The following is a 69307-nucleotide window of genomic DNA, read 5'->3' on the forward strand; positions in this document are numbered from 1 at the left end:
TGGAGACGCAGGAAGACCCTGACTATAGCTGAGATCCTAGCATTGTTGGAAAGGAGGGGATTCAGTTCCAAACCTGGAGGAACACCCAACCCAGTTCTGGAATTCCGGACCAGCGAATGGGGGTCTCTGAAAACCCAGAGGCTTAGCAGGGAGAAGGGAAGGAGGAACAGAGTTCTAGTTAGGACAAGAAGCCACAAAGAGGGGACAGAACCCCTGGAGGCAGAGCACAGTAAAAAGAAGGAAGAGGTGAACCAGATGGCTGTAGAACAAAGCCCAGAGCTGTCTGTTACTCAGAACCTACAATGGAGACGTGGGCAGAGACGCCTTAGATCGGCGTGATCTGAACCGCTCTGAGGATAGACAGAAGGTAAATAGAAGAGTTAACGCTGGAGGAGCGAGCACACAAATCTGGAGTTTTAAGTACAGCAGGATTAAAGAAATATAAAAATGAGCCCCAACTGGCAGTGCACACGTCTGTGAGCTCCAGGCCAGCTCTACATAGCGAGTTCCAGGCCGGTGAGACCCTCTCTCTCTCTCTCTCTCTCTCTCTCTCTCTCTCTCTCTCTCTCTCTCTCTCTCTCTCACCCACACACACACACACACACACACACACACACACACACAAAGGAAATATAAAAGTACAAGTTTTCCTTTTAGGCCGAATGGGGTCTTCTTTTCAATAGTGAGATCACCTGATTGTCTTTACTCTTTTGAAGCTTACAGAGTGACAGATGTTTTGATCTGAAGGACTAGAGACCACAAACATGATAAAATTTTGTACAATGGGCAAATTTTAAGTAGATTTAACTTTTTGTCCAGTAAAATAAACTCCATAATTACTATGTAATCTTGCAGAAATGTTCCAACCATAAATAATTATTTGAAACAAGGTTTTTCATTTTTACTATTAAGACAGTATCTATCTAGCCAGGCAATGGAGGTGTACACTTTTAATCCCAGTGCTTAGGAGGCAGAGGCAAGCAGATCTTTCTGAGTTTGAGGCCAGCCTGGTCTACAGAGTGAGTGTCAGGACAGGCTCCAAAGATACAGAGAAACCCTGTCTTGAAAAAAGAAAGAAAGAAAGAAAGAAAGAAAGAAAGAAAGAAAGAAAGAAAGAAAGAAAGAAAGAGAAAAAAGACAGTATATCTATCAAGCGAAGGCTTCACCTATTAGGAAATTTAATAATAGGCTTGAAATGTCTTATTTAGTAAAAAGAAATAACAAAATCTTTGTCTTTATAAACTAAGGGGCTACTAAGGGGCTGGAGAGATGACTCAGAGGGTAAGAGCACTGGCTGCTTCTTCCAGAGGGCCTGAATTCAATTCCCAGCACCCACATGGTGGCTCACAACCATCTGTAATGAGATACAGTGCCCTCTTTTGGCCTGCAGGCAGAACACTGTATATATAATAAATAAATAAACCTTAAAAAAATAAACAAGACTAAAAACAAATCAATACTTAAGATAACCTTATTGCTGAACATTAAAAAATCAGGCATCTGTTTTATCTAGTTGTAACACAATGTTGACTTTGGGAATTACAATTAAGTGAGTTCCAAAAAGGGAAAGAAAGCAGAAAAGGAAAGAAAAAGGAAAAATTTGAAAGACATGCAGTATGGGGTGAGGCGCAGTAATAGCAGCATGGCACAGCATTTGTCTAGCCTGTATGAGACCTTGCATTCAGTTCCTGGCAACACACGCACGCGTGCGCACACACACACACACACACACACACACACACACGTTTGCCTGCTGATACAGAGAGAACCCCCACCCCAGTTCATTGGTACAGTGGCACAGCCGTGCATAGTTCTAGTATTCATAGCTGCAAATATACCCTAACTTACATCCTATTGATAGCGATTTGGGTTTCTTCCAGGCTTTTGCAAGCATGAACAATACTGACATTAGTAACCTTGATCTTACATCATGATGCAATGCACAAACAGAAATGGGACTTCTAGGTCAAAGGCATGAGCATTTGCAATGTTAGGCATCACTAAAATGATATGCTCAGTGACCGCACACTGAAGCAAGTTAGCCAGCCTGATACACAGAATATTAATGCTTTTGAATTATGCTAACCTCACCTTTAAAAAGTTGTAAGTGAATATTACCACATATTAGTTTTCTGTGTTTCTTTTTTTAAGCTGTATTGTGTATTTTACGTATATGGGTTCATTGTATCCATATACATCTGAGTACGGGAAGAGGGCATCAGACAGTTGTGAGCTGCCACATGAGCACTGGGAACTGAACTCAGGAGCTTGGGAAGAACAGTGAGCGCTCTTAACCAGTGAGCCATCTCTCCAGCCCTTCCCTAAGTATCTTAATGCAAATGCAAGAAAATACAAATATGCTCATTTTATGACTTTTTGTTAGCAAAATGTAGTGAACAATGTACAATCTGTGTTATGCTTTTTAAAAATAGTAACTTATCTGAGAAATATTAGATACATCTGAAGGCATAGCCCCATGATAGAGCATTTGCCTGAGAATTTTGTGTTTGCTTGGTTTCTGGTTTTTTTTTTTTTTTTTTTTCAAGACAGGGTTACTCTGTAGCGTTAGAGCCAGTCCTGGAACTAGCTCTGTAGATCCACCTGCCCCGCCCTCCAAACCCCCCCCCCCAACGCTGGGATTAAAGGTGTGTGCCAACGTCGCCGGCTTATGTTTGCTTGTTTCTTGCAACAAGGTCTTGCTGTATATTCCAGGCTGGTTTAGTTAGGGTTTCTAGTGCTATGAAGAGACACCATGACCACAGCAACTCTTGTAAAGGAAAACATTCAACTGGGGTTAGCTTACAGTTCAGAGGTTAGTCCATTATCATCATGGTGGGAAACAGAGAGGCATGCAAACAAACATGGTGGGAAACAGAGAGATAGCTGACAGTTCTACATCGTCTTTTAATTTAAATTTATTTATTTATTATGTCTATACATGCCAGAAGAGGGCAACAGGTCTCAGTATAGACGGTAGTGAGCCACCATGTAGTTGCTGGGAACTGAACTCAGGACCTCTGGAAGAACAGCCCATGTTCTTAACCTCTGAGTCCTCTCTCCAGCCCGAGTTCTACATCTTGATCTGCAGGAAAAGGGAAGTGACCCACACTAGGCATAGCTTGAGCGTATATGAGACCTCAAAGCCCACCTCCACAGTGGCACACTTCCTCCAACAAGGCTATGCCTCCTAATAGTGCTACTCCCTCTGGACCAAGTGTTCAAACACGAGTCTATGGGGGCCATTCCTATTCAGACCACCACACAGGTCTTGAACTTAGGATTCTTCTGCCTTAGTTTCCCAAGGGCTTGGGATACTGGTCTATACCGCCATCAGGCCTGTCTCCTAAGCCTGTGTTAGAGGCTATTCCCCCTCCCTGGAAAGGTCCCCCTCCATCTCAACCTCACATACATTTGTTCCACCTCAGGTCCAATGTCAGCACCCAAATGAGGCCTAAACTGGCCACCTCCTCTTGGCAGCTCCCCTGTCTTTCTTTAATACGTCCTTCTATTTCTGATTCTCCCCCACGGAGCCCATGGCCACACGATGTCTTCTACTGTGATGTAGATCCTCTGTGTCTGAGTTAGTGCTTGGTACACACAAGGTATTTGTTTGTTTGGTTTTTGTCTTTTGTCTTTTGTTTTACCGTTTACCGAGCCAGTAAATGCCCAGCTTCTAGAATGAGAGAAAGGCAGCAAGCTTTCTAAAGGGAATTCTGTGATGCTGGAGTGTGAGAAAAGAATTCGACCTTGTGAGTAGCTTGAAAATGCCCGCAGATGGCCTCCAACTTTAATCCTTTATTCTCAAAGCATCTCAGTTTCATAACTTCTTAGACATGAGACCCAGCCCTGGTTAAGTTCAGGTTACGGTTGGGGCACTGAAATATTTTCTTTCATCCATAATCACTGGATCAAGGCCTATAAATCAAATAGTTAAGACACAAAACACAAACAAGGTCATAATTTGTTTCTTCCTGCTTGCTGTTTTTCTTGGCATGAAAAACTCAGCTTTTCCTGACTAGGGATGGGTGATGACATGGGGGGTGATTCATTATTAGTGGCCAAAGAAACTGGCCTTATTTCTTCTCTTTCTTCCCCCTTATTGTCCCAACTCACATTAGGAAACACATTGAATGAAGTAACTTGCCCGCTGATAAAGAACTTTCTGCTAATCTTTGTTCACTTCTAATGTTCCCATGATCGAATTATTGGAGTCAGAGGGGCCCTGGAAAGGTGCGTGGATGTGATGGGTATTTCTGATAAAGAGAGACATCCTAGACTCCTGGTTTTTATCACTTCTCTTTCTACTTTTTCTTAACAAAGCTGTCTACTAAGTTAAGAAATTGTTCCTATTCCCAGGGTCTGGCCACACGGAAGGGATCAAAAATGGTTAAGAGCAACCGCTGGGAACCTAAGTTCTTGTGTTATTATATTTGAGGAAGCTCTCCTCGCCTCCCTTTCTCTCTCTCTCTTTCTCTTCCTAGCTCTGGAGTCCTGCCTGCTATGTAGACCAGGCTGGCTCCAAGGCCTCAAGCTCACATCTGTCCCCTGGGTGCTGGAATTAAAGGCATGCACCACCACGTCCAGCAGAACCTCAGTTCTCATATCCCGTCATTGAGTCAGAAAGCTAGCACCTTCTTCTCAAATGAGTGCTAGTAATTTCAACTATCTTTAAAGCCTGAAAGAGAGAAGAAAGTTGTAAAGTAAAAATATTCTTCATATAACATATACATGATAATATTAAGAGAAATGGCAGTCTGTGGGCACACTTGTCTATAATCCTATCATCATTCAGGAGACTGAAGCAGAAGGATCACAAGATCAAGGCTAGCCTGGGCTACATAATGACATCCTGTTTTTAAAAGGAAGAGAGGCCAGAAAGTGCTGGTGCATGCCTTTAATCCCAGCACTTGGAAGACAGAGACAGGCAGATCTCCTGGTCTGCATAGCAAGTTCCAGAACAAGCTCCAAAGCTACAGAGAAACCCTGTCTTAAAACAAAACAAAAGAAAAAAGAAAAAGAAGAGAGATTACAGAATATGCCATGTTCATCTACATTATATACATTTTTCTATTATTTGAACTACTTGTCTAAATAAGGAATAATGAAAACATTGAAAATACATACAGCAAAAAAAGATAGACAGTGATCAATCAAAATGCTGACTGGCCGTGGTGCTACACACTTGTAATACACTGGGGGCAGGGGGACAGAAGGGTCAGGAGTTCACAGACACATTCTGATGCACCATGAGCTGGAGGGTTTTTTTGTTGTTGTTGTTGTTGTTTGGTGTTTTTTTTGTTTTTTGTTTTTTTTGGTTTTTCGAGACAGGGTTTCTCTGTGGCTTTGGAGCCTGTCCTGGAACTAGCTCGGTAGACCAGTCTGGTCTCAAACTCACAGAGATCCGCCTGCCTCTGCTTCCCGAGTGCTGGGATTAAAGGCGTGCGCCACCGTGCCACCGTCGCCCGGCGAGCTGGAGGTTTTATGATACGCTGTCGGAAAAGATGAGATAGGGACTGGAAAGACGGCTCCATGGTTAAAAGCATTTGCAGAATACCTGGGTTCCATTCCAAACACCCGCATTGTGACTGATCCAGCAGTCTGGAGCTCTAGTTCCAAAGAATCCTCTCCTGGCCTCCCAAGGACACCAGGCAAGTGTGTGGTGTACGAACAGGCAGACAGACAAAGCATTCCTACACATAAAATAAATACAAACCTTTTAAGAAAGAAAAAAAATAAGTTACACAGTACTATCTCAGAGCTGAGGATTTGTATTTGATTTCAACTTTCCATCTTTTTGGTTTGGTTTGGTTTTTTTTTATCTTTTATTTTTTCATTTTTGAGACAGTGTTTCTCTGTACAGCCCTGACTATCCAGGAACTCGCTTTGTAGACCATGTTATCCCCAAACTCAGAGATCAGCCTACTTCAGCCTCTCAAGTGCTGGGATCAAAGGTGTGCGCCACCGCCATCCAGTTTTAACTTTAATCTTTATACTTTTCTCTGTTTTTTGTTTCTTTGCAAACCTTTTCTATTAAATGATTTTAGGTTGTTCTCCATGTCCCAAGCACCTGCCCTTCTCCACATACGTGGAACCATTGCTATCCCAGAGGTAGATGTAAGGGCACGAGAGTGGAACAGGATAGGTGGGGGACAGCCATGACCCTGATCCAGTCTGAGCGGCACTGTGGAAAAGTACCAGGGATGCCACACCCTCCACACAGCTCTCTCCTTTGTTTTCCTGTCCCCTCCACGTGAAATACCCCAGTTCTCTCCCCTGCTGTTAGGAGTAACTGTAGCCCTCTTGCCTCCTTCAGGACTTCCCTCTGAGCCTGCAGAGTCCTCCAACTGTCTCTTTAAATCCCCAAGGCAAAATGCCTCCCACTATGCTATGCTACTAGTGCTGGGGACTTTCGAGGAGGGAAAAGTTCCAGGGTGAGCCTGTAGGTCCTTGGAGCTCTTAGATGTGCTTCTGGTTGACTTGCAGAAGGCATTTTCTGAGTAACAGGTTTCAAGGCTGGGAATGGTGACAGTCCCAGTGCTTTGAGAGCTAGAGGCAAGAGAACTGCCCAAAGTTTGGAGGCAATCTATTGTAAATAGTGAGTTCTCCACCAACCAAAGCTACATATCAAAATTCTATCTCAAAAAAGGGAGCAAGAGCCGGGTGATGGTGGCGCACGCCTTTAATCCCAGCACTTGGGAGGCAGAGGCAGGCGGATCTCTGTGAGTTCGAGACCAGCCTGGTCTACAAGAGCTAGTTCCAGGACAGGCTCCAAAACCACAGAGAAACCCTGTCTCAAAAAACCAAAAAAAAAAAAGGGGGGGGCAAGAGAAAGAATGCCTAGAGAGATGGCTCAGTTGGTAGAGGACTGGCCTTGCAAACATGTAGGATCCAGGACCTACATACAAAAGTGAGCATCATGGTGGCATTTGTAATTCTAGTGATGGGGAGGTGGATGCCGGGAGCTGACTAATTAGCCAACCTAGCCCACTTGGCAAGTTCTGGGTCAGTAAGAGACCCTGTCTCAAAACAAACAAGCAAAAAACAGGTTAGATGGTTGCCAGGAGCAGTGGCATTGCCTTTAGTCCCAGCATGCACTTAGGCGGCAGAGGCAGGTAGATCTCTGTGAGTTCAAGGCCAGTCTGGTCTAAATAGTGAGTTCCAGGACAGCCAGAACTACTTGACAAACCTTATCTCAAAACACAAACAAGCAACAAACAATGAAACAAAACAGGTGGTTGGTGCCTGAAGAACACCTGAAGATGTCCTCTGACCTGCACACACACAAGCACACACACACAAGCACACACACAAGCACACACACCTACCTTTGCACATTAATTAATAATTAATTAATTACAAATACAGCTTTGACAACATAGCAGACCCTAAGTCAGGTGAGAAAAAGCAGGAGACGCGTATCTTCTGATGCAGACTGTAGGATGGAGAATAGGGTGGCGTGTGTGGCTAAGTAGCTTCCTCGTATCCTAGTTAAACAGACTGTTTCTCCCCCAGAAGTTTGAGCAGTAACGGACCAGAGTGAAGAGAAGTTGTACCCTCCTTCGCCCTCAGCAGCCTTCTCCTCCCTGTCTTCGCACTAGGGCCTTGAACGGGATAAGCAAACCCTCGGCCGGCCACTGAGTTACCCCCCTCTACCCCTTGCTCCACCCTTTCATCCTCAGACCTCAGGAAAAGGAAGATGTTGGTCAGGCCCCAATTTCTCCCGATGCTCTCCCTTTTCTCTGTGTAGAAGTGAAGGGTGAAGAAGTGCACTGAACACTATCGGATGGGGACCCGACACGCGGTGGGACACAGGGGGAAGGTCACAGGGGGAAGGACACAGAAGGGTGGTTCCAGCAGGGCTGGGAGAGTTTTGTAAGAGGATGTCATTCCTTCCCGGCCTGTTCCCTACGACTCAGCTAACATGGAGCCTTCCTCCTGCCACAGGGCTTTGTGTCAGCGAAACCCAGTGGGCACACAGGCGAGTGGTGGGACGAGCAGGAGGCTAACGAGGCAGAAGTTGTCCTCAGGCCCTTGGGGAATGCCGACTCTCGTCCTAAGGGAAATCTGCTCCGGTGACAGACAGTACCTGCTTCGGTTTTGAGAAGCTGCCATGTGAGGTTTCTGCTCTTAGTACTAGATGCCACCCAGAGAACGTGGCCTCCGCTTCCCAGAGGCGCTCAGATTGCGAACCCCAAGCTTCCACTAGGACATTAAGGGCCCCCTTTTTAGGAGTACCCATTATGGGCTTGGAAATGGATCAAGTCTTCTAGAAGATTTGAGCAGATCTGGTTGCCAAATTGTACCAGTACCAGTACCAGCTTCTTGACTTGGGCCTTGTCTCTGCTTGTCAGCACCTTGGAAAATGCAGGCCCGAGGGTTCCTGGCTTCAGGGAAAAGCAGGCACATGGGCGTGGTAGAATGCAGGAAATGCTGTGGAAGGTGTTTGCTCTAAGAACAGAGAAGCTGTGGGAACATTCAGTAGGCCTGCTTCTTTTCTATGTAGTGGGCCAGCCATTGTTGGAGGTGGGCGGGGGAGACAGAATCCCACTCAAACTAAAAGTTTTTTGCATAAACTTTTATGCAAATTAATCTGGAAAAAAAGACTACAAATTTGATGCCAGATAGTGTGTGAGACAATTCCTACTAACCTTTTATTTATTTTTAATTACATTCGTGTGTGTATGTGTGTGTGTGTGTGTGTTCACTCCCATTTGCACCAAGGCTTACATTTGGAGGCCAAAGAACAGCTTGCCGAAGTATGTCTTCCTCTTTAGCCACATGGGTTCTAGGGATCCCACCGAGTCTTCAGACTTGGTGGCAAGTGTCTTTACTTGTTGAGCCTCCATGCCAGCCCACAATAGCCTTTAGTTAAGCATTTCTTTTAGGTTGGCTGTTATGCTGTGCACTTTATAAGCAACATAGCCATTCTAGGTGATGGGACCTATTTTGATTTGTTTGTGTGTTGTTGTACTATTTTGTTTTTTTTTTTTTTAAGATTTAATTTATTTATTATGTATAAGGTGTTCTGCCTGCGTGTATCCCTGCAGGCCAGAAGAGGGCACCAAATCTCATTACAGATGGTTGTGAGCCACCATGTGATTGCTGGGAATTGAACTCAGGACCTTTGGAAGAACAAGCAAAGCTCTTAACCACCGAATCATCTCTCTAGCCCCTATTTTGTTGTTGTTTTGAAACAAGGTCTCTTGCACCCAAGGCTGGCCTCAAACTCACTATGAGGCCAAAGATAACCTTGAACTTCTCATCCTGCTGCTGGAAGGCTCCCCCACACCAATGAAGTGCAGGGGAGGAAACAGAATTTTGCACTTGTTGGGCAAACACTCTACTATTTCAACACTTTTTAAAAATAATTTATTTTAGTCTTATTTTATATGCATTGGTGTTTTGCCTGCATGAGGGTGTTGGGTCACCTGGAACTGGAATTACAGACAGTTGTGAGCCACCACATAGGAGCTGGGAGTTGAACCCGGATCCTCTGGAAGGTCAGTCAGTGCTCTTAACGCTAAGCCATCTCTCTAGCCCCCTCAACTCTTTTTATTTAGGAGGCTGAGACAGAAGAATTCCAAGTTGGAGGCCTGGCTGGGTTAGAGTGATTTCAAGGTCAGCTGGACAATATTTGAAGACCCCGGTTCAGAATAAAAAGCGAAAAGAAAGCCGAGGCGATGGTTCAGGGGTCTCCTGTTTGCTCAGCACACACAGAAAGCCGAGGTGATGGTTCAGGGGTCTCCTGTTAGCTCAGCACACACAGAAAGCCGAGGCAATGGTTCAGGGGTCTCCTGTTTGCTCAGCACACACAGAAAGCCAAGACACAGCACACACAGGCCTTCAGTTCTGTCTCCCAGGGCCGAGAAACAAACTTAAGTCTCCAACGTCTCAAAGCATGATTCGTATTGGCTGAGCTCTTTTTCTCTCAAGACACTATAGATTGCTTTTCCCGGGAATTCAGGATCAAAGGTTTCCTTGGGGCCATGTACTCCTTTGAAATAGATTCAAAGGCAGAGAAACTGGAAGGCCTTCCTTGTTTAGTGGGCACAGGTGACCAGTTCTCACCCACTCATACTGTCTGATAAACCCGAAGGTCAACAACTCTGAACTTGAACTCACCTTCCCTTCTTCCTTGCGTGTGTGTGTGTGTGTGTGTGTGTGTGTGTGTGTGTGTGTGTGTTTTAGCTGCCCTAAGTCAGCTGGGATCGTGGATTTTTTTCTCCCTGCAAACACAAACACAGTCCCCAGGAAGTGCGCTGGGCCTGATGCAAACCACCCAGCTGCACCCAGCTCTTGCTCTGCCCACAGCCCTTTATCACTGCATTCCAACAAATCCGCCATGTGACAGAGGTTATTTTTAACTTCAATGGAGTAGCTCCCTCTCTTTTAATGTATCACGCTTGGCCCACATTCCCTCGGTGAAAAGGGCACCAGCGGCTACTTCTGAGGACTTTTAATTACTTCGATTGTTTGCAAAACTCTGTTAGAAGCTGGAAGGGAAAAACTTCATCTTTCTCCTTCATCCTCCGGTCCCTTTCTTCTCGGGTTTTATTCTTTGTTATTGGTGTGAGTGAAGGCTGGATTTGACCCGGGAATTTACCAACGACCCCTCAAAGCCCCCTGACTTTGTGGTCACCAGAAGAGTTTCGGGGTTTTGTTTGTTTGGGCTTTTTTTTTTTTTTAATTAATTTTGCTGGGCGGTGGTAGCACATGCCTCTAATCCCAGCACTCAGGAGAGAGGCAGGTGGATCTCTGAGTTCGAGGCCAGCCTAGTCTACAGAGCAAGTTCCAAGACAGCCAGGGCTACACAGAGAAACTCTTTTAGTGATATGTATTGCCACTCTGTGGGCACCTGTACTATCGTGCACAGAGGCCACAAGTCACCAAACATCCCTAGATCTGGAGTTACAGGCAGCTGTAAGCCACCTGGTGTGGGTACTGGGAACCCAATTTAGGTCCTCACTAAGAGGGACATAGTCTTTGGGGAGAGTATTGGGGGACTTTTTGGGTTTGTATGTATGTATGTTGTTGTTGTTGTTGTTGTTGTTGTTGTTGTTGTTGTTGTTAAGACAGGGCCTCATTTTGTGGCTCTGGATGGTCCAACTTGAACTCATAGAGATCCATCCACCTCTGCCTTCAAAGTACTAGAATTAAAGGTATGGGCCACAATGCCTGTTCAAGGGGCATGTTCTCTTAATGGCTGAGCCATCTCTCTAGCCCTGAGTTGTAAAATTTTTTCAAGATTTATTTTTATTTATGTATATGTGTGTATGTCTTTGTCTAAGCATGTGTGTGTGTGTGTGCGTGTGTGTGTGTATGAGCACATGTATGTTGGTACCTAAAGGGGTCAGATCCCCTGGAGCTGAAGTCATAGTAAGCTGTGTTATGTGTTTTCTCCGGTTGAACCATTCTATCCTGCAGAGAAGCCCCTTAAGCAGGACAGTAACTCAAAATAGCTTTAGGAAGTTCCTGAACCTGATCAGATTCACTAGTCCCTGCCCTCCCAGAGTAAGCAATAAAAGCTCCCAAGAGTTGCTCTCAAGGCAACCCAAGTTGCAAAGAAGACTGGGACACTAGACAAGCTGCCTAGAAAGAAGTTTAGACCAGAGTTACCTACTTGGTAGACTACACAATGTGCTTCAAGTTCCCAGTCTCTGTGAACTGTCACCCACACTGGGGTGGGTTTTGGTAATGTAACTGTCTTTGAGTTCCTTCTGCCTCTATAAGTAACTGCTCATCCATATTCCTGTGAGTAACCCCAATAAATTCAGGGTTCACCAAGTTGGACTTTGGTGGTATCCATACTTTGGCTTGCCATGCGTCCATAGAGTAGACATGTGTCTTGTGTGTCCCCAGGAAAAGTTTTGTCACACAACAGCTGTGAGCCACCCAGCTTGTGTGCTAGGAGGTGAACTCTAATCCTCTGAAAGATCAGGAAATTCTCTTGACCATAGATCCTTCTCTCCAGCCCCTAGAAAAGTGGGTCATTGTTTTAGGTGCAGATCCATCTGGGAGGGGGAAGGGAGGACACACCAATGCCAGCCCTACACAGACAGGTAGCCAGGTAGGCATCAGGAGGATGCTCCAGAAGCACTAAGCACTAAGCATTCCCTAGGTCTTAAGACAAGACCCCGAATCACTAAATAAATCCTTTTTAAAGAACTTGTTCTTCAGAAAAGTATTTTTGTATAGTGGAAGTGGGGAGAGGGACAAAAAGAAAACTATTCCCATATACTACAGTATTATTAACATAAAAGGATAACAAGAAGAAGAATAACACTGGGCATGGTGGCACACACCTTTAAATTCCAGCACTTGGGAGACAGAAGTAGGTGGATCTCTGTGAGTTCAAGGCCAACCTCAAACATAGTGAACTTAGTGAGTTCTAGGACAGTCAGTCAGGGCTGCATATTGAGACCCTGTCGAAGAAGAAGAAGAAGAAGAAGAAGAAGAAGAAGAAGAAGAAGAAGAAGAAGAAGAAGAAGAAGAAGAGAAGGAGGAGGAGGAGGAGGAGGAGGAGGAGGAGGAGGAGGAGGAGGAGGAGGAGGAGGAGGAGGAAAAGCTTGATACTTTAAACACCGGACATTTAGATCCCCTTGTTTGGCAAGGCCTTTTTGTTTGTTTGTTTTTAAACAGTGCTGATCCCATTTGCTTTTAGATGACATTAAAGGCTTCCACTGAAAACCACTAAATTTGCTATCATCAAATGGCCTCCATTCTTTGACTTTATTTGGTTTCAACCCCAACTAGTGCACTGAAATGCATTTCAAGTACTAACCACCCAGAAGGAGTGCAGACTCCACAGGCCAAGGTCCTAGTCTTCTGCCAAACTTGTCACTCAGATCCCACCTGCATTTCTAACTACAAGTCTGGGTGCTTCCGTCACTTATGACAATTCTCTAGAATAACTCATAGAACTTAGGAAAGTGCAATATTTATGATAATATGTTCTCTATAAAGGGGTGTTAGATTTTTCCTAGGATCTTATGCTTGACTTAATCATTTACCAAGGTGGGCATGCTGGGCCACACAGTTGAACTCATCTCTGGAGATTCTACAGGCCTCATGCTCCAACACTCTTATCCTGTAATGGGTCTTGTTGGGGAATGGTCCCCATTCATTATCCAGGGATCCACCAAAAATTACCTCATTAAAAGAAGCACAGGAGTTATTGCAGCACTTTGGAATCATAAACATTCCTATCACTCCCGAAATCCTAGGGGCTTTAGGAGCTCTATACTGGGACCTTGAACAAAGACTAGACTGCTTTATTACTAAGGAAATAGATAATATTCAATCAATCATTGCAAAACACCCACAAAGCAAGAGATACTTGAAAGATATGTGTTTGTTACTTATGGTACACATATGAAATATGAAATATGTACAAGATAGTTTTGATGTGGTCCACTAAGTAGTTTGTGACATAAACATATGCCTCCAAGGTAAGAAAACATTGATTCTACTCAAAAACGATTGACCACCCCTTAATGATAAAGGTACTGGAGAGACTAGGGATACAAGGGTCATACCTAAATATAATAAAAGCTATTTACAGCAAGCCGACAGCTAACATTAAATTAAACGGAGAAAAACTCAAAGCCATCTCACTAAAATCAGGAACAAGACAAGGATGTCCACTCTCTCCATACCTCTTCAATATAGTGCTTGAAGTTCTAGCAATAGCAATAAGACAACATAAGGGGATCNGGAGGAGGAGAAGAAGAAGAAGAAGAAGAAGAAGAAGAAGAAGAAGAAGAAGAAGAGGAGGAGGAGGAGGAGGAGGAGGAGGAGGAGAAGGAAGAAGAGGGGGAGGGGGGAGGAAGGGGGAGGGGAAGGAAGGAACAGAAGGAAGAAGAGAACATAAATGCTTTTTATTTTTCTGGGGTGGGGGACATGTTCCACAGTATGCATGTGGTTGGAGGACAACTTACAGGAGCCCCAGCATCAAATACATGTGATCAGGCTTGATGAACTTGTTCTTATTTATAATGTGTCATTCAGCTGTGTGTAAACTCTCAGTCTCAGAGACAAAAGCCTAGCAACTAGCAGAACTGGGAAGGAAGGGAGGTGGGAATCTGAGTTACAAGAATGGGGGAACAAATTTCCTTTTGTGCTCTACACTTTCTGAATTTTTAAATTATGTGAATGCATGTCGTAATCTGAAATTAATAGATACAATTTCTTTTTTTTTTTTTTTGAGCTGGAAAAAGCATTTGGCAATATTTCTAAGCACCTGGGACTTCAGGTTATGGGAAACACCCTGTTGTTTGTGACTCTGGGCAGGAAGACAGGGCACACTCCCAGATGCCACTGACTGCGACCGTGAACCAAAGCCACAGTACATCTAATGAGATAAAAGAGATACCAAGAGGACAGAAGGAAATCAGCTCAGTTTGGGGGTCGCGTATGTATCTTGAGTGTTTATCAAAAGGTAGGCAGCTCCTTCCTAAGTCTGAATCCGTGTCAAGAGAGAATCAGTCCAGAAAATATGAGTTCCTCTTTTCAAGCCACTTTGGACAATCTATTCTGGTGTGCAGGCAGTGGAGCCAAGTTCATTCATAGGGAACATCTGTGTGGGGAAAGAAAGGAAGACGAGGTCCAGAGTAAAGCTGAACTCGGACACCTCTGCCTTTTCCCCCAGCTTCCTTTCTGCTGCCCATTGGTTAGCTATATGGGAAGGAAGGTCTGTGGAGCCTCTGTGATTTATTATTTCAATTTATTCTTGTCAGCTCATGAAAGTGGTGCATGGTGAGGGAGGATTTTGAGTGCAATCTGCATTCTTTGTGAATGTTTGTGTTCCCGAAGGTTCCCAGAGCTGGTAGATGATAGCTCTAGGATTAATGTCTTCTTGTGGTTTCAAGTCAACTAACATGGAAAAACAAAACACAAAGTAAAATAATAAAAAAAAAACCCGCATGGCTTTATATAACAAATTTATAATCATTTTATTGTTTCATAATAAATTACCCTCCTTAAAATCCTGCCATTGTACCGGGTGGTGGTGGCACGCAACTTTAATCCTGTCGCAGAGACAGACAGATCTTTGTGAGTTCAAGGCCAGCCTGGTCTACAAAGTTAGTTCCAGGACAGCCAAAGCTACACAGAGAAAAACTGTTTCAAAAGAATAAAATAAAATAAAATAAAAATACTGCCATTATTTTTTTTATTACTAACTTTTGGTGTGATTAGTGGTTAACAAAGGACGAGACGCACCGAGATTACAGTATTGCAGACGAAGGTTGGAGTCTTTGTTTACTTCTCACAGTGCAGATTTCTTCCTCCCTTCTGAGGAGGCTGCACACAGGAAGATGGGTGCACACTGCATGCACATACTCTGCCAGCTTACATGAGACTTGAGCATCCATGAATTCTAGTGTCTTAGTGGTCCTGGAACTCATCCTGCTTGGGAATTGACAAAAGATGATTTTTCTAACGATTCATCCTACAGGTGGTATCAAATACCATATGAATTTCCCTAATCTGTTCTATTTATCATGGGGGGGGGGAGGAAAAGCGAAGAATGTCTTTTGTCAGGATTTTGTTGCAGTTACGTTTATCTGGTGTGTTAGCCCATGAAGAGCGGTAATAGCGGCTGCGGTAAACGGGACACCTGCTGTTTTAGCTACTGCGTCTGCAGCAGAATGCCTCACAAGGGCAGCTTGAGAAACAGTGGCTTCTTTTAACTCACGGTTGGAGGGGAAACAGCCAATGATTCCAAGCCAGGCATGGCAGTGAGACCGCGTTGTGGCCACAGTAAGGATAGAGTTCGGTGAACACTAGTGTTCTCTGATGCCAGCCTGCCAGCCCATCTAGTGGTGCTGCCAACAAGCAGGGGGAATGCTCCGCCTCTCTGTTAATCCCTGTGAGATACCTTCAGGGACACTCCCTCAGGAGTGTCTCTTAGGTAACTCCTAATTAAGTCAAGTTGACACTGGAGATTAACCATTATTCCTACTATGGGCTAGACATGTCCAGCTGCTCTGTAAACCCTATGTCTAAGCTGTACAGTGTCTCCTTATACAGATAAGGAACTCGAGAGGCAGAAAAGTGAAGTATTGGGATCAAGGACCCACCCGGGTCACTTGCCTGCTTTTGGGGTTTCACTGTGGAGCTCCGGCTGACCTGACACTCATTATGTAGACCAGGCTGGCCTTGAACTCACAGAGCCTGACCTCCCTCTGCTTCCGGAGTGCTTGGATTAAAGGTCTATTCCTCCACTTTCAGCTCTCTCTTGCTTTTACGTTTGGCAGGGGACGGGGAGGTGGTTGGTGTTTCAAGACAGGGTTTCTCCGATCCTGGCTGTCCTGGAACTCACTCTGTAGACCAGGCTGGCCTCAAACTCAGAGATCCACCTGCTTCTGCCTCCTGGGTGCTGGAATTAAAGAGGTGCACCACCACTGTCCAGGTTTTGGGGAGGCAGTATTAGGGGGGAGAGTTGTGTTTTTGTTTACGTTTTTGTTCTTATTGTTGTTTGAGACAGGGTCTCACTATGCATCCCTGTCTAGCTAGCTGGTTTAGAATTTGGTAGATAAATCAGGCTGGTCTTGAATTCGTAGCTCTCCTGCTACCTCTGTCTCTCCAGGCCTGCAACTGGAGATTTCGTTTTGTTTTTCTTTTGAGGCAGGGTCCCTTGTAGCCTAGGCTGGCCTCAAATTCCTTGATCTCTTGCATCCACCTTACAAGTGCTGGGATTTGGTGCATGAGCACCATGCCCTGCTAGATCTTTCAGACTCTGAACGATGCATCCCTCCTGCTCTCTTCTCTCAAATCCGCATCAATACGCGCAGCTCCACTTTTGCTCCGCTTCTGGAACGCTTAAGCTTGCACAAGAATTCCTTTTGTCTTCCAGCTGCCTGAGTCAGAAGCTATTAAGGGCAGCTCCTCTACGGCTTCTCCTCTGCTAGCCCAGCCGGGCGCCCTGGAGCACAGTGGGCCTCAGACGAGCCTGAGTGGGTCCTGGAGACTGGAAGTCAATGTGTTGTCTGTATAGAGATTTGACCAGCCTTGTCGAGCAGATAATCTTATGCCTGGAAGAGTCAATTTTGCTCATGCCTGTGCTGAACACCGTCTCTCTCTTACAAGCCTTTCATGGTGGATGTGCTTAAACCATATTGATAGGCGAATGCAGTTCTCCTCGGCGACTTCTGAGAGCTGTTTGTAGCCGGCACCCCTTTGCCCTCAGAGCTAAGAAGCGATTAATACACAACAGGCCTCATCTTTTGTTCCTCTCTCTTAGGCCTTTGTTTGTTTATTCGCTTATTTTCCAGAATCATTTTAATAGCCCTCAGAGAAGAAAGCAATTTACAAAAGTAATTTTTCTCTTTTAAGTAGACTTGTTTTATGGTTCTTGGGGTTGAACTTTGTGCTTCGCACATTGGATAGGTGCCCTGCCATAAAGCTATATCCCTAGTGCCCGCCTCCCCCATTCATTTTCCTTGTTTTTTCTTCTAAAAGGAGCAATTTTAGCTCACATAAAATTAAGCAAAAAGTATGGGCCCCTCTCCACTCAGAACCTGCCCCCCCCCCACTATCAATGCCCCACATTGGAGTAATACATCTGCTACAGCTGGTGGACCTAGATTAATAAACCATTATCACCCAAAGACCATAGTTTGTAGTAGAGTTACTTTTAGTGTTCTGCCTCCTTTTTTGTTTCTGTTTTTGCTTTTGTTTTTTCGAGATATGGATTCATGTAGCCCAGGCTAGCATAGAACTCGATATATAGTCAAGGTTTCCACCTCCCAGCACTGTGACTACAGGCATGCATTACCATGCCTGGTTTGTTGGTGCACTTTCTGTGGGTTTTGACAAATATACAATGGCATGTATCCACCCTTTTAAGAATATTATACAGAGGGCCACTATGGTCTCTGGTATCACAGCTGAGCGATTGTGGTGGAGGATCTTGGAGACGAGGTGTGGATTGGTGGAGTGACAGAAAATCCCGCGGAGCTTGTGACACTGGGTGCAGATACCATGTAACTGGACTCCTGTCACCATGGCATCCCTGGTGTGAGACTGTAATCCATTGATGCACCAGAGGCATCTCTGCAGGGTGAGGACCACCTGCTCAGAAGATGGCAGGGCCCTCCAACATCAACCACGAATCAAGAAGATGCCCTATAGACTTGCCTACAGCTCTACCATCCGGTGACTGAGAAGCCAAGTTGAACAAACAGTTGAGGAGGAAATGAGAAGGAAAGAACATTAGAGAGGCAGTTCCTCCATGGTGCCTAAAGTCCGGAGATGGGAAAGCAGCCTCTAGGCAAAGGGGCATGTTGCTGTGGAATTGAGCAGGTCTTTAGGCCACCAGGACGCTCAAGCCACCACTGGGTCATCTCACCCTGTTGACACCTGCCTGGCAGGACAATGCTGCTACTGACCGGCTGCTGCTGCTACTGCTGACTGTTGCTGCTATTATTATATTATTATATATTGTATTACCAGCCCTTGCACTGCACACAGTGCTGAGGTAGGAGAGCACCAGGCCACTCATTGTTCTCAGGCTGCGAACACAATGGTCATGCCAGGGATCCTGGCAGGGTTTCCAGCAGCAAGGAGGGCAGGATGGAGCTTGTACAGGTCCTGCCCCCAGACACTCTCCCCAACTGCACAGTCCTCCTGACTCTGAGCAACAATAAGATGTCCTGAACGAAGAATTGTAAACAAAAGTGACTGTCCTACCTGGTCCCACAGCTGTTCAATCCCAAAGAAACATACACAGGCTTATATTAATTACAAACTGTTTGGCCGATTAGCTCAGGCTTATTATTAACCAACTCTTACAACTCAAATTAAACCATAGTTCTTGTCTATGTTTAGGCATGTGGCTTGGTACCTTTTCTCAGTGAAGCACTGTCATCTTGCTTCCTCTGCATCTGGCTGGTGACTGATTCTCTGTCTCTCCTCTTCCCAGAATTCTCCTAGCCTGGCTGCCCTGCCTATACTTCCTGCCTGACTACTAGCCAATCAGCATTTTATTAAACTAGTATGAGTGACAGATATTTACAGTGTACAAGCACATTATCCCACAGCATTTCCCCTTTTTTTCTTTTCAAAATAAAAACCCTGAATCTAATCCCCTTTGTTTGGCTTTTTTCCTGACCATTATCCTTAACAACTTGTAACCAAAACTCTAAACAAAGACAAACATCCACAATCCATTTTGGGGGAATGTGGACATTAAATAAATTTTGCCTTTAGTGTTTTATCTAAGGTAACATTGCCAATGTCATCTAGATTTTCTCATAGGCTATTATTTAAGATCCTATAATTTTACATTTTACCTGCAAATCTGTGACTCATTTTGAGATAATTTTGTTTAAGCTCTGTGTGTAAATTCATTCTGTTGCACATGGATTTTGGTTGTGCTGGGTACTGTTTGTTGAAAATGCTGCCTTTCTTATGTTATATTGTCTTTATTGCTTCATCAAAGATTATTTGACTGTATTGATATGTTTCTATTTCTGGTGTCTCTATCCCATTAGTTGGCTGACTATTCTTACACTATACCTTACCACCTTGATTACTGTAACTTTATATTTTGTCTTAAAGTTGGATGATGTCAGCCTTCCAGCATGTTCTCCTCCATTAATAGTGTGTTCATTATTCTGGATCATTTGTCTTTCCTAAATCCATTTTGGAATCAAGCCAGGCATAGTGGTACACACTTGGGAGGTGGAAGCAGGAAGATCAGGAAGATCAAGGCTAGCCTTGGCTGCATAAGGCATTTAAGGACAACCTAAGCTATACAACACCCTATCTCAAAAATAAAATAAATAATAAAAAAAGAGTTAGAATCACTTTGTCAATATCATCCAAACAACTTCCGATTGGTGTTCTTTTGAACACATTGGGCAGAATCTACAATAAGTCTTTATTATTTTTTTTTCTAGGATTGAGCCCAGGGTTCTGGCATGCTGGACAGATGCTGTTCCTGAGCTGCCATTCCCAGTTTAAGTCTTCCTACCCAGGAACACAAAATCTCCCTCCTATGATCTTGCTGTAATCGCTTACTTCTTGGAGCAGATCTTTTTCAGCTCTCTCGAATGCTGCACCTAAGCAATTATGGCATCTGCCAACACAGTTCGGTTTTCTCTTCTTGATCTCAATACCTTACACTTCCTTTTACTTTTTTCTTTCATTCGCTAGGACTTACAGTATAGTGTTGAAACCCCGCCATTAAGAGGTTAGAGAGATGGCCCGGCTGCCAAGAACCCTGACTGTTCTCCCACAGGACCTAGGCTGAGCTCCCAGAGCCCACGTGGGGACTGGCCACTATCTGTAACTCCTGTTCTAGGGCATCTGACACCCCCTTCTGGCTCTGAAAGCACCATATGTACCGGGGACATAGACGAAAGAAAGAAAGAAAGAAAGAAAGAAAGAAAGAAAGAAAGAAAGAAAGAGAAAGCTTTTTTCTTCCCTGAAATATGATTATGCCCTGTATCACCAAGCCTTCAATGAAGCTTTAAAAAATAGCTATTCACTTTCTTTTTTTAAAATATTTATTTGTTTATTATGTATACAGTGCTCTGCCTCCATGTATGCCTGCAGGCCAGAAGACGGCACCAGATCTTATTACAGATGGTTGTGAGCCACCATGTGGTTGCTGGAAGTTGAACTCAGGTCCTCTGGAAGAATAGTCAAAGCTCTTAACCACTGAGCCATCTCTCCAGCCCTACTTTCTTATTTTGCATATGTATGTGGCATGGGTGTGGAGGTCAGAAGACAGCTCTCAAGAGTTGGTTCTCTCCTACTGCTCAATGGGTCTTAGGGATCAAATTCAAGTCAGGTCATCAAGCTTGGCGGCAGGTGCCTTTACCCCAGAGCCATCTCAGTTGCCCTCAGCAAAGTTTTAAAACAATGATAGATTTGGGTTTTTTTTTTTTTTCCTCAGTTACAGTTGACAGATTTTTTTTCTTGCTAATTTATTATGGAAAGTTGAAAAAACAGACTCCAGGCTAAATACCCGAGAACGACTTCCAAAACCCTGTAGAACTGGCCGACAAGCAAGTGATAGTGTTTGCCACCAACCAGGAGCTTCAGAACTGCCAAGCTTGAGCCACACAGCTCCTGATCCCAGAATACCATTGCCTCTGCCTCCCTCGGCACCAACAAAACAGGTGCTTCCCTGCCTCCTTCTCCCCCCACAAGGGGAACAGAAACACAAATAGAAGCATAGCTTCGAGAGTTCTGAGAAAGCTGGGCTCTGCAGTCCAAGGAGCCAACTACAAAGGCGTTGGGGTGGGTTTTAAACAGCCCAGTCTAAAGCAACCTACCAGGTGCCACGTCTGGAAACGTGCCCGATCTCATTTCATTCCTACAAGAATGCAAGGAGGAAAAGACTATAATTATCTCCCACTGACAGATGAGGACACAATGGGGTGATGGTTTGGGCTTTATGGTGCTTTGGGAAGGTAAAAGAAACCTGTTCTTCCACTCTTGGGGAGAAGACAGCTACCTGGAGAAGCTGAGGAGGAAAACCGGAGCCCACAAGAAGGAAAAATCATTTCCCTGGGTGACCGGGGACAACAGAACGAATTAGAGGACTCCCGGGTGTGCACTTCACAAAGATTCCGAGAGTCCCTGCTTCCTTCCTCAAGCCAGACTGCCCCAAATGGAAAGAACCACGATGAACACACACTCAACGCTGTCTGAAGGATCCTTCCTGGCTTATATCCGCCCTACCCCCTTTGTGTCCATAACACAGGACACAGAGCAACAAGTTGAAAGTTGTCAGGGAAGGCTGCTGGGGGAGGCGAGTTCGCAGCAGGTTTTAGAATGGAGACGGACTGTTGACTTGTGCATGGCTGGCAGACCGAAGAGGGTTTCAGATGAAAGAATTCACGGGCCCTCATGCCAAGACCCAACCGAAGGGTGCCCAACACTGGAGTACTTCAAAGCGGTGCCCTTGACAGAGGATAAAGGAGGCGAGTCGGTGTTTGGGAGAGAACAAACAAACTGGCAGGGGAAGGAAATGGCTGCTGAACCATCACGTGTGGCCCCTCATGCACTAAAGTTTTATGACAGCTTCAGTTCAGAGCTGAGGAGCTGGCTCAAAGGGTAAAACTGCTTGCGGGTGAACCGAGGGAAAGCAGGGTGCAGAAGTGCCCCCTTTGAAATCGCAGGACTTCCACAGCAATGTGTAGGTGAAGACAGGAGAATCCCCACCAGCTTGGACTTGAAGGCCAGCTGGTACAAAGTACAAAGACAAAACAAAACGAGATTTTGTTTCCAGTAAGGTGGAAGGTGGGGGGAGAACTGACACTCTGGCTGTTCTCCAACGCCTGTGCATAAATGCATGCGAGCTCTCAAACGGGAGCAAAAACTAGGAGAGAGAGAGAGAGAGAGAGAGAGAGAGAGAGAGAGAGAGAGAGAGAGAGAGAGAGAGAGAGAGAGAGAGAACAAAACAAGCCAGTACACTAGAGCTGGAAAGATGGTAGTTAAGAGTGTTTCCTGCTCTTGCAGAGGACCAGAGTTCTGTTCCCAGCTCCCACATCCGGCAATGCACACCACACACCACTAGTAACTCCGGACCGGACACCCTCATCTGCTCTCCTCAGGCACCTGCATGTGCACACAGTTATGCAAACATACTCATATACACATAAGTAAAAATAAATCTCCTTCTCTCTTTCTTAAAGAGTACAGCATGTAATGAAGTTCATTGCAGATCAGCATGAGAAGCTCCAAGAGCAGACCCTGGTGGTGGTAGGACAAATGTAGGTGATTCTTAGGCCTGATTTGATTATCTAACCCCGAGAACTGTTCTGGATTCTTAGATCTCCTTCCTTGAGACCTGGCCCCAGTTCCTGTCTGACCCTGGAAGTTGGGGTTCCTTTGCAGCATCACTCTTTCCTAGAGACACCCAGTAGAGTCAAATTATAATTATGGGGCTGCACGTAGTGGTTTACACCTTTAGCCCTGGTGCTCGTTAGGCTGAGGCAGGATGACCACAAGTTCAAGGCCAGCCTGGGCAACTTAGTGATGGCTCGTCTCAAAAATATAGAGAGTTCAAAAAGAACTGGGGCTGTAGCTTAGTAACAGAGCCCTTGCCTAGCATGGAATAGACCTGAGTTCTATTCCTAGTACCATCACACACACACACACACACACACACACACACACACACAGAGAGAGAGAGAGAGAGAGAGAGAGAGAGAGAGAGAGAAAATAGTTTTATGATTTTTTTTAGCAATCTGTAAAAACAGCATTGTTGTTGAAGCGTGAAAAAAAGCTGGAAGAGTTCAAACGTTGCATATATGCAAAGATGTATAACACATAGTGAAAATGCTTCTCTAGAAAGTGTCTTCTGATGTTCTGATGTCACAGCAAGCTCAGGTTCTTGCTAGAGTGACCAGAGCTCTCTCTTGCCCTTGCAGCTCCTCCCACAGGGGGCCAGAACAGCAAGGACAGATAGTTGTGGTTAAATTTTAACTTATGTTTATTTTTCTACAACTGCTTGCTGTGTAATTTGGCCAGCCCACACTCAAGATCTTTTGGGAAGCCTGTGTGTGACTTCTGAACCCGAACCTATGACCTTTGCACACACGCTAAGCATTTATAGAGTGGAAGAGAGCGCTTTTTCTCCATCAGTGTTTTGAGTAAATGCCAATCCCCCCTCATCAAAAGGAAAATGGTATTCTTTGATCCACACTCAAGATAAACTAGTAATGGTTCATCCTGATCAGCTGAGGGCTGTCAAGCAGATAATTGAATAAGCCAATTAATTTCAGAGAGGACTAGGGCTTGTTTCTTCTTAATGCTGATTTTGATTTGTAAAGTCTATGTTTTATAATTTATTTTTATTTTATGAGCATTGATGTTTTGTCTGCATGTATATCTGCATGGGGGTAACAGATCTCCTGGAACTAGAGTTACTGACAGCTATGAGCTGCCATGTGGGTGCTGGAGATTGGACGTGGGTGCTCTGGAAGAGCAGCAAGTGCTCTTAACCACTGAGCTATCTCTCCAGCCTCTGAGTTTATTGTTTCTTAAGGCAGATTATCACTACATTGCACTGGCTGGCCTGGAACTTATGGCGTAAACCAGACTGGCCTCAGACTCATAGAAAACTGCCTGCTTTTGCCTTCCGAGCGCTGGAAGGCATGTGTTACTATGCCCAGCTAGTTTTATTTATTTATTTAGGGTTTTTTGAGACATAATTTCTGTGTATCCCTGGCTGTTCTAAAACTCGTTTTGTAGACCAGGCTAGCCTCATGCTCAATCTGCCTGCCTCGGCCTCCCAAGTACTGGGATTAGAGGTGCATACCACCACAACTGCTTAAAGTTTTGTGGGCTTTTTTGGGGGGTGTGGAGGAGTTGGAGAAGTTGGGGTTTTGAGACAAGAGTGTCTCTGTCTAACAGCTCTGGCTGGCCTCGAACTCACAGAGATTCTTTGATCTCTACCTCCCAAGTGCTGGGATTAAAGGCGTGCACCACCACCACCACTGCCAGGCCTGTTGTTGGTGGTAGTGTTTTTAAACAGATGGGAAGAGAGCTTTGAAAAGTGATTTCAGCAAATCTATAGAATTTATCAAATGAGAAAAGAAATAATAAAAAGCCAGGCAGTAGTGGTGCACCCCTTTAATCCCAGCATTCGGGAGGCAGGTGCAGGCAGATCTGAGTTCAAGGTCAAGTTAGTGCCAGGACAGCTTGGTCTACAAAAAGAGTTCCAAGATAGCCAGGGATACACTGAGAAACCCTGTCTCAAGAAAACAAGAAAAAAGAGAAAACTGAGCTTCAGTTTTTATTGGAATCAATAAAAGCCATACGGAAAATGTTTTATTCAACAACTCCTAAAGTATCTAAAGATCTCTGCGGTTGTTGTCTTCTGCTTCTGCTTCCTTTGTGATCTGGTGATCCAAGGACAATCGTCGAGCCTGGAGCTGGAAACCTATGGACACTGACCCCAGTTTAGCACTTAGTCAGGGATATTTGAGAATCACTGCTGCCCCCTGCTGGACAGAAAACATTTTGCAGGATCCAGAAGCTATGGCTCTGTGTGTGTGTGTGTGTGTGTGTGTGTTGTTTTAGACAAATTCTTGTGTAGCTCTGGATGGCCTCAAACTCACTTTGCAACCAAGAAATACCTTTAACGTCTGATCCTTCTGCCCCTACCTCTAACGGGGTGGGGTCACAGGGTTTGCCACCATGCCTGGTTTGTGTGGTTCTGGTGGTGAAACCCATGTACACTAGATACACACTCTGCTGACCCAGCTACAACCTCTGCTTGTAATGTATAAAAGTAGTCATTCCTGAGGCTAAATTTTAAGCGCCGTGGAAAGACAAAAAAATACAAGCAACTCATATATATGTATATATATATTCAATTTTCCTGTGCTAAATGTCATTAATAATTTTCTTTTCTTTTTAGCCAGGCAGCTGTGGCACACACTTTTATTCCCAGCACTCAGGAGGCAGAGGCAGGCAAATCTCTGTGGGTTCAAGGCCAGCCTGGTCTACAGAGTGAGTTCTAGGACGGCCAGAATTGTTACACAGAGAAACCCTGTCTTTTCTTTCTCTCTTTTTCTGTACACGTGAATGTGAGGTACATGTGCACACATTTGCAGTGTGCCCTTCTTTTTTTTTTTTTTAAGAAAAGGTTTTTACATGTAACCCTGGATTGCCTCAAACTCTGCCATCCTCCTGCTTCATCCTCCCAAGTGCTGCCATTAAAGGCATGGGCTCCCACACCTGGCTCAATCTGATACTTCTCATGAAGAATGGGTCCAGTTGTTTAGTAATTCTGTCATTTCCAAACCCGCTGGGGTTTGAGAACAGAATGTCCCAGGGAGTTTCTATAGGTGCTCTCTGAACACCATTCTCGTCTCCCAGATGGGGAAGGGGGCAGGAATCTGAACACTGCCGAAGTGCCTCCATGATTCCGATGAACAGAGAACCTTGGCAGCAGCCTCCCGCCCTCCCCGGTCTTGCTACACAGAAGCTCCTGGATCCTGATCTGCTGTCGTTACTCACTGGTGATTCTCCAGATGCTTATCAGGCGTCTGCACGGCACAAGACCTTTGCTCCTCTTCCAGAGCAAAGATAGACCTGGGTGGTGTGGTGTGAATTTCAACATAGCCAAGGGTGGCGATGCTGGGGATGAGTTTGCTGGTGTGGGTGTTGGCAGCCAGCTGGGGCTCCGGGAGGGAGCCGTGTGTGGGTGAAACTCAGGAATCCTGTGGTACTGCAGTTACAGAAGATTTAAAGGCCCAGCCCAGGCCTTCATGAAGAACACCTGAGTCCGACAGACACCGAACCAGCACCAGCTCTAGGTCTTCTGAAGCAAGGGTTGTGGCGGGGGATGGGGCAAGGGACGGTCCCTCTGGGCCCTTCTAAATCAGATAAGACATAGTGTAGATGAAACCCGGGTGGGAAATTCGCCGTAGACAGCAGATTGCAGTCATAAAAAGAGATGACAGATTCCACCGTCACTCCTGACCCATCCAGATGTCACGTCCCCTGGGTTTTTTCCCTGGCATTTCCTGCCCTAAGTGGGTGTTGTTTCCATGTACTCCGTGGCACTTGAAATATAGCAACAAAAGGAAAAAAAAAACTATTACTACCGCGCCTGAGGCTTCTTGGGTGAGAGCGTCTGGCTGCTTTACTGTGTCTTCCCATTTGATCTCCCACCTCACGGGGCCCAGGGGAGTTAAATGACCAAAGACCCAAGAATTGTCTAGCCATGTGGTCTTCACATTTTTTTTTTGCTTGCAAACTCAATTAACTTTCAAATTTCTGAAGCCCTAGAAACAGGTCTACACACGAGGGCTCTTAATTCAGAAAAGAAGGGGGCTTTGTGTGTTTTTTAATATGTATATTGTATGTTGTGTGTGCCTACATGAGTTGATAGGGGGCTGGAGAGATGGCTCAGCAGTTAAGAGCACTGCCTGCTCTTCCAAAGGTCTTGAGTTCAATTCCCAGCAACCACATGGTGGCTCACAACCATCTGTAATGCCATCTGGTCAGTCATCCTCATCAGTTTAGACGGTGAAACCCAACATGGACAAGAACCGCCATATACAGGCTGCCCGTGCCTGCTTTAACATTGTCAGGGCATACATTTCAAGTTCATTTTCACATGAGTTGATATGTATCACATGTGTTCAGGTATCTGCAGAGACCAGAAGAGAGCAGCAGGTGGCCTGGAACCGGACCTACAGGCAGTTGGGAGGCACCATGTGGGAGCTGGGAACTGAACACAGAACAATGTGTGTGTATGGTTTTTTTTTTTCTTCTGGTTTTTCGAGACAGGGTTTCTCTGTGCAACAGCCCTCACTGTCCTGGAGCTAGCTCTTGTAGACCAGGCTGGCCCCGAACTCACAGAGATCCGCCTGCCTCTGCCTCCCGAGTGCTGGGATTAAAGGCGTGCGCCCCCACCACCCAGCAGCTCTAGTTTCTTATTGGCTAACTCTTACATCTTAATTTACCCCATCTCCATTAATCTGTGTATCGCCATGTGGCAGTGGTTTATGGGCAAAGTTTCGGCATGTCTTACTCAGGCAGCGGCTCTATGTCGTTCCTCTGACTCTGCCTTCTTCCTCCCAGCATTCAGTTCCATCTTCCCTGCTTATCTAAGTTCTGCCCTGCTATAGGTCCAGAGCAGTTTCTTTATTCATTAACTAAAAAAAGCAACACACAGACAGAAGGACCTCCCACATCAAAGAAGAGAGAATGAAAGAAAAGAAAAGCTACCTGCAGTTGATACCCTCTGACAAGAGGAAAACCAGTTTTCTCCAATGAAGTCTTCTTTGGTATATCTACTGTAACATGAATAATAAAAATTAAGAGACACATATTGGGGTTCAAGCTGAAGGTCATAAAAACCAAAGCCACCAGCCACTGGCTCTTACCTCTACCTCAGACCAAAGTGGGCAATCCTGCTTCCATGAATACTGAGAGGGAGAGTGAGAACTGTCTCCTCCTGTCTTACATTCCTCTCTAGTGCTGGGATTAAAGGTGTGCACGCCACTGCCTGGTCTGTATGGCTGGCTAATGTGGTTGCTTTGCACTCTGATCTTCAGGCAAGCTTTATTTATTAAAACACACAAATAATATACCACTATAATCTACCATAGTCCAGAGCAGGCCCCATGCCCTAGAGAAGCAAACTCAATAGTAATTTTGTGAGCTTTTTATTTAATTTTTACTTTATGTGGACTTTTTTTGTGTCTTATTGGTCTTTGGCTTGTTTATTTTGACTTTTGTTTTTTTTTTTTTTTTTGTGGGGGATTTTGTTTTTGTTTCTTGGGGTTTGTTTGTTTGTTTTTGAAATAAAAAGAGAACAAGAACATAAAGGTAAGATGGGAATGATAGGAGGAACTGAGAGAAAACATGATCAAAATATATTGTATGAAAAAATTTAATAAAAAAAACTGTAAGGGAGGCTGAAGAGATGGCTCAGAGGTTAAGAGCACTGGCTGCTCTTCTAGAGGTCCTAGGTTCAATTACCAGCACCCACACGGTGACTCACAACCATCTATAATGAGATCTAGTGCCCTCTTCTGCCATGCAGACATACATGCAGGCAGAACATTGTCTACATAATAAGTAAACCTTAAAAAAAATAAAAATGCATGTGCTACCACACCTGACCGGTATTTATTATATTCTTATAATCATTTTGTAACTTTTGTAATTTTATTTTATTTTTATGTGTATCAGTGTTTTGCCTATGTGTGTGTGTACACACACACATATGTATATATATATATATATACACAAACATATATATACACACACACATATATATACATATATAAAATGTGTTTGCCTGATACTCTTGTGGGTGAGAAGAAGGTGTTGGAGCCCCTGGAACTGAAGTTACCAATGGTCATGAGATCATGAGGTCATGAGCCACCATGTGGGTGTTCTGGGAGTCGAACTCAGGTCCTCTGAAAGAGAAATAAGTGTTTCTAGCCACTGAGCCATGTATTTTATTTATTTTGTTTTTTTGAGACAGTCTTACTACGTAGTTCAGGCTGACCTTGAACTTCTAGCATACCTCCTATCTCTATTTACTGAGCAGAACAATTACATATATATGTATATACATATATATGTATATATATACACATACCACCACATCCAACTTACAGACTTATTTTTAAAAGAATATAAAAATAACCCACAGAAGGCCTGGAGAGATGCTCAACAGTTAAAGAGCACACACTGCTCTTGCAAAGGACTCATTTGGCAGCTCACGACACCTGTAATTCCAGCTTCAGGGGAGCCCACACCCTCTGCTGTCCTCCACAGACAGCCCTACTTACATGGAAAGCACACACACATAAATATAACTTTTTAAAAATTTGTCTATTTAAAAGATAAACTACAGAGTGATTGCTAGAAGATATTTTCTTTGTTTTTTAAACCTAACTTTAAGTGATTTATTTATCTTTATTTTATGGATGGTGTTTTGCCTGCAGTGTGAGGGTGTTGGATCCGCTAGAGCTGGAGTTACACACCAACGTGAGCTGCCATGTCGGTGCAAGGAGCTGAACCTGGTTAAGAGCTCTTAGCCCTCTAGATCCAAACCGAAGATATTTTCAACACAACTGCATTCTCGCCGCACTGCCCCTAGGCTAGACTATGGAGAGAGACGCGTTGGATGGAGTAAATACTCAGGAAGTGAATTTGGCTTTGTTTTCCTTCTCCCATAATAACGAAAAGAAAGTGCTGCCTAAAATTACATCTATCTCCCCATGGGAATCTACAGTGAACATGTAAAACTTTTACTTGTGTATCTTTTTCCTTTGAGCTTGAACTAGAATCTTCATAGCAGCCTTTTTCCTAATTGTCCAAAACTGGCAACGATCCAAATGTCTATCAGCAGAAGAATGGATGGGTAGATTGTGGACTTTCAAACAACTAAACACGATACTCAGCTATAAAAGGAACAGCGCGGATAGATCTCAGAGACAATAAGCAAAAGAAGCCGGACAGAAGACTGCTCAGTATGAGATTCTGTTTACATGAACTCCAAGAACATAGGAAACTAATCAAATCCCTTGGCATTTTGTCTTCAAACAGGTTTAAATTTAAAATCAGACTTAGGGAGGGGAATGTGACTCGCTGATAGAGATTATGCTTAGCATGTTCGAGGTCCAGGGTTCTAATCCCAGGAACTAAAAATAAAGGCTACGTAATGAGATTTTCTTCTCAAGATAATTAAATTAAATTTGAATTTAAAAATAGACCAAAGGTTTAAACCAAGTCATACCAAGTCAAGTCTTCTGAAGTCCTGGGAATCATACATGCTGTGCAAGCCCTCGATTAACTGAGCTACAACCCAGACTTATTTGTTTGTTTGCTTGCTTGCTTATTTAGTGTGTGTGTGTGTGTGTGCATGTTGCCTGCTAATATGAATAATAAATATTCAAAAGCATTCTATTTTATTACTTCATTTTCACAGTCCTAGGGATTAGACCTACAGCCTCCACCATCCTCTGCCCGGGACAGAGCTAGTTAAAGTGGTACCAGTGAGCTACGACCTCAGCCCTTTGTTGGTTTTATAGTTTTCATTCATTTACTTATTTGACTTTTTAAAGAAGATTTATTTATTTATTTTTATGGATGGAGAGACACCCGTGGGTGCTGGGAACTGAACTCTTAATATTTTTGTGTAATATTAATATTAATAGGTGAGCCTAGCCTTTAATGGCTGAGTCATTTCTACCATTCTTATTTATTAATTTTATGTGTATGTGTGGATATCTGAATGTATCTTATGTGTACCGTGTGCACAAAGTCAGAAGAGGCCAGAAGAAACGCCTGGCTGCCCTGGCGGTGGAGTGATAGGCATTTGTACAGATGGGGTGATGGAAAATGAGCCTGCCCCTCTGGAACAGCATCATCTGCTCTAACTGCAGGGCCATCTCTCCAGCCTCGCCTTTTCTTTCATCTTCTCTCTTCCCAGGCTTGAGTTGAACCCTCTCTATAGCCAGACAAGCCTGAACTTCAGATCCTTCTGCCTCAGCCTCAGCTGGGATAACCAGCATGAACCAATAGCCCATGATCCAGAAATATTCTATATAGTAAATATTTCTATTGTTCTATTCCTTTTCCTTTCTTTATATCTTGAGCATGAAATAATGGTTGGACACTTTATTCAGCTTGTTATTTTAACAGGGATGCCTTTAAAAAAAAACACAGAATAAGATTCCTAAGTATGATACACGCCGTGATTTATTTAAAAATTCTATTATCGAATCTTTTCGGTTGTGTTTTTTTTCTACATTATTAGTAATCACTAATGAAAAATCTTTAAGTTGTGGTGCTCACTTACGACTCTTCCTCCAGGAATTATTTCTGAAGATGGAATATGTATAGTTTCATGGCAGCTTGTTCTTTTTCTGAATTCCTCTCTGGAAAGGTTGTATTAATCGACATTCCCACCATCAGTGGCTGAAAGTACCTATAGTACAGCGCCTTCCTTGACAATGGATATTATTAACTTTTAAAACCTTGCTGGGGCTTGGTTACTGTGTCTCGAACCCAAGCACTTGAGAGGCAGAGGCAGGCAGATCTCTGTGAGTTCAAATACAGCCCGCTCAGAGAGAGTATCAAGCCTGCCACGACCACATAGTAAGACACTTCTACAAAACAAAACAACATAAAGTAAAAGATATCTATATCAACTTCAGGCTTACACATACACTGTGCACACATGTGCACATGCACTTCCACACATATAGAAACATATACCCGCAAGTACCTACACCACATATACATACACAGGCAAAACCAAAAAATAAATAAATAAATAAATAAATAAAGCAATTTTGTTAATTGTACTGGGATTGGGCAGTATCAGCAGGTATTAACTTATTTCTTGTTCACATCTTAATTACAGCTCTATAAAGTGTTCGTTTGGTAGTTGGCCTCTCACTCAAAGCTTAAAATCTTACCCAAATCGGTAAAACAGAGAGATCCAGGACCAGCCAGTGCTTAGCCCAGAGATGAGATAATGGTCTTCTCCCTGCACCATTCTGCCCCCTGCTGGAAAAGACTGGAGCTCCTGAAACTCCTGAGTCCACAAAGGGGTTCCCTCTGACTGTGTACTTGTGGTAGATAGACTGGTCCAACCATGTAAAACTGGGGCTTTCAAAAAATTAGAACAGCACCAGGTGTCTTGGGAGATGGAGGCACGGGAGTGGGAGGTTGGCATGGGCTGCGTTCGGCCATAACGCATAACCATAAAGCAATAAACGAAAAACGAGAATCCTCAAGAAAGTGCACATTTCAGATTTAGTTGAGTGAGATGCTTCTTTCTTTCTTTCTTCCTTCCTTCCTTCCTTCCTTCCTTCCTTCCTTCCTTCCTTCCTTCCTTCCTTCCTTCCTTCCCTCCTTTCTTTCAGACGGTGTCTCACGTAGTCCTTGCTGGCCTTGAACTCCAAGCCCTCCTGCCTCCATCTCCCAAGTGCTGGAATTACAGGGGGCTTTTTTTGTTTTCACCTGTTTCTGAGACAGGCTCTGACTAGGGAGACCTCAACCTTCTAAATCCTACTACCCCAAAAGGTGGGTTACAGGCCTGTACCGTCTAATCTGGCTGAGACTCGTGCGCTTTAAATAAGTTGTATGGAGAAAGGGGAAAGGAAGGAAGGGAAGTTCTGTTTTTACAGTGCTAGAGATAGAATTAACTTCTAAAAGGTATCCTTGGATCTCTGAGTACACACACATACACACACACACACAATATTTGTTGAACCCTTACAAGCTAAGCCCTGAGCTACAGGCACCAGAAATAGTAACTCAACTCATTTTAATATAATCCCCATGAGGTACCTACATTATATATGCTTGACGAAGGGGGAACAGACGCTCAAAAGGGAAAGTAACTTGCTCAAGGTTTATACAGTAAGAAGCAAAACTGTCGGGATGTGAAGCTTGATAATCTGCTCCTTTTAAGTAAGCAAGCAGGCTGGACTCACCAAACAGCTTGGATTGCCACAACTAGGACTGCTTCAGAGAGCGGCTCTGAAGTGGGTTCAAAGCTAGCCCGGCAACTTTGCAGGACCTGTCTTAGAATAGCTTTTTACTGGGGCCAGGGAGAACGCATGGTTGATAAAGTGCTTGCTCTGCAATCACGAGGACCTCAGTTTATTCCGAGAACAAACCTAAGTTAAAAAAAAATTTTTTTTAATTAAAAAAAAAAAAAGCACCAGCCTTTAATCAGCCTTTAATCTCAGCACTAAGAGGCAAAGGCAGAGTTCCAGGCCCATCTGGTCCATATCATGAGTTCCAGGCCAAACAGGGATACATAGTGAGTTTGTCTCAAACAAAGAAACCTTTTCTCTATTACACGGTTTTTCACAATTTGCAATTATGAAATTGTCTAATAATATGCATGCACTTAATTTTCATAGTCTTCACGGTGTCCCGCGTACAACGCGCTTGGCGGGGCTACGTGGACTTCAATCCCCAGCAGGCATTGCGCCAAACACAACCGGAACTACGGAGGCCGAAGAGGAGGGGGTACACTTTCCTCGGTCCTTTCCCTCCCAGAAGCCCGCGGGCGGCTTGGAACCCCCGTCGGTATCATGGCCGCGGGAGCCGGTACAGCGGGCTCTGCTTCCGGCCCGGGCGTTGTGCGTGACCCGATGGCGTCACAGCCAAGGAAACGGCCCAGTCTGGAGGGCGGGGAGGGCGCACGGCGATCAGGCACGATGGCGGGAGGAGGCGGGAGCAGCGACAGCGGCGGGCGGGCAGCGGGCCGGCGGGCATCGCGCAGTGGCGGGCGGGCTCGACGGGGGCGGCACGAGCCGGGGCTGGGAGGCGCGACGGAGCGGGGCGCGGGGGAAACGCGGCTGGAGGAGGCGGTTAACCGCTGGGTGCTCAAGTTCTACTTCCACGAGGCGCTGCGGGCCTTTCGGAGTAGCCGGTACGGGGACTTCAGGCAGATCCGGGACATCATGCAGGGTGAGGGCCTGCCCGGGGCCGCGCGGGGAGGAGGAGGGTCTGTGGGGCACGCTTTGGGGTCCGGGGCTCGCGGAGCCAACCATGTCTTCTTTCCCAGCGTTGCTTGTCAGGCCCTTGGGGAAGGAGCATACGGTGTCCCGGTTGCTGCGAGTTATGCAGTGCCTGTCGCGCATTGAAGAAGGGGAAAATTTAGGTATGGCTATTTTTTTGTGTTCTTTTCTGGGCTCACTTACGTAGGGTTTTGTTATTTTCAAACTTAACATCCGGGACTGAAAGATTCCGGGTTAAAGTGCACTAGTGTTTCCACCGCAGAGGTCTTTTTCATTCAACGGTGGTTGAATTGTCTAGTTCTAGTTTCTCCAGTTAAGGTTCCTTGGCTGATTTTTATGTTTTTTGTTTTCTCCCACCTGTTAATTGCACACCCATTTTTGTTGCTAAAAGTAAGTTACATCCTTAAGGACACATCCTTACCATAGTAGAGCGTGAACACCCCCTCCTCCCAACACACACACACACCAGTTGAACTTGGCAGCTGCTTAACAAACTGTCTTCAGTGTTGGTCACTTGTATCTGAGAAATGTGTTATTCTGGATTTTAGAGGTAAATGTTTATGTTATAATTGAGCTGTGTTGAAAAGTATTGAGATATGTTGGTTTGAAGCTGGGTGTGGTAGCAGATCTCCGAGTTCAGGAGTTCCAGGACAACCAAGGCTACACAGAAAAACCCTGTCTCGAAAAACAAACAAGAATAGAATAGGTTGATTTGAATTTGGACCATATCACAAGCACATAAGCAAAATAAATGCAAATCTTACTTATTTTTCTCAAAATGGGGTTTTCTGTGTTGCCCTGGGCTGTCCTGGAACTTCCTCTGTAGACCAGGCTGGCCTCAAATCCACAGAGATCCACCTGCTTCTGCCTCCTGAGCGCTGGGGTTAAAGGCATGCACCACCACTACCACCTGGTATAATTGCAAGTCTTCCTGGGTTTGCACGGTCCTTTTATATTATTATTATTATTTAATATTTAAAACAGGCTCTCCACATAGCCCTGTCAATTGCACGGTATATACCAGATTGGCCTCTGCCTCCTGAATACTAGAATTAAATGTCTGGTTTGCATGATCTTTTATATAAACAAGGGTCTTGCATGTCTTCATGCTTCCATAGATAACTGTATATACTTTTTGGACGTGTTTGCTGCTCCTTAGGGAGGCATTTAAAGTGAAAACTATTGTTTTGTCCTAGACTGCTCCTTTGATATGGAGGCTGAGCTCACACCCCTGGAATCAGCTATCAATGTCCTGGAGATGATTAAAACAGAATTTACACTGACAGAAGCAGTGGTCGAATCCAGTAGAAAACTGGTCAAAAAGGCTGTAAGACACTGTTTTTAATATTTTTTTTTTCATCTAACAAAAATTGGGGGGTTTTGAGGCTGCATTCTAGCAACTTTTCTGTGTTGGTAGAGGAAAGGCAGGGTGGGGGGGGTAACATGTCATCTCTTTGCACGTCCTCTTCCTCACCTAGGCTTGGGAAGTACTCTGCTCTGGTTTGGTCTTCTGTGGCTTTGGCGGGAAGGACCATTGTACTGGGAATGGGATTGATGTTGAAGACTTCTGTTTTGGAAGTTACTGGAGCATTGAGAAGAGGCTCCAAGCATTTCTGGTCCTGAGTTTGGGCACCATTGTCTAGAACAAGCCGGAAATGGCTAGGGCCTCAGGAAATGTGACTGCAGAAAGAGGGACTTAAAGAATATTCCCTGCGATCAGACTAGAATCAAAGTCAGCTAGAGAAGAACAGCGCAGATGGCATTCTAGAACATCAAAGCTGGCGACTGTCTAGGGATTTGAGGCTGTCACTTTGTCGGGTTCCGATGGCTTCAGACAGCACTCTTAAAGCATGGCGGTGGGTTTTCTCCAGTAGCCAAGGCTGCGGCCACGGAAGCAGATGCATGGGTGGGGATGGAAGAACGGCAACTCCATATTGCCTTGGTAAAGGAAAGTTAAGGGTAACAGAGGAAAAGAGAACTGAAAAGGACGAGGTCTTAGAGGTGAGGAGGGAGAAAGCTGTGTTTTACAAGGAAGACATTGACCCTGTACAGGGTACTCGAATATCCTGTTTGTAAAAAAGTCTAGTGTGTGTTGGGTACACATATCTGCTCAGTTAAGGACCTGGAGCAGGAACTGCTGGGTAGTTTTGCAAAGAATGCTTGAATAATTATTATTCAGTTCAAGGAAGAATATTATAGATTCTTACTATAGATAAGTCAGGTTTGTGTTGGGAGTAAAATGCAGGAAAATCCTTAGCAATGGAGGAGAAACCCAAGGGTACATTGAGAACGGCTCGGGTTCTTCTGAATGAAAGAAATGTTACTAGTTCAGAGTTATCCGTTCAGTCCCTTTAGAAACAAGGACTGTAAGTTTGTCATCTGGTCTATCTTGCCGGGGAGTCTTTGAAGGCATGCATACATTATAATTTATTACTTAGGCATATGGGTCTCTTCCTTTGTTTTTGTTTATTTGGGGGACTTTGTTTTGAGATAGGGTCTTGACTATATATAGAGTGGCCTCAGTCTCCATCTTCTTGCCTTAGCCTCCTGAGTACTAGGAATACAGGCTTTATTTACCACCACAACCAGCTAAGTCATAAAGTTTATGTTTTAAAAATTTGTTTGTAACATCTGTCAGTGAGATCTAAACTTCCTGGGGCTGGAGAGATGGTTCAGTGGTTTCAGTGATGAAGAACCCAAGTTCAGTTCCCACTGCTGGCGTAGCAGCTGGTAACTATAGCTCCAGTCCCAGGCCCTCTGGAGAATCGGGCATCCTGTAGTGCTCAGAGAGTGTGCAGACCACACACCACCCATATACATAGAATGGAATAACAATGATAGCCCTAGCTGTCCTAGAACTAGCTCCGTAAACCAAGCAGGTCTCGAACTCAGATCTGCCTGACTCTGCTTCTTGAGTGTTGTGATTAAACGCATATGCCACCACCACCACCAGGTAAATTTTTTTTTTTAAATCTAATCTCAGCCAGGCGATGGTGGCACACGCCTTTAATACCAGCACTGGGGAGGCAGAAGCAGGTGGATCTCTACGAGTTCAAGGCCAACCTGGGCTACAAGAGCTAGTTCCACAACAGGCTCCAAAGCTACAGAGAAACTCTGGGGGGGGGGGGGGATCTAAACTCCTCTAAAGTAGTCAGCCATTTTTGGCCTACCAGGCTATGTCTTATACTTACTATATTACTGTGGTTTACAGGGGATGAGGGGGAGGCAGTCTCACTGTGTAGCTCAGGCTGGCCCGGAACTTACTACCCTCTTACCCTCTTGCCTTTGCCTCCTGGGTGCTGAGATTACAAGCATACACCACCATGCCTGGCTGCCCTCTGGTGTTTTTGTTCTTGTTGTTGTTTTCATTAAACTCTTGTTATACCTTTTGAAGTTTGTATTGTGTGCACACCTTCAGAAGCTAAAATTATTGAACATGTACTAGGCAAGCACTCTATACTACAGAACTGCATTCCTAGCCCTGACCTTACTATGTTTGTTACTTTGATATAACAAATTACTCTAAGACTTAGCAGCTTAAAACAGTGACTAGTAGCCTTGAGTTTCCAAAGGTCTGGAAGCTAGTGGCATACTGAGTGGTTCCAGCCCAGGATGACCTGAATAAGGTTATAGTCATCAGCTGGAGTTGCTGGTGGTGTGTCTTAGTGGTAGTCTGTGTGTCTGTCTAGCCTGTGAGAGGCCCTGGATTCAATCCTCGACACTGCAAAACTAAACACAATTGCAGTCATTTCAAGACTCAGCTACTGCTGGGATTGGTGATACTTACTTGAAATTCCTGTACTCAGGAGGCTAAGGTGGAAGGATCTTGACTTGCAAGCAAGCCTCAGCTACTAAGATCCTGTCTCGGGTCTGAGAAATCGGCTCAGGACTCACACTCTAAACCACTGTGAGGTAGTGTGTGCGTGGGCCCGTTCAGGAGGTCAGGGTCACCGAGGGCTGCTTTAGAGCGTTGGTCACAGCTACTTTGATCTCCTGGTTACTAAAGGACACTTTCTGGTTTTCTCATTTAGTGTCCTAGAGTCTTTTAATGGTCATCTTATAAAATACTATGGGCTGCCTAGATTCATTTAAGCTTTGGAAAGTGTTCTAATAACTTACTATTTTTTGTTTTTGAGACAGGATCTCACTGTGTAGTCTTGGCTGACCTAAAACTTGCTATGTAAACCAGGCTGGTCTGGAACTGAGGAGGCTTCCTGCCTCTGCCTCCCAAGCACTGAAATTAAAGACACTCAAAATCATACTGGGCACAATAATTTAAAGCGTATTAAAATAGAGTCTGGCAGTTAAGTATTTGATATGTGAGTGTGAAGATTGGAATCGAGTCCCCCAGTGTAAATGCTGGAAGGGCAGGTGGCGCTGTCACCCAGCCTCAGAAGGGGAAGATGGGATCTCAAGGACAACCTGGCTGGGGAGACTAAGAGGGTCTGAGAGCTCTAGGTTTGATTGTGTTACCCTGCCACAGTAAGATGGAAGAAGGATTGTTGCTAATTCAAAGTGAAAAAGTTTAATCAAGTAAATTAAGTTAGAGCTTCAGTTCACGTTCAGATATTTCTGGAGGTCTCCGGAAGTCTTTCAGAAGACCCGGGAGGCCGGAACTCCTTTTGTAACAACACCCAGACGCTATTTTGAATGTTTGAGTGTGGTGGCCTTTGTAGTGAGGGCCGCAGCATGACGAGTGAAGTGCTAGTGCTTTGGTGAATTACACTAGTAACTGTTTTATTAGTATGTCTATGTGTGTGCATGTGCATGATTTGTAGGGTGATCTGAGCATAACTTCATGAAGAAATTCTCTCATTCCACTTTTACATGGGGTTATACAGCAAACTTCTTTACCCACTGAGCCAGCCACTCTGATTGCCAAGATCAGTGGATTTTAATGTGACTAAGAAGAGTTTGAGCCAGGCATGGTAGTGTGTGTTTATTTAATCCCAGCACTCAGGTGACAGAAGCAAGTGGATCTTCTGTACATGGTGAGACCAAGTCTGGGGAGGTTGGGGAGAGGTAGATTTGCTTGTTTTGCTTGTTGGACACAGTAGATAAGCACACTGACTTCTCTTCCAGGGTCTCCTAGTTCTATTCCTAGTATCCACATGGTGCCTGACAGCATGCTGTAAGTCCTGTTCCAGGGGAATCTCATGCCCCCTTCTGGCCTTCTCGGACATTGCACACACCTGGTGCACAGACATCCATGTAGGCAAAACACCCATACACACAAAAATGGGTTTTTTGAGGGTTATTTTCCTTTCTTTCTCTTTTTCTTTTCTTTTTCTTTTTTTTAGTTTTCAAGACAGGGTTTCTCTGTAGCTTTGAAGCCTGTCCTGGAACTAGCTCTTGTATACCAGGCTGGCCTCGAACTCACAGAGATATGCCTGCCTCTGCCTCCCTGGTGCTGGGGTTAGAGGCATGCACCGCCACCACCTGGCTCTTTGAGGGTTATTATTAAGACCAGGTTTCACTATGTAGCCCTGACTATTGTAGAACTTATTTTGTAGACCAGGCTGGCCTCAACTAAAAGATCTGCCTGTTTCTGTTTCCCGAGTGCTGGGATTAAAGGTGTGTGCTAATAAAAAAAGTTTTGTTTTGTTTGTTTTTTTTTGGGTTTTTTTTTTTTCTTTCTTTCTTTCTTTCTTTTTTTTTTTTTTTTTTTTTTTTTTTTTTTTTTTAATGAGAGTTTGCTTGTTAATGTTTGACGTGAGAGCAGGACTAATGAGGGCCTGTAGAAAACCCAGACTGTTTAGGAGACTGGAACAAGTTCAAGGTCAGCTGGTAAATGTAATCAGATCCTTATTTTTTACAAAAAGAGGGAGCGAGTGAAACGGTTTAGCAGCTAAGAGCACATCCTGCCGAGCCTGAGACCCCAGCCGCACAGGTAGCACATGTTTTCCTCTGACCTGTGTGTGCACTGTGGACACACAAAATATGTAATGAAGGTATTTTAATAAAAATAAGGGTCAGTGGTCAGTAGGATAGCTCCGCTATTGCCAGGCCCTCGATTCAGTTCCCAGTACTACCACCCAAAAAAGAGTTTGAAGTCAAAGAAGAACAGCAGTTTCTGAGGAGCCTGGTAAACATGTGTCCCTTCACCCTGGGCAGAGGTGGTCCCAGCACTCAGGAGGCCAGGCAGCCTACAGGCTGAGTTCTACAACAGCCAGGGCTACACAGTTGAAACCCTGTCTTAGAAAAAAACAAACAAACTCATTTTTTCCATTGGGTATGAAGCCACACAGACTTTCTAATAAAGCAATCAGAAGGTGGAGGCAGAAGGACTGACATACTGACAGAGTTCAGGGCCAGGCTAGTCCTACATAGTGAGTGTCAGACGCTTTCTGGGGGAGAGGGGGTAAAAGGTAGGAAAGAGAAAATCCTATTATTGGTTTATATTGAGCCACAGTGGTCTCCCCTTCCCCCATTTTTTTTTGTTGTTGTTTTTTTCTTCTTTTTTTACTATTTGTTTATTTTTGGGTTTTCAGCACAGGGTTTCTCTGTGTAGCCCTGGCTACTCTAGAACTGCTTTGTAGACCAGGTTGACCTCCAGCTCACAGAGATCTGCCTGCCTCTGCCTCCCAAGTGCTGGAATTAAAGGTGTGTGCCACCCTGCCTGGCAGTTTCTTTTTATGACTGAAAAGGGTTAATTATTGGGCCAGCAAGGTGGCTGAGCGAGCGAGGGTGCTTGTTGCCAAACCTGAGTTCATCCTCAGAGCCCACATAGTGGAAGGAGACAATGTATTCCTGCACGTTGTCCTTGAACTTCCACATGTGAGCTAAGGGATGCATGAACACCAGCATTCTAAAATAAATGTGATTTTAGAAGTTATTTATTGCTTTCTAAATTGATTTGTTGATTGTAAATGTTATGTTCAGGAATGCTGGTGTGTTAGACACATTCATAGACCTTTAATTCTTTGTTTTGCTTGCTTTTTCTTTTGACATAGTGTCTGTAGCTGGAATTCTTGATAATCCTCCTTCCTCAGCCTCCTGAGTGCTGGAATTATAACTGTGAGCCACCATGCTCCACTAGAAACTTAATTTTTTTTAAGGCAGTCTACCTGTATAGCTGTCTCTGGCTTAAATTTTACTTTGTAGACAGTCGGTTTTGTTTTTTAAATAATTTCCTTATTTTTATTTTATGTTGGTATTTTGCCTATATGTATGTCTATGTGAGGATTTCAGATCTTGGAGTTACAGACAATTGTTAGCTACTATATGGGTGTTGGGAATTGAACCCAGGTTCTCTGGGAGAGCAGTCAGTTTTCTTAACTGCTAGCTCTGAAATGAAATGAAATTTTATTTTTATGTGTTTGAGTGTTTTGCTTGCTTGTGTGTCTATGGACCATGTTCATGGCTGGTGCCCACCAAGGTCAGAAGAACATTGAATCCCCTGGACCTGGAGTTATAGCTGTGAGCTACAATGTAGATGCTGGGAATTGAACCTAGGTCTTCTACAAGAACAAGTGTTCTTAACCACTGAGCCAGCTTCTAGCCCTGTGATTTGGTAAAGTTTTAAACAATAAAACTATATTATCTTTTTGTTTTCTTTTGAGATAAAACAAGGTTCTTTGTTGAGCTTGATTTGTAGCTAATAAGTAGCTGAAAGATGACCCTTGAACTACTACTGATCCTCCTGCCTCCACCTCCCAATTGGCTAATGCATGTTTTTGATGTTTTGCTATGTGGGAACTGGGAAGATGACTCAGTGGTTATGAACACTTACAGCTCCTGCAGAGGATCTGGGTTTGGTTCCCCGCACCAGTGCTCACACAAATTCACCAATGTCCACGTGCATGTAACTAAAAATTACTTTTTTCAATTTACAAGGGACTGGGACTAAAGCTCATTTTTGTAGTTGGTATAAGCCCTAGGTTCAGTGTCCAGTGCCACCAAAGCAGACAACCCTGCCTGTTCTGAGGAGCCAGTTAGATGACCTGACCAAGCTTATAAATAGCTCCAGAAATTCTGCTTTACTTTAGAACATGGATATGATACATTTATACAGTTAAATACTACGGGATCACCTCAGCCTTTTGGCTCAGATCAGGTCACTGTTCTCAACAGTATCTGATACATTCTCCTTTATCCAAGAACATTATGTAAGTGGATTTTTGGAGCTGGGAGATAGCGTAGGAGCTTCCTCTATTCCCTCCATGCATCAGCCTGGTATTGTACCTCCAGGAACTATGAACTCCTGTGGGGATATTAAAAGATGTTAGAGAGGATTCGGATAACTGAAACAGTTCCCACTGCTGACGGAATGCTGAGTGGTCCACCTACTCTACCTTAACAGTTTGCTGCTTACCCCATGAAACAGGATTTGCTCTGTGGAGCCTACTCTTGCGTATTTACCTCAGATTGAAGAGATGTTCACATAAAAACCTGTGTTTTTGCATCTCTGTTCATAATGACCAAAAACTGAGCCATCCAAATGTTGTTGCATACATAAATGGATAACTATGCTATATCCTAAACTATACAGCAGTGCTCAGCGGCAAGAAACTGAACTGCTGACAGCCAGCAACTCGGGCGGACTTGAGGGCACTGTGCTGAGTAAAGGAAACGTCCTTAATACAACTGGTGCTGAAGCTCAGTCTGCTGGTGAATGTCTGTAATCCCAGCTCTTGGGAGGCTGAGGCAGGAGGATTGAGTTTTATGTGATAATACTCAGTCTGAAAAGAGCAAGTCGTGCCCTTTATTCCTGTAATATTGCAAAGATAGAGTAGCAAAAAGAACAGTTTTAAAAAGCGGGTATGGGAGTATTGCTTTTATATTTTGTGGTTATAGACGTCTGGGCTTGTTAATATTTGTTGCTTTATGCCCCAAACAGTTTTGCTGTGTGCAAGTTAAATGCAGTTAAACCTAATAGAACTGATACGGCTTTATAAAAACTAAAAGCTGTGTTGTTTTAAGAAAGTTAGTGTAATAGTATTTATTCTGAAAACGATGTGTAAGTAAACGTGGTCATCTGAAAAGATGGTGCTGTGGGAGCTCCTTCCGCCTTTAAGATACTGGCCTACTTTGGGCACGGTCTCGTGCATTATAAATGCACACGAAAGCATGTGTGGGCCTCTTGGCTGCTGGATTCAGTTCCAGTTCCCAGCACATGCAAAGCGTGAATTGCTACTCTTTCTGTGAGTTTATACCCAGATAAATAAACCTTTGTTAAACTCCATTCCAGGCTATTGTTGAGCTCTTCTGTACACCAACAGATGGCTAATTTTGCATCTTCCAAGAATTTATAGCCATGCCTGCTTGTTCAAAAGCATTTGACACCAGTTTCATCTGCCCTGGGTTGCTGTATTCCTTAGCATGTTAAGAGTCCCCTTTCTTTCACTGTGTGTATGTTCTCTCGGGGTTTCTTTACAGAAACCTATTCCTCTGTGGCTGATAAGAACATCTGGTCCTACCTGACTCTTGATCGTTTTCAAATCTGCCATTGTGGGTGAGCTGTCAGTCTCAGGAATTCCCTGCACACTCTAGCTAGAGTAACTAGCTGGCATTTATGGTGTAAGAGGCTTAGTCCCATTCCACAGAATTGGCCTCAGCCCTTTTCTAACTAGAACCAGCTGAATGCTGTGGTCAGCACAGCGTTTGTCCATTTTCCCATATTATAGCCTCTCTCACCAAGATTGGAATCAATTGTTCTATGCTCCTGAAATTCTGAGCCTCTGGAATGGAAGGCCTCCTGACTTTCCTTAGCTAGTCTAGCTCAGTTTGGTTAAGTGTCTGTAACCCAAGAGGTCCAATTTTGCTCTCTTGGGCATTAAAAACAGGAAAAACTACACTTGTGGTTGCCCTTAGTGCTTGAGCAGTAATGTTGGCTTTTAAGTACAGGAATTTGATGCGATGTGAAGGTCAGCTTTTTGATAGAGTGTGTTTTGATATTTGATATTTTAATGACATCTGTCATTACAAAACTTTTAAGTTTTTCTCCCTTTTATAGGCTGTCATTATTTGTATCAAAAACAAAGAATTTGAAAAGGCTTCAAAAATTCTGAAAAAATACATGTCCAAGGACCCTACAACTCAGGTAAATTTGATATATTTTTATTTCTGTGACTTAATCCATCTCACTGCCTTTTGTGGAGCAGTAAGAAAAGGGTTCTTTGTAAAACTGTCACTTATCCCAGGTGCGGTAGGACACACCATTAACTCTAGCACTTGGGGAGGCAGATGCGGGCCGATCTTTGCAAGGCCAGCCTAGTCTATATAGTGCGTCCAGGCTAGCTAGAACTAGAGTAGACTTTGTATCCAAAAAAAAAAAAAAATCACCTAAGTGTTCGCCTTTAAATACCCAACATCTTTTCTGTGATCATAACTTCTGAGGCCTTAGGCAAGAGGATTGCAAGTTGGGGGCCTGCCTTGGGCTATGTAGAGGTGTAAGGCCCGCCTAAGACACAGTGAGACTGCCTTAAAAAACGTCCCATGTCTTTTTATTTCTAAAGTAACAGACTCTGGCTTCAGTGTCTGAGATGGGCTTTTCAGACCACTTGTTTTTCCTGTTCTGTCAGTTTTGTGATAGAACATTTAAGTAATCAGTACCAGATACTTAACAAAAAGTATGGCACTTGTAGCTCTGTCTATATGAATGTTAGCCCTGTGAACTTTGGAAAAGACTTAGTAACTCCATTTCCTGTTAAAAGTGTGGAAGACATTTTGAACTACAGCCTCAGTTGAGTTCTCTATCCCCAGCCTGTATTATTTTATAAACTTAGTTTTAGGCTGGGGATATTCTTAATGGTAGGGCACTTACGTAACATGCCGAGTTTGAGCCCTGGCACCAAACATGCTCACAACCACTTTATCTTTTCTGTTTTGAAGCAGAGCCTCTGTGTAGCTGTGGCAGTTGTTGAACTAACTATGTAGACCTGACTGGCCTGAAACTAACAGATCTTTGCCTGCCTCTGTCTCCCACGTGATAGGAATAAAGGCCTAGCATGTACCACTATGCACCACCATGCCTAGCAAAAGCCCCTTTATCTTTGAAGAGCTAATGTGTAATAGTACAAAATTCAAAAACATTATTTTAAGGGCCTGTTAAATCAGTAAAAGTGTTTGGCAACCTGAGTTCCATCCCCAAGACCCAGCACCTGCAAGTTGTCCTATGACCGTCATCCTTGTGCTGTTACACAAAGACACATGTGCACAGGCAGTTACACACACACCAGTGAAAATGAAGTGGGGATAATAAAAGTGACATCCCCTTGTCTTTGCCCTTCACCTACTCTCAGAGGCAGCCTTCTTACCGTTTCAGAGATACTACTGTCTACGGGCAAGTCTTGTCTGTGTAAACATGAGCACATTTTCCTCCTCTGTCTGTCGATGGGACACGTGGGACACGGCAGGCTCTTCACACTGACACACCATTCTGAACACTTACCCCCTTTTTTTCCTCTTAATGTAGCAAGGGATTTTCTTTTGCTTTTTTCTCCCTTTTTTTTAAAGATTTGTTTTGTGTGTGTGTGTGTGTGTGTGTGTGTGTGTGTATGAGAGAGAGTGTGTTTGCTCTATTTGCATAGATAACTTGATGTCAGAAGAGGGCATTAGAACCCACCATGTGGGTGCTGGGAATTGAACTCAGGACCTCTGGAAGAGCAGCCAGTGCTCTTAACCGCTGAGCCATCTCTTCAGCCCATGATTTTTTATTAACATACAATAGAGCTTCTTTGTCCCTCTTTGTGACTAGCTGCATAGTAACTCATTCACTGTTGCTGAACCATGATTTCATCAGCCGATCCTTTGAGTTGTCTGACAGTATTGCAGATGTGTTGGTGATATTCTGTCTCAGCTCAGCCCTGATGTTGTCCTGTTCTCTTCCTTTCTCCTGTTGCAAACGTCAATCTTTCGTGTAGAAGCTAAGAACTGATCTCCTGAACATTATCCGAGAAAAGAACTTGGCCCACCCTGTTATCCAGAACTTTTCCTATGAGACCTTCCAGCAGAAGATGTTGCGTTTCCTGGAGAGCCACCTGGATGACACAGAGCCCTACCTCCTCACGGTGTGCCTTGGCCTCTCTTCTCTTCCCATAACCATGTTTTGGTGTGACATTGACTGGGTTATATGCACTACCTTTTTTTTTTTTCTTTTTAAAGATTTATTTATTTATTATGTATACAGTATTGTTAGTATCCTGCATCTATGCCTGCAGGCCAGAAGAGGGCACCAAATCCCTTCATAGATGGTAGTGAGCCACCATGTGGTTGCTGGGAATTGAACTCAGGACCTTTGGAAGAGCAAGCAGTGCTCTTAACCACTGAGCCATCTCTCCAGCCCCCTGCACTACCTTTCTTAAGTGCCTGTGAAATCCCTAAGATGAGCTCCTGGCTGTGGCAGACAGAACATACTTGGTTTCTCTCTCCTTGCATCTTAGACTCTTACGTGTGACTAATCATGTAGCTGAAGTAGAGCGTTCTCTTATAGTCCTGGTTTCCACAGGCAGTGGAATCTGAGCTGAAAGGTAGACATGGAGTGATGGGAGTTGGTAGATGGGGGCGTGAGGTTGGGGGAGGAGAGACTAGAAGTATGAGACCATCCAAAGGAACCATAGAGACCAGAAGGTATCAGATCCCCTATGACTGCTGGAGTTACTGATTGTTATTGAGCCACCATGTGGATGCTGAGAATCAGACTGGGTCCTCTACAAGAGTATCCAGTGCTCTTGACTGCTGAGCTGTTCTCTAGCCTACCCCCGCCCCTTTTGAGATAGGGTCTCACTGTGGTAGCCTGGGAAAGTGTAGACCAGGCTGGCATCACACTGCCTCCTAGTGCTAGGATTAAAGGTATGGGCCACAGTGCTCCACTGGCCTTACGCAGTAATCCTTTAGTTGGACTTGAGATTGCGTGGTGAGGCCCAATCACCAGTCTGTACAGTAAGGCAGAAAGAGCATGAGTTTTGAGGCTAGCCTAGACTACACAGCCAGTCCCTATCCAAAGAACCTAATGGATGGAGATGTAGTTTAATACTAAAACACTTGATCTAGTATGTTTGGTCCCATCCCAGCACCACCAAAAAAGAGAGAGTAAAGTTAGGGAACCAGGTTTGGGGTTTTTTTTGTGTGTGTTTTTTTTTTGTTTTTAGGATTTATGTATGTATGTGTTCTGTCTGCATGTATGCCTGCAGGCCAGAAAAGAGCACCAAATCTCATTACAGATGGTTGTGAGCCACCACGTGGTTGCTGGGAATTAAACTCAAGAACTTTGGAAGATCAGTCAGTGTTCTTGACCACTGAGTCATCTCTCCAGCCCCCAGGATTTTGATAATATTAAAAATAGCCTGTGCCGGTTGGTGGTGGCGCACTCCTGTAATCCCAGCACTCGGGGGGCAGAGGCAGGCGGATCTCTGTGAGTTCAAGACCAGCCTGGTCTACAAAGGGAGTTCCAGGACAGGCTCCAAAAAGCTACAGAGAAACCCTGTCTCCAAAAACCAAAAAAAAAAAATAGCCTGTGATTGGCTGGGGGTGGTGGCGCTCACCTTTAATCCCAGCTTGGAAGACTGAGGCAGTCGGAGTTTGAGGCCAACCTTATCTACAAGAGCTAGTTCCAGGACAGGCCCCAAAGCTACAGAGAAACCCTGTCTCCAAAAACCAAAAAAAAAAAATAGCCTGTGATTGGCTGGGGGTGGTGGCGCTCACCTTTAATCCCAGCTTGGAAGACTGAGGCAGTCGGAGTTTGAGGCCAACCTTATCTACAAGAGCTAGTTCCAGGACAGGCCCCAAAGCTACAGAGAAACCCTGTCTCAAAAAAACAAACAAACAAAAAAACCACAACAATAGTCTGTCATAATGCAGGTTCTGAGGCCTCTATTAGGGTAGTGCAGTGAGGGATCCTATAAGCCATTGGACAGGTCTCAGTCACTTGTAAAGGTGGTATTTGGAGTAGCTAGCCAGGAAGCATCTGGATGCTGGAACTTTGGTCTAGGTGTGTTTCATTCCTTTTCATTTTGGGTAACTGAAAAATATTCTGCTGCTCCTTACATGAGGATAGAACTCATCTCTTAAGGCACCAAGTCACAGATGTACCTGAAATGAATGGAACAGTCTACACGTAAGAGTAGGAGGGGGCAGATGAGTAGAGTTAGGGCAAGAATGACCTGCCTAGGGTTTCCTGTGTAATATTAAGGATTTTCAAATAGTTGTCAGTAAGACAAAACATTGGTGGGGATATAGTTAACATTACATACACAAACTAAAAATCATTCCTATCTGTCAGTTATCCTAAGGTTTGAAAAAAACATTTGAACCAGGCATGGTGGCACACTTGGAAAACAAAGAGAAAAATCACAGTAAGTCTAAGGCAAACCTGGTCCATCTGTCAAGTTTAGAGCATCCAGAACTGTATACTGAGACCCTGCCTTAAAGGGGGGGGGTGGGGGGACTGGAAAAATGGCTCAGTGGTTAAGAGCACTTGACTGCTCTTGCAAAGGACCCAAGTTAGGTCCCAAGCACCTACAAGGTAACAAGGTGGCTCACAACCACCTGCAACTCCAGTTCCAGGCAGTGTGATGATAGCCTCTTCTGACCTCTGTGGGTGTGTGGTACATGAGAAAATAAAAAATATTTTTTAAGAAATAGGAGAAGAAATTTAACTTTTATACCTGACTCCTGAAGAGACTTGGAAACCAGGGATTAGATAGGACTGAGGTTGGAAGGTTCAGTCAATGCAAGAGAGTAAGAGAGTTCTCCTACATGTAGCTTGCCATCTATGGTGGGTCTGTTGTTGTTTTATGGTAAGGAAGAGAAAGTTGAAGGTTTTCCACGTCATGCTGTGCCCATCTGTTCCTCTAACCAGTGCCTGGGTTGGATTTGTAAATGGGTTGCTTTGTGTTGTGTATGTTCTTGGTGAAAGACTAGACACTAAATGAACTTCGCTGGCTTCCTCTTAATGACACCCTTCCTTTCCCAGATGGCCAAAAAGGCTTTGAAATCCGAATCTTCTGCTTCAAGTGCTGCGAAGGAAGAAAAGCAGCCAGTCCCAGAGGCAGTGGACAAGCCACTAAGAGAGCCTTCAAGGTGAGGGTGTCCTTTCGTGATTGTAGGGAAAGCATTTAGCAAGGTCAGTTTCTCTTAGCAGACTTGATAACATCACCAGGTTATTGGCATACCATTGTGAGTGGTGACATACCATTGTGAGTGGTGAGTACCATTGTGAGTGGTGACTACCATTGTGAGTGATGACATACCATTGTGAGTGGTGAGTACCATTGTGAGTGATGGCATACCATTGTGAGTGGTGACATACCATTGTGAGTGATGGCATACCATTGTGAGTGGTGATGTACCATTGTGAGTGGTGACATACCATTGTGAGTGATGGCATACCATTGTGAGTGGTGACATACATACCATTGTGAGGACATGGCCTGGGAAAATGAAACTAGCCCTCTGGGGTCTCCTAGAGAAGATCCTGATTGGCACTTCCCCAAAGGTTCTGTTTTTACTTTTCTATCTCACCTATAACTTGTGGATCTCTCTCTCTCTTTCTCTGTCTCTGTCTCTCTCTCTCTCTCTCTCTCTCTCTCTCTCTCTCTCTCTCACACACACACACACACACACACACACACATATGTGCACACTCCTTTCATTTTATGGAGACAGAGCCTTACTTTGTAGCCCATTTTGTGCAGGAACTCAGTCCTCCTCTGCTTCCCATGTGCTAGGACTGCAGCATGAGCCACTGAGCCTGACTGGACAGTGAAGCTGGGCATGGTAGCACATAGCTCTTTCTGTTTGTTTGCTTGTTTGTTTTTGGTTTTTGGAAACAAGGTTTCTCTATGTCGGCCTGGCTGTCCTGGAACTCATTCTGTAGATCAGGCTGGCCTTGAACTCAGAGATTGCCTGCCTCTGGTAGTTCATAGCTTTAATACCAGCATTTGGGAGACAGAGGCAAGAGGCTCTATGTTAGAAACTAGCCTAGGCTATATAGTGAGACCCTGTCTCAAGTGGGGGTTGGAGAGATGGCTCAGCAGTTAAGAGTACTGGCCACTCTTCCAGAGGTCCTGAGTTCAATTCTTGGCAACCACACGATGGCTCATAACCATCTGTAATGAGATCTGGTGCCCTCTTCTGGCCTGCAGGTATATATGCAGACAGAAACCTATATACAATAGTAAATAAATCAATCTTAAAATAAGAAAGAAAAGAAAAAAGACAGTTGGAATCTTAAGTCTGGTGACATAGCATGAAAGTCAAAAGTGTAGATTCCTGGGGGGACCTATGTATTGGTACATTTTTATTAACCATACGAGAAAAAGTTTATTTAGTGCTCAGAACTAAAGGTTTGAGGGCCGTATGTGGTGATGTGGTAATAACCTTGCTGGCATGCCATTTGATTGGGGGGGGGGGGGGTGTGCACACGTGCGCTTCTGCCTCCCCAACCTCGAGCACATTGGTAGTTACGCTTGGGGCTCTACCATGATGGCCTTTTCTAATCCTAGTTACTTGCTGGGGCCCCTTCTTCAAACCAGGAGTTAAATGTCAACACGTGACTCACTGAAACAATATCTGAATCATACATAGTACCCTGGTTTGAAATACAGAGGCCAAATGGGTCCTAAAATAGATGGTCCCAAACAGGACACTCGAAAGGTGAGGCCAGGTTTTCTGGTTTTGGCAGTTGTTCCTTTCTGAGAATATCTAACCATTCCAAAGCTTGAGTTCAGATTTTGTGTGCGAGATGTCCTTTTGTGTGTGTGGTTAGATTGCTCAAGTTTTACAGTTTTTTTTTTTTTTTTTTTGGTTTTTTGAGACAGGGTTTCTCTGTAGCTTTGGAGCCTGTCCTGGAACTAGCTCTTGTAGACCAGGCTGGCCTCGAACTCACAGAGATCGTCTGCCTCTGCCTCCTGAGTGCTGGGATTAAAGGCATGCGCCACCACCGTCCGGCTCTACAGATTTATTTTTTAGTTTTGTGCATGAGTGTGTATGGAGAATATGGGTGCCTGTGGAATCCAGGAGAGGACTTTGGAGTTCCTGGAGCTGGGGTTATACACAGCTGATCCTGAGCCACCTGATGTATGTGCTGGTGACTGAATTGGGTCCTCTGCGACTTTTGAATGTTGGTTTTAGAAAACAGCCTTGTATTTGTTAGACAGTTCACTATACTTATCAGGGAGGTTGGCCTTTAGGCTACCGGTTTGCCTTTTCTGACAGATTTTACCCTAAACTCATTAGCTGTTCCAAAGGATCAATAAAATCTCTGTACTCGTCAGTCTCACTGCTTCCGGATCACACGCACAGCACTTCCTCAGAAGTCTCAAGCCACTGTTTGTAAATGTGGGTCTAGACCATTAGTTGCTCCCCAGATGAGAGCCAGATGGGGATGGCTGTGAGAGTGGAGATTTCAGTGAGACTGTAGCGGTGTCAGTTGGTTGCCCAGGTACATGTGAGGTTGGCAGGCACTGCTCAGAGCTCTTACATAATGGGAAACATTGTTTTGATCATACAGGCTGTAAAAGGGTTGATTACAGACAGACTGGAGACCCCTGGAGAGAATTGCATTGGCCTTGATGTCTGTAAGGTTCTCTTGTTTGGAATTTAAAATTCATACAACTTAGATGTATGTTCATTAAGTGAAGGCTTTTACGAACAACAGCTGTTCAGAGAAAGCAGGCCCACCCATTTTTGTTTTGTTTTGATGGAGAGTCTTAGGTCCTGCTTCTTGTATGTGTTTCCACACTGGGGGACTGATTCTCCTGTGTGCTTTCTTACAGACAGCCCCGGGACCCTCCGACCACCATCGGAATCAGGACTCTAAAGGCAGCTTTCAAAGCTCTGTCCACTGCACAAGACTCAGAAGCAGCTTTTGCAAAACTGGACCAGAAAGATCTGGTACTTCCTAATCTACCATCCCCGTCATCACCAACCCACAAAAACAAGAGACCCAGGAAAGATGAAAATGAAAACTCAGCTCTCACTGAGGGTGAGGGAGGCTCAGAACTGCAGCCCAAGAACAATCGCATGACAATAAGCAGATTGGTTTTGGAGGAGGACAGCCAGAATTCTGAGCCCAGCCCAGGCCTCCACTCCTCCCCGGAGCCCATATCGGCATCACCATCCAAGTCCAGAGCTCTCAACCAACCACATACAGGGGAGGAGAATCCCAAGTATGAAGACCTTCTTTGTAGCAGTTTTGGGGCTGGTTGGCGGGCCTGGTTGGGCCTGGTTTTGCTTCCGTGAATGAAGTTACTTCAGCTAAGTTGCTCTCCACCAAGGCTTGCTCAGACTGCTAGAATGAGACTGGAGCAGGGAGTGACAATGTAGCAGTCCTTGAGTTCCCAAGGCCCATTGTAGGCTACACAGCACTGCCCTAGGGCCTGAGTAGGGAGGGAGGGTTTCTGAGCCTCTGCCTGTCAATCTCAGTGCTTCAGTGACTACTAGTCTATTTGTGAAATTTGTCTGAGTTGGGCCTCATCATACTTGATATTTATGAAGAATGAATACTTAGGTTTGTACCTTTCTATGGGCGTATGAGACTCAGCAAATTCAGTAAAGATTTCCTAATCTCATGTTCTGCCAGTTGCTATGGAGCAGTGGTTAGGATATGTTTATTCTATTTTATTCCCACCGTGACTGCCAGCCCAGGTTTTGAGTTTGGCTCCTTTCTGCCCTGCGTGGATCCACCCTGCAGCACTGCTCTGCTCTCTCTCTCTCTCTCTGGAACATGCTGTTTGTTTCTCCTGTGCCTTCACTTCCTCTCATTCCCATGGTGGACTGTCATTCCCCATCATTGCCTGTCAGATTTCCATGTGTTACCTCACTGACTCTCCAGTGCCATCTCTCTGAGAGGATGTTAGCCCTGTTGTATAGTTGAGGAAGGCTCAGAAAAGTTAGTAGCTCACCTGACGTCACACAGCTGAAAATAGCAAACCTGGGCTTTCGGGGTCTTAATCTATGTGGTGTTAGCACCACAGCTGGGCCCATACATCAGTTGCCTCTCTTGACACTCTTAGCTCCCTGTGAGCTCTTCTCCGCTGTCCCTGTGTAAGTCGTCCACCTTGCTGCTCTCCAAAGCCATTGCCATCTCTGTACACTGCTGGGTGCTGTGACTGTTTGGAGAGCCCTGCTCTGACCTGCAATGTGAAGGCCATGGCCTGTGATAACGTGGTTTCCTCCGGACAGAATCGCACTGTATGCGCCACTCTTGCATGCAGAAACGAGCCGCAGGCAGACATAGTTAATGCAGCGCTACACTCCTCGTCCTCCATTCATTTCTCACAGAAACCCTATGAACTGTAGACACTGCCCCCATGAGCAGCTGAAGAAACAAGACCATTGCAGATGCAGTAGGATTGGAAATGGGAGTATGCATGACCGTTGTAGACGAGCCCCGGGCTGTGATATGTCCAGGGTCTAAAGTTTGATGGGAAATGCGCAGCAAGAATTGGTAAAATCACCTGCTGCCTGTTTCTGTTAATAAAATACAATGGAGCATAGCCACTTCCAGCAGGCTGTGAAGCCAGTAGAGGCGACAGAGATGGCAAACCCAGCGAGCCCAGAACCAGGAAGTGTATGGGATGCCCTGTGAGCTGGGGGAGAGTTCCTGAGCCTGCTTACGCAGTGTTGGGTGGACTGCGTCCTGTAGAAGAACAGATGTTGAGCTGGCCTTGGCGGAGTAGGAAGGTCGTGAGTGCCATGTGGGAAGGGGTTCTAGACAGTACTGCAGCTCGTGTGGGCGTGGGAACCAGATGTTAGTGACTGACACTACAGCACCGAGCAGCAGCAGTGACAGGCCAGCCGGCCAGGTCCTACGTAAATAGACAGGCAGGCAGGCAGCTAGCTCCTCAAACTGCAGGGAGGCACGTTTAAAGGTTTTGTTTTTGGGTTTTTTTGTTGTTGTTTTTTAAGTTTATGTTCCCAGGCCTGTGGGGCACCACTGAGGGCTGGGAGGAAGCTGGAGACAGCTGCAAGTAAGCAGGGAGAGTTTGAGGAAGACAGGACCAGAAGGATCCAGCATGAGAAGGCAGAGTTAGGGGAAACTGCCTGAAAAGCAAGGCTGTGTGCCTAGGTTTTTCTGTCCCCACAGCACCTTGAACACAGTCAGTATTTGCTAGGAATTTATTAATCAAGTTAAAGGGATTCTTAGAAGGTCTCTGTACAGGATGACACCCCCTAAGTGTATGTGGGCCGCGTATACATTAAGGGTTAAGGTTTCCTTTGGAGAGTAGAAAGGGGACAAAGCTTCCAAGATAAACCCCAGCAGCGCAGGCTGTTTGACAAGTCCTTATTAGACCAGTGCTTATGAAGCTGTGACTTAGTGAGGAGTAGGAGGGTCTAGAAGTGGCCTGGCTTGCCCAGGTCACAGCACTGACAGCTAGGAAGACTGTTGTCAGCCCCTTCCGCAGTCAGCAAGACCCTACACATGCTTAGGCTTCAGCAATCCCTCCTGGGCAGTGTGAGAGTTCCAGTGAGACAGGTTCCTAGCAAATGATAGCCCACAGGAACCAAAGTTCAGACTCACTGTCAGGCCTGGGAAAAATAGGAAAAAACAGTAACCTAGTTGTTAGCTGCCTATAAACAGCAGTCCACGGTAGAACTGAAGGCTGGCGTGTGGTGCCACTCTGTTTCAAGTAAACTATTCTCAAGATCTAGTCCCCGTTAACAGTGTACGTTGTCCCAACATTGGATAGGTACTTCTTAACTACAGAGAGGATTTTGGCGGAACCTTGGATGGTTTGGATGGCCGCAACCTGGCAGATGGGAGCACAGGCTTTCTGTGTTTCGATCAGTACTTAGAGGTGTCATTGAGAATGGCAGTGTTAGGCTGAGGATGCCGCCTAGTGTGTAGAATGCTTGCCTAGCGTGTGGAAGGCCTTGATTTGGTCCTCAGCACTACAGATAGCCTGGTGGCTCGTGCCTGTGGTAGCACGTGTGTGGAGCTAGAAGGGTCAGAAGACCAAGGTCCCCTTCAGTGATAGAGCACATTGAAGGCCAGTCTGGGCAGTCCTGTCACAAAGGAGAAAAGAAAAAGACCCTTAAGTTCCTAAGCAGGGAAGGTTCTCCTAGGCAGAGGTAAGGAGCAGGGAGCCTGGGTTACTGTAGGGCAGTTGTTCTCAACCTTGAGGGTCAAATGACCCTTTCACAGAGGTCACATATCAGACCCTTACATTCACAGTTGTAAAGTAGCAATGAAGTGGTTTATGGTCGGGAGCCTGCACAACAGGAACTGTATCCTTTAGGATAGAGCGTTAGGAAGGTTGAGGACCACTGCCGCAGGTGTGATGGTGTGGCTGAGCCAAGGTAGGAAATGGCCTGGAGTCATAGACCATGAGGAGAAGTGTGCTGACTTTGTTGTTGTTTAGGTAGCCGAGCATGTGTATTTCAGGCGGCTTTGAACTTGTGATTTTCACTAGTCTCCCAAATACTGTGCCACAGTGCCCAGTCAGTATGCTTCTGTAATGTTGGCTTTTGGAGGAGAAAAGCCTAGTGTAATACTGATACAAGGTATCTTGAGTTTAACTCAGGAACAGGGAGGGTACCCAAGTCAGTGTAAATGCACTAGAGCATGGCCCTGAAGGAGAGGCAAGACTGCACTTCTAACTCAGAGAAATGCTGAGACCTTTAAAGGATCCCGAATGACTGGGTATGTTGGTGCATACCTGTAATCCCAACACTCAGCAGGGAGAGGCAGGAGCCAGCGTGTGTTCACAGTATAGTCCTATCGAAAAACAAAGAATAAATAAGCAAATGAAATTAAAGCTCTTTTGAAGGAGATGGCAGCATTGGTGCTGTACTTTACCCAGAGCCCAGTTTGAGGCGTGGCTCTGCAGCCTGGGAGGTGGTCACATGTGAAGATGCCTGGCTGGCCAAGGGAGGTGACTGAACTGGAGCATTGTGTGATGACCCCTGAGAGAACTGAAAGATCGTGTTGAAGGGAGTGTCTCATGGCTTCTCATTGCTCTCCCCTAGAGTATCCAAAGACAAGTGGAACAGTCCTAACGGGCTTGAAGAAAAGGAAATTTGGGTGGAAGAGGACCGGCTGTTTAACGTTCAGGGTAAGCCCCAGATTGCCCTTGTCCTCTTGGCATGTTTGCTGAAGTGTGATGCGTGTTACTGTCGCGTTCATGTTGCGGGTCCCTCTGTCCCAGTGAGACAGCGGCATTGTCACAAATCAGAGTGCATTTGGTTTTACTGCAACAGGCTCTTGCTGTGTCGCCCAAGCTGCTCTTAAATTCAGGATCTTCCTGCCTGTGCCTGCCAGGTTGGGATCACAGGCATGTAACTGCATTTGGCTCCCCGTGTTTCCTTTTTTCCTCCTTGGTAGGGTGCTGGGGTGAGAAAGGTCTCGTGTAGTGCAGTCTGTCTGTAGACCTCCTGTGGAGCAGTTGATGGACTTCAGAGCGCTGGATTACAGCCATCCGCTATCTCACCCATTTCTTTCTCTTTTTATTTTGGAGCCAGGACCTCACTATGTAGTCTAGGCTGGCCTGAAATTCTATATAGACCAGGCTGACCTCAAACTCACAGATCCATGCACCTGCCTTTGTCTCCTGTATTAAAAAAATTTTAGCCAAGCAGTGGTGGCACATACCTTTAATCCCGGCAGTTGGGAGGCAGAGGCAGGTGGCTCTCTGTGAGTTTGAGGCCAGCCTGGACCACAGAACGAGTTCCAAGACAGGCTCCAAAGCTACAGAGAAGCCATGTCTCGAAAAACCAAAGAAAAAAAAGACCGAAATGTTTACTTCTATTTTAGTTCCTTATTTGTGTATGGATGGGGAGGTAGCATGCATGCATGTAGAAGTCAAGACAGTTTGCAGGGTCTGTTCTCTCCTACCCTGTGAGGTCTAGATAACAGAGCCAGGTCAGTGAGACTTGGCAGCATGTATCTTTAAGGGAGCCATCTCCCTAGCTCTGTATTTCTTAAAAGGAAAGGCTCTCTTTGGTGTGTATCCTGAACATACATGTATAGGATAGGAAATTTTACTCTCTGTAAGCACATCTAAAGCTCTTAGCATTGGTATTAGAATCTTTCCCACTATATATTTTGCATTCTAATAGAAACAGTGAAATGCACCAGGCCGTGGTGGCTCACATCCTTAATCCTGGCACTGAGAGGCAGAGACAGGCAGATCTCTGTCTACAGAGTAATCCAGGACTGCCAGGGACTACATAGAAAAACCCTGTCTCGCCAGGCGGTGGTGGTGCACGCCTTTAATCCCAGTACTCAGGAGGCAGAGGCAGGCGGATCTCTGTGAGTTCGAGGCCAGCCGGGTCTACAAGAGCTAGTTCCAGGACAGGCACCAAAGCTACAGAGAAACCCTGTCTCGAAAAAAAAAAAAAAAACCCAAAAAACTCAAACAGAATTTAATAGAAATTTGTCAAACTCTTCTTTGTGCAGGTTCTCAGAGCCTGACGTGACTGCAAATAAAAAACAGGAAATTATTCTTTAGTGATGCTCTTTTAATTCTCAACATTAGTGAAATTTATTTTGTTCTGCTTTTGCCATTCTGGGGATCAAGCTCCGTCTTATTCAAGCTAGGCAGTCTCTCTACCGCTGACCTGCCTTCCCAGCCTTCAGTGCTTGTGAAATTTTAATCAAGTTTTCCATTTGGGGATGTTTTATGTTTTCTTCTAAACTAAATATACTCTCATGTTTTCCAACAGCACCAAATGAAGAAAAGTCAGTCAGTTTAACAAGAAAGCAGGTAATTAAGAACTTGTTCAAACTTTGTGTGTGTGGATGTTTTGCCTACATGTGAGAGTCTATTGTTAGTCATACATGTGTGAGCTTGTGCATGTGACTGCAGTGCCTGTGGGATCTAGCGGAGGGTCAGATCCCCGGAGCTGGAGCAACAGATGCTCGCGAGCCACCTGATAATGGTGCTGGAAACCAAAGTTGGTTATATCTGTGTACCGTGGGGGGTGTGTGTGTGTGCAGGGGGTATCTGCAGAGGCCAGAGAGGGCATTGGATCACCGGGAACTGGAGCTATAGATGGTTGTGAGCTACGATGTGGGTGCTGGAAATGGAACCAGGTCTCGGGAAGGACATCCAGGGGCTGGAAAGATGACTCAGAGGTTAAGGGTTAAGCGCACTGGCTGCTCTTCCAGAGGTCCTGAGTTCAATTCCCAGCAACCACATGGTGGCTCACAGCCATCTTTGAGACCTGGTGCCCTCTTCTGGCAGGCAGGCATACATGCAGACAGAACATTGTATACATAATAAATGAATGAATGAATGAATGAATGAATGAATGAATATTTTTTTAAAAAAATGCCCCTAAGACAGTTCAAACTGCCAGGTGGTGGTGGCGCACGCCATTAATCCCAGCACTTGGGAGGTAGAGGCAGGCGGATCTTTGTGAGTTCGAGACCAGCCTGGTCTACAAGAGCTAGTTCCAGGACAGGCTCCAAAACCACAGAGAAACCCTGTCTCGGAAGGAAAAAAAAAAAAAAAAGACAGTTCAAACAGTGGGTTTTGTTGTGCTTAGCAAACACTGTACCCCTGAGCTGCATCACAGATGCTTTCGTTTTCTTTTTTTTAAGATTTTATTATGTATACAGTGTTCTGCCTGCAGAACCAGAAGAGGCCAGAAGAGGGCATCAGATCTCATTACAGATGCTTATGAGCCACCATGTGGTTGCTGGGAATTGAACTCAGAACCTCTGGTAGAGCAGCCAATGCCCTTAACCACTGAGCCATCTCTGCAGCCCTTTTACTTCTTAGTTTTAAGTTCCAGTGTTTCAGGGTTTTTTTGTTGTTGTTTGTTTGTTTGTTCTTTTTTTTTTTTTTTTTAGCGTTTTGGGGTTTTTTGTTTGTTTGTTTTTCCAGTGTGTTTTTTTGCCTTCATGTATGTCTGTGTTCCATGTGTGTCCAGTGGCCCAGGAAGCCAGAAGAGAAATCTGATTCCCTGAAATTGGAGTTTACAGATGGTTGTGATCTGCCATACAAGTGCAGGAGCCCAAACCAGGGTCCTCTGTGAGAGCAGCAAGTGGTCATGACCACTGAGCCTCTCTGCCGCTCACAGCAGTGATTATCAATAAAGGGTGGCGTGTCAGCATTAGAACATGGATGGTTTCTAGCTGTTTAGACCACGTGTTTGTTTGTTTTTGTTTTTAGACAGTGTCTGTCTCTGTAGCTCTGGCTGTCCTTGCAACAGAAATCCTCCTGCCCCTGCCTCCCAAATGCTGCAATTAAAGGCGTGTGCTACCATCACCTGGATTATACTGTGTTGTACTTGCTGTTAGGTTCATGCTTAGATTACCTCGTCAGTACATTGGAAAAGAGGTAAGTGGCAGCAGGCTTTGACAGGTCTGGTGGTTTTCTTCTGCAGAAGTGGACCGTGGAAGAGAGCGAGTGGGTGAAGGCCGGAGTGCAGAAGTACGGGGAAGGAAACTGGGCTGCCATTTCTAAAAACTACCCCTTTGTCAACCGGACAGCTGTGATGATTAAAGACCGCTGGAGGACCATGAAGAAACTTGGCATGAACTGAAAAAGGCTCTCGTTTCCACAGGATGCACAAGAGTGTCGTTCTGAACCATAGTCACTGATGCTCTGATGTCTCTTTCAGAAGCTGGACTGAGAGGAGACGTGCAGGCGGCCTTTCTGTCCAGGCAGGCCTCACATATACTCCATCACTGTTGTCGGAGATCATGGAGCTGAGAAGCAAAGCCAGGTCTGCCCATGTCTGCAGCAGAGGCCGCAGGCACACAGCTTAGACAGTGCCAGAACCTCATTAGCGTTTCACTTTAGTGGTTTGCTTCAACTTGAATCCCCAGTCATCCATAGAACCTTCTCCTAAGAAATGATGGAATCCATTGTGAGTACTTACGATCCCTGATCTGTTAAATCCAGCAATGTGAGCATTATCTGGAATGAACTTCATCCTTGTTGAGTTCTGACCTCCCGACTCAAAAAGAAAGGCACTTTGTGCTGAGCCCCGATGAGAGATGTTCAGTTCTTGTGGAATCTGATTCCTTGTAAAGAACCATTTAGCCACTTCGTCAGCCGTGGACCTGACTGCCTGGGCACTCGCTGTTACCGTGTGCTGGGCTACATGGCAGGTTTGTCCTGCGCTTTTCTCATGTGGTTGAACAGTATGGTTTTTGGTAAAACGGTGATTGTAGATAAGCTTAGCTCCCCTCCCCACCCCATCCTCCCCCTTCTTGGAGCCCTTTATTATGCTGGACTTATAAAGCTTCAAATTCAGTCCTGGTTGAATCAATGCCTAGCTCACCCTCCGAATGGTTGCTCCCACCCACACTTCCCTACTCGTGCTATGTTTGTGTCTTGCTGCGGAATCCGACATGCCCTTCTCCCTTTGTACAGTGTTGTACTTGCTGTCTCTCAGACACCCTTGAAAACTGTCTTTTTAGCAAAACAAAAAACAAAAAAAAATTCAGTAAAGTGTTTTCTGTAATCTTTTTTTAAATATGAGAATGAACTGTTCCTACTTGTAGCATTCTTCATTAAAGTCTTGCTTCTCTCAGTTTCCATAGCTGGTTAATTGCAGTGCAGCGTGTATTCACATGGGGGGTGGATGTTGACAAGCTGCTGTATGTGTTGTTGAGCTGCTGTGAAGCCACTTTGTGGCCTTAGATGCCATGTCACCATGCTGTGAACGTGTCTTCTCAATTTGTCCCTTTCCCAAGCACTACTTTAGGGACTAAACCGTCCTACTTCTTCTGAGTGAATGCTAAGCAAGTTTAAAGGTGTATGGAAGCTTCCATTTCGTCTTTAGCTTAATTGAAGCGTGGAAAGTACAGGTTTAGAACTTGTCGCTGTGTGTGCATTGATACTCCTGCCCTCTTACCAGCCAGCACAAGAAGCCACAGTGAGACCTGGAGCTGCTCAGCACAGTGCCTTGTAGTTGTAATTAGTTGTGGCCTCTCTCCTCCTCAGATCCCATCCTTAGAAAGCTCTTTCCAGGGAGTAGGGTGAGACTGATGGATTAAAGATGCAGGATACCCTGGCTAGCATTCGTCACGTGTGCACAGGACTTCACTGTTTCTATAGGGCTCCTAAAACACTGCTTTGCATTCTATAGAACTGTAAATTTTTCTATGAATACTGCTTGTAACATAAGTTATGTTAAGATTGTGCTGGCAGGTCAGGCGGTGGTGGCACACACTCTTAATTCCAGCACTCAGGAGGCAGAGACAGGCGGATCTGTGAGTTTGAGGCCAGCCTGGTCTACAAGAACTAGTTCCAAAGCTACAGATAAACCCTGTCTTGGGGGAGGGGGGAAAGGAGAGAGAGAGAAACTGCAGCAGAGCAAGCAGGGCATGGTGGTGTACACCTTTAATCCCAGCACTCAAGAGGCAGAGGCAGGAGGATCTTTGTTAGTTCAAAGCCAGCCTGGTGATCTACATAATAAGTTCCAGTACAGCCAAAGATGCACAGAGAAACCCTGTGGGGGTGGGGGCAGGGGAGAACTGACCTCTATTCTCTTTGCTTATTACTGTTAAGTATTTTCTTCTGGCCAACAAACTTCTCCACCGAGGCAAATAATCCCAGTCGGATCAAATTAAAAGATACTTAGCTAGGTATAATTGGCTGCCAACGCTCCCAGGTGATCCTGGGAAAACACTGAGGTGGTGGGGAGGAAATCCAAAATGATAACCAGAGAGGAAAAGGACCCACTGGTAACCAGGAAACCACATGTTCATTCCTTCCCACCAGTTCCCTAATAACCACTCTGAATTTTAAATGTTCAGCAAATAGCACAGGCTTATTATTAACTAGCTCTTACATTTTAAGTTAACCCATATTTCTGATTTATGCTCTGCCACATGGTGGTACCTTTTCCCAGTACAGTTAATTGCTGGTTAATTGCAGTGCAGCGTGTATTCACATGCCCATCTTGCTCTTTCCGCATCTGGTCAGCGGCTTCTTTGACTCCACCCTTCTCCTTCCCATCATCCTTAGTTTGGTCACCCCGCCTATACTTCCTGCCTGGCTACTGGCCAATCAGTGTTTTATTAAACCAGTTCCAATGGCAAATCTTTATGATGCACAAGAGGATTATTCCATATCAGGGTTCTAGAGGGACAAAGAAGCCAGGTGGCGGCGGCACATGCTTTCAATCCCGGGACTGGGATGGAGAGACAAGTGGAATTCTGTGATTTCCAGGACAGCCTGGTCTACACAGTTAATTGAGTTCTAGGACAGCCAGGGCTACACAGAAAAACCCTGTCTCAAAAAACTTCATCATGGCAGGCAGGTATTGCAGCAATGAGCAGGTGTGGCAGCCAGAACAGAAGTTGAGGACTCACCGTAAACTGCAAAGCAGAGAGAGCTGGGCATGATCCTTTGATCCCAGTACTTGGGAGACAGAGCCAGCCTGGTCTACAGAGCAAGTATAGACCCAGTTTCAAGAAAAAAAAAAAAAAAAACTAGAGGAAGCTCATCCGTAGTGACATACTTCCTCTAGCAAGGCTACACCATCTCATAAACCCACAAACAGTGCCACCAACTGAGAACCAAGTATTTAGACACCTAAGACTATTGGGGGGCAACACTTACTCACAATCACTCCCTGAAATAAAAACATTAAGAAGCCGGGCAGTACCCATCTAAGATTCCAATACTTGGGAGGTTGAGGCAACAGGGTTATAAATGCTAGGCCATCTTGGGGTACACTGTGGGATCCTATCTCACCTGCCCCCAAGTTACAGATATCAGAATTTGGGAAGGAACAGCTGGAGAAACTGTCTTAGAACATTAGGGCTCCAGCTATGCCAGTCCTGACGGTGGGGCCGTGACATCACTGTCACGGTGGAGCAGACGACAGCAGTGAGTGTAGTGTTGTGAGGAGGAGAGAAAATGTTGGCAACATTTTGAGCTTGGTGCCTGTCACAGAATCAGTGGGTGTTGAAACCATGAAAAGGAGATTGAAGATTAGGATGTGTAATACTTTTAGGGTTGGAATATAGAATGGTATTAAAGTGGATTGCACAGCCTTTCCCTCCCTGTGGGTGCTGAAGAAGTCATGAATGAAAGAAGAGAAGGAAGGTTTAAACAAGATTATCTTACATCATTACATGCTAAGCTATCTCATCAGCCCTAGAATTAGCTTTTTAAAAAGCCTCCTTAGAGCTGGGCGGTGGTGGCGCACGCCTTTAATCCCAGCACTTGGGAGGCAGAGGTAGGCGGATCTCTGAGCTCGAGACCAGCCTGGTCTACAAGAGCTAGTTCCAGGACAGGCAGATCTTGGAGTTCAAGACTAGTCTGCGGGTTGGAGACAGCAGTGGTTAAGACCACTCCCTGCTCTTCCATAGGACCCGGGTTCAATCCTCAGCACCCATGTGGCAGCTCACAACTGTGCTGCAGTTCCAGGGAATCTGTCATTTTCATACACACATGCAGACAAAACAACAATGCGGCACATAAAGTAAAATAAATATATATATTTTTAAAGAGCTGCTCTACTGGAGGTGGGAATTGAACCCACACGGAGGCTTACACCCTTCTATAACTGTAGTCCCATGAGATCCAGTGCCCTCTTCTGGTGTGCAGATATACATCTAGACATAACACCCATATACATAAACATCTTTAAAAGCAGTCTGGTCTACATAGGAGACCCCTGCACCCCACCCCCAAATGTTGAGAAAAACACTTTGGGTGTGCACGTATGTGCTGTGCTTTGCCCTAGGCCACAAAATCTGAGGGCCAGATACCACCCTAGTGTTGAGTAGACATAAGTGGCACCTGGCCATTTGGTATGCGAAACTTCATCTCAGCCAGCTTTTGTCAGTATGTACAATGGCTGTAAATTAACTTGTCGGATACTGAATCCACAAGAAGCAAGACCTGAGAAAACAGCACAAAGAATGGATGGAAAGCTCTCTTCCAATACAGTGTTCTTCTAGAATCCATTAAGTAGCTCTGGCAAGCCACTTTCTTCAGGTGAAAACCTATCTGTGAGCCAAGATGGGGGGGGGGGGGCACCTATCTTGCAGAATACCTATGATAGCCCTGAAACTGGTCCTAACTGTGACTCGGGGGGTTAATGATTAACCAGCTGCTGTCTAAGCTTCGCACAGGGCTGTGAACAGCTCACCTGCTGAAGAATCCACAGGAATCGCTATGTTCGCTCTGCTCTGCGGGCTGGCGGCTGTGAGCCTGGTGACATCTGCTAAGAGCCAGGAAGCAGGTACCCTCGTGGGCTCTGAGGACCAGCCGCTCCTCCGTAAAGCTGAACAGCAGGACTTTGCCATCATGATCCATCCAGGAGACGTGGAATGTTTCTGGCAATTTGCCGAACAGACGGGTTACTTCTACTTCAGCTATGAGGTGCGTGGAGGCCTCCGGCCACACCGTCTTTAAAGCAAGTCAGGTCATGTGTGATGCTGTGGTTGCCGCTTGCGAGTCTCTGGATGCGAGCTGGATGAATAGCCAGCAACAGGGGCCAAAGCACACATCTAAGGGACAAGCCCATGCTTCTTCAGGAGACAGCCGTCACTTTTGCTCTGATTTGAAGAGCCGATGCCTTCTAAATATTTATTTATTTATTCATTATGTATACAATATTCTGTCTGTGTGTATGCCTGCAGGCCAGAAGAGGGCACCAGACTTCATTACAGAAGGTTGTGAGCCACCATGTGGTTGCTGGGAATTGAACTCAGGACCTTTGCTGGGAATTGAACTCAGGACCTTTGGAAGAGCAGGCAATGCCCTTAACCTCTGAGCCATCTCTCCAGCCCGCCAATGCCTTCTAAAATAGTAACATTTGCAGTGGAGGCCGATGAAAGAGTCACGTGATAGATTTCAGATGAAACCACTTCAGTCAGTGCGAAGGGGGGAGGGGCCTCTGTTAATCCTCAAACCAGAGAATAACCAGCTCAATGCTTGTTTATGCAACCAGACAATTCTACTTCTGTTTTTAGATTTATTTATTTAATGTATGAGTGCTCTATCTGCATGTACACCTTTATGCCAGGAGAGGGCATCAGATCCCACTAGAGATGGTTGGGAGCCACCATGTGGTTTCTGGGAATTGAACTCAGGACCCCCAGAAGAGCAGCCAGTGCTCTTAACTGCCGGGCCATCTATTTCTTTTAGGAAGGCACCCATGCCTTGGGCAAGTACAACCAAAGGAGCTATGCCATCTAAGCATTCTGAGGTTAATATTAAAGTTAGAGGTACTTTCTTTTTCTTTCTTTTTTTTAAGTTGTGGAGGCTCTCGGGGAGGGTCTCATGTAGCCCAGAATATAGTCAAGGAGGTGGGCTCACACTTGAGATCCCACCTCCACCTTCCGAGGGCTAGGACTACAGGTGCGCAGCAGTACGCCCTAGATACGGAGCACACGCTAGGCAAGCGCTCTACAGAGCCGTCCGTAACCTAGTTCTCTGGTGCAAGGTTCCTGCATTTCCCAAAGCTTGTGCCGCCACACCCAGCCACAACTTCCTATGACTGATTTACACAGTAGTGAACTCTATTCTCTTACTCCACCAAAGTTAACTTACCAGTCTTGTTTCTCAAGACAGGGTTTCTCTGCGTAGCCCTCGCTGTCCTGGAACTAGCTCTGTAGACCAGGTTGGCCTTGAACTCAGAGATCTGCCTGCCTCTGCCTCCCGAGTGCCGGGATTTAAGGTGTGCATCACCCCCACCTGGCCTAATTTACCAGTCTTTTACAATCTATGTTATGCTAGACCAGAGCTACTATTGAGCTTACTGAGGAAAGGTGTCTGAGGGTACTGCTTGCTTTGGGGAGGGGACTCTCAAGCAGAAAACACCAAATCCTGGTCACCCCAGGGAGCTCAATCACCCCAACTTCAGCCAGGAACTCCAGGCGTGTGGCACTGATCTGTACCCGTGTGGTGGAGGCCTGCTTTCTCCCTCAGCGGGGGAATCGCTTGGGTGACTCTATCCTGCCTTCTGTGTGTGACACAGCAGAGCGCTTGGAGTTGATGTGGGTCCACAGCAACATCATGGAGGCAGCTGAAAAGCCATCTTCAGTTCTGAGCATCTAGAAAAGGGCTTGGAGGGGGGCACCATCTGTGTGAGCCGCTGTGCTGACCCCGGGGTGTGTCAGTCCTACCATGTGGCTGGTGTCTGAGTGATGGAGCAGGGTCCTTTTCTTTTCTTTTTTAAATGGTGACGAAGGTTCAGCGCACACTCGGGATGTCTCATGACCATCACATTGAGGCCACCGTACATGCGCCACAGGGCTTCCTTATTGACACTTCCCAGGATGTCCGGGGCCAGATTAACTTCGCCACACAAGAGACAGGTGTGTATCCATTCCCCAGGCTATGATAGTAATCAGAAGTCTCTATGGAACTGAGAAATAAGGGTCGGGCAGTGGTGACCCACACCTTTGATCACAGCACTCAGGAAGCAGGGTCAGGGGGATCTCTGTGAGTTCAAGACCAGCCTGGTCTACAGGAGTTAGTTCCACAACAGGCTCCAAAGCTACAGAGAAACCCTGTCTCAAATAAATAAATAAATAAATAAAGCAACAACAACAACAAAAAAAAAACAAGAACAGTGCCCTTTGTGTCAAAAATGGTCCTATTACTTTCTAAACAGATGCTACAGTAGTAATTTTTTTAAATTTATTTATTATGTATACAATATTCTTCTTCCGTGTATGCCTGCATGCCAGAAGAGGGGACCAGAACTCATTACAGATGGTTGTGAGCCACCATGTGGTTGCTGGGAATTGAACTCAGGACCTTTGGAAGAGCAGGCAATGCTCTTAACCACTGAGCCACCTCTCCAGCCCTCCAGTAGTAATTTTGAAACCAGGGAACAAACTAGAAGTGGTAGCAGTGACTTATCTCAGTGTTACAAAGGCCGAGGCAGGAGAATTCTGGGTTCGAGGCCAGGCAGAACTACATAGTGAGAACCTGACTCAAATTAAAAGCATAAAACAAGTTGTGCAGCGGTGGCAGAGGCAGGGGGATCTCTGTGAGTTTGAGGCCAGCCTGGTCTACAGAGTGAGTTCCAGGACAGCCAGGACTGCACAGAGAAACCCTGTCTCAACCCCCCCCCCCAAGAAAAATCTACAACAACAACAACAAACTGGTGAGCAGCTATGTCTAGGGAACCTTCAGACATCTAACCTGTGATAACGAGATCCAGGAATTCCCACAGGGTTCTATCGGCTTTGTCTAAGAAATGACCAGAGCCGCTTCAGCTCTGTGCAAGTGTACCTCAACCTCGGCGTCTTCTACGAGGGGCTTGAAATGGATCACAAACAGAACCAAAGGAAGCAGCTGAACGACACTCTGGACGCGATCGAGGTAACGGGATTGACATCCTTGGGGTAGAACCTGAACAATGACTCATGATAGAAACGAGATGGGCGCAGGAAGGGGGGGGGGAGGGGGGGGAGCGCGAATCCTCTAGTGCAGCAGCGTGCAGCATGGAGCTCCTGTGTAGAAAGAGGTGGCGGCAGGCTGCGTTCCTGCCGCCCTGCTAGCTTATGCCCCAAAATAACAACACACAAACTGTATTCATTTAAACACTGTCTGGCCCATTAGTTCCAGCCTCTTATTGGCTAATTCTCACATCTTGATAAACCCATTTCTAAAATCTGTGTAGCACCACAAAGTGCTGGCTTACCGGGAAAGATTCAGCATGTCTGACCTGGTGGCTGGCTCCATAGCGTTCTGTCCCAGAGAGGAGAGGCATTGCCTCACTTCCCCCTTCCTCCCAGCATTCTGTTCTGTCTACTCCACCCACCTAAGGGCTGGCCTATCAAATGGCCAAGGCAGTTTCTTTATGAACCAATGAAATCAACACAAAACAGAAGACCCTCCCACATCACTCCTGTTTGGTGCCAAGGAAGGCTTGGGCAAACAATGGCTGGCATCCACTGAGCCCGCTGCCTGTTTTAACACATGCACACAAGGTTGTGCAGCTACACCTAGTACCCAAAGCAGAACAATCTATGTCCCCCGAAAGAAACTCTAGACACATCCTGACTGCCCCCATTCCCTCCAGAATCTCTCAGCACTAGAGTCACTATTGAACTGTTCCTATAGGCTTTCTGTTTGAAGTTTTATGCAAACAGAATCATCCATGTGGCGTTGTGGTGGCATCTTGCATGTAGCATGGCTTTTCTTTGTTTGAGACAAGTTCTTTGCTTTTTTTTTTTAAATATTTATTTATTTATTATGTATACAATAGTCTGTCTACATGTATGCCTTCAGGCCAGAAGAGGGCACCAGACCTCATTACAGATGGTTGTGAGCCACCATGTGGTTGCTGGGAATTGAACTCAGGACCTTTGGAAGAGCAGGCAGTGCTCTTAACCACTGAGCCATCTCTCCAGCCCGAGACAAGTTCTTACTATGCATCCTTGACTGCCTTGAACTCACAGTCATTCACCTGTCTCTTTAGTGCTAGTGCTGAGATTAAAGGCAAGTGCCACCACGCCCAGCTTGATTATCTATCTATCTATCTATCTATCTATCTATCTATCTATCTATCTATCTTTTTTTTTTTTGATTTTTCGAGACAGGGTTTCTCTGAAGCTTTGGAGCCTGTCCTGGAACTAGCTCTTGTAGACCAGGCTGGCCTCGAACTCACAGAGATCCGCCTGCCTCTGCCTCCCGAGTGCTGAGATTAAAGGCGTGCGCCACCACCGCCTGGCTATGTGTAGCCCAGGCTGGCCTCAAACTCCTGATCCTCCTGCCTCTGCCTCCTTCAGCAAATCCTACTGGCATGCGCCACAACAACCGGCCTATTTATTTTCGAGAAGGGGTTTCTCTATGTAATAGCTCTGGCTGTCCCAGAACTAGCTTTGTAGATCAGGTGGGCCTTGAACTCAGAGATTCATCTGCCTCTGCCTCCCGAGTGCTGGAATTAAGAGTGTGCACCACCACTGCCCTGCTTTGGTTAATTTAAAAAAAAAAAATCCAACATCTCTTCATATGCTTATTAGCCATTTTGTAGACCTTTGAGAAAATGTCTACTCAGATCCTTTGCTTGGGGCTGGGGATGTAATCAGTGCTAGCTAGCCCTTGCCTGGCAGGTACAAGCGTCAAGCGTCAGCACCACACGGTGAAAAAAGCTGTGTGTGGGTAGGTTATCTTTTTCTTAAAAACTCCGTGTAAGAGCTTCGTTTGGATTCTGGGTAAGAGCCTCTGACTAGACATGTGGCCTGCAGGGATCTTCTCCCATTACTGTCTCCTTGGCACACAGAAACTTTTGTTCTGTAAGCCGGAATCTTACTGGAACAGAGCCATGTTCATTGGCAGTTACACATCATTTATGACTGCTTTTGTGCTAAAAAAAAAAAATGGCAAAATTTGGTACTTGCAAGAGACATCTTGCCAAAGGTATTTGTTTGTTTGTTTGTTTTTTTTGGTTTTTGGTTTTTCGAGACAGGGTTTCTCTGTGGCTTTGTTTTTTTTTTTTTTTTTTTTTTTTTT

At 45.2% G+C, this 69307-nt stretch overlaps 2 protein-coding genes and 1 pseudogene across 7 annotated transcripts in view; all 3 read left to right on the forward strand.

Annotated features, from left to right (window-relative positions):
* The first annotated feature begins 33336 nt into the window (after positions 1 to 33336).
* Positions 33337 to 60412, forward strand: Terf2 (telomeric repeat binding factor 2). 6 transcript variants are annotated; one of them, XM_050144196.1, is made up of 10 exons: positions 33337 to 33889; positions 34025 to 34120; positions 35174 to 35304; positions 43933 to 44019; positions 45842 to 45988; positions 48892 to 48998; positions 51695 to 52087; positions 55890 to 55975; positions 57585 to 57625; positions 59253 to 60412. In XM_050144196.1, the coding sequence occupies exons 1-10, from the start codon at positions 33352 to 33354 to the stop codon at positions 59409 to 59411; spliced, it is 1785 nt and encodes a 594-aa protein (XP_050000153.1). In that variant the 5' UTR covers positions 33337 to 33351; the 3' UTR covers positions 59412 to 60412. The 6 variants fall into 6 exon arrangements, with proteins under 6 accessions (XP_050000153.1, XP_050000154.1, XP_050000158.1 ...); XM_050144197.1 differs by having other exon boundaries at positions 59490 to 60412; XM_050144201.1 differs by having other exon boundaries at positions 51695 to 51903; positions 59490 to 60412.
* LOC126503071 (uncharacterized) lies at positions 42006 to 42183 on the forward strand (annotated as a pseudogene).
* Positions 60413 to 63996: 3584 nt separating the features above from the next.
* Tmed6 (transmembrane p24 trafficking protein 6) overlaps positions 63997 to 69307 on the forward strand; it is an 11133-nt gene continuing 5822 nt past the window's right edge. Inside the window, exons 1-3 of the mRNA XM_050144432.1 lie at positions 63997 to 64216; positions 66030 to 66156; positions 67023 to 67171. Coding sequence (XP_050000389.1) covers positions 64010 to 64216; positions 66030 to 66156; positions 67023 to 67171 — 483 coding nt within the window. The 5' untranslated portion in view covers positions 63997 to 64009. The remainder of the gene's footprint in view (positions 64217 to 66029; positions 66157 to 67022; positions 67172 to 69307) is intronic.

The sequence above is a fragment of the Alexandromys fortis genome, unplaced genomic scaffold (genome assembly GCF_014885135.2).
Source record: "Alexandromys fortis isolate MF-2015 unplaced genomic scaffold, M_Fortis_MF-2015_v1.1 scaffold_1, whole genome shotgun sequence".
Lineage (NCBI taxonomy): Eukaryota > Metazoa > Chordata > Mammalia > Rodentia > Cricetidae > Alexandromys > Alexandromys fortis.

Bases quoted from the DNA above. Each gene is read 5' to 3' on its own strand.
- Terf2 (XM_050144196.1), top strand. From the start codon at position 33,352: ATGCATGCACTTAATTTTCATAGTCTTCACGGTGTCCCGCGTACAACG. The intron at 52,088-55,889 runs GTATGAAGACCT...GCTCTCCCCTAG, and splicing joins ACAGGGGAGGAGAATCCCAA to AGTATCCAAAGACAAGTGGA. The intron at 55,976-57,584 runs GTAAGCCCCAGA...GTTTTCCAACAG, and splicing joins CCGGCTGTTTAACGTTCAGG to CACCAAATGAAGAAAAGTCA.